Source organism: Pinus tabuliformis, chromosome 2_2 (genome assembly GCF_031772625.1).
Source record: "Pinus tabuliformis cultivar Carrire ecotype Pingquan chromosome 2_2, CPIR1, whole genome shotgun sequence".
NCBI classification, from domain to species: Eukaryota; Viridiplantae; Streptophyta; class Pinopsida; order Pinales; family Pinaceae; genus Pinus; species Pinus tabuliformis.
In genome coordinates this window covers 1,186,840,267-1,186,912,355 of record NC_142300.1, presented here as the reverse complement: position 1 = coordinate 1,186,912,355, position 72,089 = coordinate 1,186,840,267, and positions in this window count along the sequence as shown.

Sequence of the window (72,089 nt, the reverse complement as noted above, 5' to 3'; positions counted from 1 at the left end):
TTGAAGAGTGGTTGGACAAGAAGATTCACAAGTTTGCGGCACAAGAAAATAGGAATCCACGAATATCTAAGGAACAGTGGTTGGAGCACTACTTGTATATGGAAATCCATGAACTTTTCTTTGCATCCTTTACTTCTAAGCTATATGAGTGGATCACAAAGCTGGTAGATAGTCAAGGAAGGTGTAGGCTCAACAAACCAATCGTGTGGACTCCAGAATTAATGTGCAGACTAGAAGCATCAGGAGATAAGATCGCGTGAGTTGTGTACCATTGGCTTGACCGAATCATAAGAGGATTTATCACTGAGTTCACAGTAGATACAACTATCAGCTACAGTGAGGCGAAGCGATATTTCCTCAAGGGATCACAAGGTAAGTATACTAAATCTTTGAACACTTGGATTAAGATGCTATTCTGTGAAAAGTGGGTTATGAAAATAAATTAATGTTTGGGACTACACGAAGTGGGAAGATATACAGAAGCGGAAGTAGTAAAGAATTAGAAACCAGTCCCTTAATTTCCCCCTCGCGGGAAAGTGAGGAAGAGCTTGTGGAAGTTTCTTCAAGAAGCGTTGTCAGTCTGATAAAGCAACAAATTCTGTGCTTACCACCTCCAACTACAATGCCACCTGTCCCACCCTCCTCACCTCCATCTCCACCCACTCCACCTCCACCACCATGATAGTTTAGTATGGTGAATGTGATCAAACTACCGGCATTCAGAGGAGTAGGGAATGAAGATCTAGATCGATTCTGGTTCGTGGTAAGAGTGGTATGGGAAGCACAAGGATTCATGGATGACAATATCAAAAAGGATATGCTGGTAAGTGTGTTGCAAGATCGTACATTAACATGGTACATCAAGCATTCTAATGACCATCCAAACGTAGGAATCGCAGAAATCCAGACCGTTTTGAACAGGGAATTTAGCATACCAAAGTCAGAAACACAATCAATCATTGGGTTCAAGGAGATCACGATGCTCTTGGGCAAGACCCCCTAGGATCTAGACCAAAGACTGAAGGGTATGATTCATGAAACCAACATGACGTTGACAGATGGACAACACCATGCATGGTTTGTAGCGTCACTAACACCATAGTTAAGGAAGATGCTATCACAACAAAAACTTTCCACACAAGCCGAAGCTTTGGAGATGGAAATGAGATTGCATGAGACCCCTATACAAGACCCTAATCTAGGAGTCCAACAAATCCACGTGCAACTGCAAAATCTGTGTCTAGAGATGGAGAGTTTGAAATAAGACAGGACACCTTGGCTAGAGGCTTACGAGGAGGTATGGTGTATAAAATGCAAAGGCCAGGGGCATGACAAGGACCACTATCTAGTGTTCATGAATTACTTGGCAAGAGGAGGGCCAATGCCATTAAGACCTGAGGCATAGGAAGGACCGAGCACGACGCCTGCACTATGGTGCATGATCTGTTAGATAAGAGGAAAACACGCTACATATAATTGTCATCTGTTGCAGAAGTAAACGCAGACGTCCCAACAATTGTTTTGTAATTTCTGTAGGTCGATAGACCATGATGAATGCACTTACAGAAGCTACAAGATAATGATGGATAAGACTCCTGCCTATAGGGTGCAGACTGAAACGTGAGCTCTTGACCCAAATGTAGGGATGGCGCACACTGGATTTCAGGGGCACGGTGGAGGTTGAGGTGGAATGGGACTAGGAAGGCGTCGCGAACAACTAATCTATTACAATTGCGGAGGACGAGGGCACTATGCCCACGATTGTACAAACCTGACAAGGAAATCATGTTTGTATTGTACTCAGTTTGATCATGAGGTAGAAGATTGCCCTTCTTTGATAGTGAGGATGCACGAAAAAGGGGTACTCCAGCCTGCTCCGACTCAGACTTTGCAGATGATGAGGTTTGAACTATGCGAAGAAGACCCGAACGTAAACATGATGCTCAGGAGAAGTATGACCATTGGATATGATAAAGGTAAGCATTCAGAAGAAAGTGTGTTGTTTTGCAAGGCTCCTACAAAGGAAATTGAATTTGATTTAGAATGCACGACAAAGACATTCATGGAAGATAAGAAGAGCTTCACGGAGACCTCCACTTCAGGTACTAAGGATCAACTAGAACCAAGGATGGATCCTTCATTGCTCACTACCTTTTTGGAGACATGCATGAAACTGCTATGTGATAGCAAGGTAGTAAAAGGACTACAGGAACTTACCACTAGGTGTGTGGGGTCAGTGTTATAGCTCCAAATCTCACTCTTATGGTTTGTGATGCTGCACTCATGGCCTAGGGCAACCCCTCCTTCCAGACCTGGTCCTAAAATTTTAAAAAACAGTGTTTTATCCCCTATACGCGACATTGCTCTGAGTTAAACGCGTGTACACGCGGGTTTGTGTTTACCCAACCCGTGTGTATGTATTAAAACAGTTAAAAAAATATATAATTCATTATTTTCGGGCAGAGATCGCGGGTTTTACCTGCTGATCACCTGTTAGTTCCCGTGGCCCAACTGTTCCCAACCAACTCCTAACTAAAAAACTACTTTGGAGATGGTATAAAAAGACATCAAAGGGAAGGCCTAAAGGAGAGAGAAAAGAAGAGAAAGATTATTATGCTGAGATTTTCCCCTTAGACCAGGTCTGAAATCCTTGGTGCTTTCTGCACTTCCCCCATTTTTCATAGGAAACCCTTGTTTCCATGTGTATTGGTGATCATTCATCCTTTATATCATCATTGAGTAAGACTTGGAAGGAGCTATTGTTGGAGGCTTGAGGCTGGAACGAATCCAGGAGGAAGCTTTGCTTGGAGCCTGCTGAAGGTGTTTCAGGTGAAATCTTTCCGTTATATGTACTTTACTTGCCTTTATATAAAGAAACACATCTTGGTTCCCGAAACAATCTTTCTTTATGCTTATGAGATTCTTGTCTTGAATTCTTATGCAAGTAGTTACTTAAAGATTTTTATAACTAACTTTATAGCATGGACATGGTTTTCATATAAGTATTTTTCCATGTACTGTTGTGTTCTTTGATTTGTTTGTTTTACAGGTCAAAGGAGAAGAAGGGAACTCCAAGAAGGGTTTGGACCCTAAAGGCCTTCTCGAACGTAGGACCTTAGGTACGTACCCTAAACATTAGAATTTGCTTACAGTAAAGATAATGGCTGTGTGTGTGTTTCTTTGAATAAGCAATTTTCAGTCTTGTAGAGTCTTAACCCAAAGGACCCTAGGGGTACTTTCCCCTCAACCAGAATTGGTGACTCCGCTGGGGAACAACACTCTTGTTGTTCCTAGTTTGGGTAGTCTTCAAGCCAATCAAGGCTCAGCCCCTCTGTTTGTTGGCTCTGACTGTCTGATCTGTTCTTGAACTCTAAGCTTTTCCAGTTTTTTCAGTCTGTATTTTTTATTTTTCTTGAAAATCTTCAGATACGCTATTTTGCTGGATTACAAAGGCGTATACACGCAAGTTTAACTAAGTGAGCCCGCGTATACACAGGTTTCCTGAGTTACAGTCGTGTGTACATGCACTCTGCATATCACTGCAGGCGCGTATATTATATAATTTTCAAGATTTATAAATTTTCTTTTTGCTGAATGTTTGTCTGGTGGTTTGGGTCAGTTTGAAGCAGTCATTTTCCAGTAATAGTCCTCTGTTTAATAGGGGGCATCTTGTTCTGAACTCTCTCTAGTTATAAGGAGTATTAGTCTTGTTTTCGTTGATTGCAAGCGTCATTGTTTTTGACACACCAGAATTCTGGTTAAGAATCTTAACTGCTCTGTTTTGGCAGAGTAGGAAGATTGGATTCAATCTTTGTGTTCATTTTGTTTCGGTTACCCTTTTGTTTGCTTAACGAAACCATTTTTGTGACCATTTGCTCCTTCATTTCGGGAAAGTTGTTTGTTACCATTTTCTTGAAACTTGTCTTTTGATCTTTGGACTTTCATTGCTGCTTTTTGTTGTTGGGAAAAGTATCCAATACGGAATGACCCTATCCCACTCTAAGGGTGATAGTACCTTAGCAACAATCGAAGCAAAGCTATCTAAGATTTCTTCTTTGTGAAAGTAAAATAGGGGAGAAAGAGATCCACTAACCGATGTCTTTTGCTAATGGTTGATCCAATCTTCTCTCCTTACTGCTTGCTCCCAGCTCCTTGCTCTTTCACTGGCCCAACTACACCAAGATCCTGCAAAATGGCAAGAGAGGGAAACTACAAGAAGCATACATTCATAATTGATTCAAGGATTAGAATAAATCAAATACACAAGCATAACAATACATCATTGAGATACATGCATATATAAGAACCTCAAATGCTTTATTAATGGAAGAAGTAAAGTTCAGGAAGTGATACAACCATAAGAGGCCCAATCCAGCATCACCTTCCCAGCAGAAAGAAATCTCCTCTTCACCTCCTTCAAAGCAAATCACCCAATAGTTCTAAACTCAAACCAACAGCACTTCCTTACATTCACAAGATTCCCGCCCCCCTAGACCTCATGAGAGAGCTCTATATATAGGAGTTTTGGAGAAAGGATGAGTCAGCTTGAGGCTGGCATGAAGTTGACTAGTGTCCTCTCTCACTTTAGTTATTCTTCAGTTCTTGAGTCCGCTTGGAGGTTCTTGCTTCCACTTGGAGATGTAGACCCTCTTACTCATCACCAGTCGAATTCCTTGATCCAAGTGTCATTTTGGAAGCTTCCTGGGCATTGACACCTTGAGGAATGACTATGCCACATGTCCAAACTCGCCCAGCGCAGGTAGCCTTCTTTGCAGTTGACATTCAGCGCAGGTAGACAGTGGAGCAGTTGACATTCAGCGCAGATGCTCAGTGGAGCAGTTGACATGATCCAAAATTGCTTTGTTTTTGAGTGTTTTCAGGTGGAGAACTTTTATTCAGTGCTGTGGTTTTCTGACCTTGTTCCTCTAGGGGTAGGAACAACATGTTTAGGGACTTTGGATCCCTTAGATTATGGACATTTCATGCTTCATGCTATAAGGTACAAAAATGTCTATAACAGTTGCCCCCTAAAGTATGAGTTCGTTTATCGGGTGAAATGCTTTATCAGGAGGATCTGAAGTTCATTCAATCGCTGAGAGGTGACCTGTAATAAAATACAATACAATACATTATTTTTCATTCTGCTTTCATGATCTAGCTGAGGCGGGCATTCCCATGCTCAGCTTTATAAATTCATTTTGGTACATAGAACAGACGATCGTCTGATGGTAGACTCATAATTCTCTGCTGAAATTATCATCCTTTGAGTAGGATGATCATCTGCTGCAATGATGTACATGTCAAATGTCTTTATATGTCCTGAATATATATCGCAGCCCAGATGGATGAAACTAGATCCGGGGTCTTCAAACTCGTTCGATCTTCACTCTAAGTACAAGTCGATCCATGTGAGAATTGCGCTGAAGTCGAACATGGAAAGACATCTCTTGATTACCGGTCAATGATGTAAACCGTTAACAAGCGCGAGAGGAATCGCCGATAATGATAATGACCGTCAAGGTACTGCAGTACAATTCACGTGGTGTGAATAAAGGACTTGGCGTCGAACACCACGCAAAATCTTTCGGTCGAAGGTCATTGATGTATACCTGTCGCCGGAAGTGAGAAACTTGCCATTGAGGCATGCAAGCTTCAAAGTACTGAGGGGGTTGTTCCTAGATCAACTTCTTGGATAATGAGCTGAAGTCGACAAGAAGCGATCCATCAAAGGAGGGCCTTAATGAATCCCACATCAGTGACACGGAACGGAGCTAATGATTTTAATGGAGGTGAAAACAATCTGTGACCTATGATTCAGGGTGGCGGTCATGGATGGATGAAAGATAATGTATGGCAGTGGATGGGACACGGTTGACTCTTTCTGAACAACATCTCTTGAACATATAACGACACTGATGCGATGGATCAGTAGCATTACCCCAAATGTGGATGGTTTGGCGAGACCATGGTGATGAGACCGGTGAATGAAACAACCCAACCCGATGTGATACGGAGGAAAAGTGTCATGTTCAAGAGCGACTTGCTACCATTAAAGCTTTGAGGTTCTCCCAATTTTTCCCCAGTCATTTCTGACCAGTACCTCTTTATTTTTGTCAAGCTTGAGGAGGATAACATATGCTTGTTCTATAACCTGCCCTTCAGGCAAGCCCATCGCTATGTTTTAACGAGCCTAGCGATAGGGAAACTCGTTCTCGTCTAAAGACAAGTTTGTCGCTATTTAATCATTTTAACGAGTCTAACGACAAGGAAAACTCGGTCCTTTTCATTTTTAGAGAGTCTAAAAAGGTACGGAAAGTTAACTCCAAAATTCCTTTTTCATCATCTAATCCCTTAAGTCTGAAAAAAGTATAAAACAATACAGAAGGGATGATTTTTCGATAATTTTAACGAGCCGAATAAAACAAGCGCTCGACCTTTTTGTGCAATAATCCCTCAGGTCCAAAAAGATTAAAATCTAGAGGAGGGATAGCTCTTCCGGTACTTTTAACGAGCTGGAAGGCCAAAACTCAGCAAACTTTTCATATTTTACGAGTCAGTTGAAAAGAGCTCAAAGAAGACTCGTCTTTTGAGGAACGAGTGATAAACAGGGATAGCAGCAGATTCCAGGTACAGGTTGGAATTTTCCAATCACGGCAGTGTCACAAGAATGGCTAGGTGAAATCACTCTTCGCAGCTGTTCCTCAAAATGGGTAAACAATCATATGGAGGTGAACGATCGGCCAAATGATGGTGGAGGTGGCAGGTGCAAACACGACCAAGGCTTTTTATGGCTGATAAATTTACGATCACAGAGGTTATTTACTGGAATAGGTTCATTTTTTATTTAAAAATTAGCTTAAACTCTGGGGGAAACATTGCTCACTGCTTTTATTTATTTTTTAACGAGCATGAAGACTGCGTTAAAACTGCTCAGATCTTGCGTTTATTTTTTAACGAGCATGAACTTTATGCTAAAACTGCTCGATATACCAGTCATAAGGTAAGAAATGTCCCCTGTGAGAGCTCTATTTTTTAAGGAGCTTCATCTCACTGAGCTTTGCTCCATATCCTTTCTTTATGCAAGTTCAGAAACGACTAATCCAAAAAACAGATAAATAACTACTCTTTGCTTGCACTCCAAAAGGGTTGCATGCCCCCAGGTATAAAATACAATTTCAAGGCTGCCCCTACTTATCCATCAAAACATTTGTTTTAAAGGGTGAGGCTTACCTCTTTCAGGTTACCCAAAGATTGTTTCGTTAACTTCTTCAAACAAAAACATTTCCTCGGCACTGTCTACCGAAATAGACAAGGGTGAATGACTCTTGTCAAACACGTAACTTTGACAAAAGAATCCTATTCCAGAACAACCCCTCTTCCTCTATGGACGGGGTACGGACTAGTCATATTCTCTCGCGGAAATTCTATCTCATACCCAAGGTTTTCTCTGCCCTAAGCAGACCAGGATGCATGCCCCCTGGGTTCCAGTCCCATCTTTCTGAATCACTCGCACTCATCGGGAAGAAGGACTGGGGGTGGAGACATTTCTTGATTGAATAGACCATTCAGGGTTGGTATGTGACTATTTGCGATGCGTGATCCCGGAAATGAAAGTTGGTCTACGAGCTTGACCATTCTTCCTTCGTGTGGAAAACACATTACTCTAAAGAGTGAGGAGACTATTGCTCCCATGCAATATATATAGTCTCGTCCAAGGAGTAGGTTATAATCCAAGGGTCCTTGAATGACCATCACGTTCATTTGAACGGTCTTCCCTTTCAATGTAACAGGCACATTGGGGAGGATCCCTAATGGTCGATTGGTTCCTTTATCGAAACCCGAGAGATTTCTGATCTCAGGTAAAAGCGCCGGGGAACCCAGTGCTTTCCAAGCAACAGAGGAAAGGATACTCACAGATGCCCCCTCATCAATGATAGTTCCAGCCATTACCATTCTGTATATTTGGACTATGATTCTGAATGGTATACTGGCTGGCAACCGGGGTCTGCCTAGTTGATTCCAATCAAAGGATACAACCAGGTTGCTTGGTGGTGGGACCGAATATACGGCCGGATACGACCCTGACGATGTTCCTTCCTGCGATAAAGGAATGGGCGCATTGCCCTGATGCTCGTCAGAGTCTGTGTTGATGAAAAGAATCTGGATGGTGTCATCCTTATTCTCTTCAGTGAGGGTGTCATTTGAAGATGAATCTTCAGTGACGGTGTCATTTGAAGATGAAACTTCTGAAGGAAGAACCGGGTCAACTGCCGTTTCGACCTTTGGACTTTCGTCCGGTCTGGATTCAGTAGGTTCATTTTAAATGACTGACGCTTCAGCTGACCACTTGAGCGGGCCAGCTGTATTCTCAACCAACGAAGGACTTGGCACAAGTTTTTTGTATCCAGGAGGAAGTCTCAACGGTGAAACCGGGCGATCTTCCAAAACTCTCTTCGCTTCGTCTAAGAAGGGACAACGGTGGATGGCGTGATCGCCTTCACACAGTCTGCAGGGGGATCTTGCTCCCCCTCTTTGTCTTGAACCTTCACTTTCGCTGGTTGACGGTAAGCATTCAACACGGCTATCAGAGGTTGATGCTCCCGAATTTTGCAAACGAGGGGACCAGTCCCTTAGTATCCGGGGAATACAGGGACAATCTCTATGAAAGTGGTCTCCTCTACATATGACACATGGCGATTTAGACCCGGTCTGTGCTGTGTGTGGATTTTTGTCAGATGTCTTTTGCTTGCCCCCAGTCACCTTAGGCTCCTTCTTCTTCTTCTCTCTCTTCTTCTTCTCCTTCTTCTCCATGGGAGCTTGGCTTTTGCAGGCTCTACCTCGCGAAGACGAAGGATTGGAGGAAGAGTTATAGGAAGTAGAAGGCTGGTGGGCAGCTCTAGACTGATCTAACTGTTGACTCGACTGTTCAGGAACCATGGTGTTCTGAACTACATTGGTTGAGAATAGCCAAATTGACAGGCCAATTGTCAGTCCTGGAAGCGACAATGTGGCCATGTGGGGCGCACCAACTTCTCCCCAAGAGGAGAAAGGACTAGGATTTCCATCATTGGGAATTCCTTGGTTGGGGCGTTCCATGTTCTCAACGTACAGATCAACGCAGGAATAGGAGGTGATTATGTTCCGTTTAAAATAAATTTTATAACGACGCTTTAGACACAACTTCCTTTTTCACTTTTTAAGAGTCGAGAAAAAGCTAAAGATGACTCTAGTCTCCTTCGATATTTTAACGAGCCCGAAGTGACAAATGCTCGGATGGACTTTTTCAGTTATAGAGTTTGAAAAAGGCCAAAAGAAACTGCTCTGGAGTTCTAGGCAGAGGGTGTGCCAAACCTTTCGCAAAACCACAGAATACGTTTTACGGTACGAGTGGTCGATCTTCGTGAATGCTGTGTTCACTGCATTGCGATCAGTAGGGCGGTCGACACGACTTCCTATGGATAAAGGCTTTGTTCCTATAGGGGTCTCCCAATATATACGCGACGGTACGTGGGAGAAAAAGTCCGTATTGATACTTATCGCTTCACCGTGGAGGAATCACCCAACCACTCAACGCTAAGATATCACGTTTAACGACGCCGGAACACGTCTCTAGCTTAGACCTCTATGTGTTTGCGTTATGTTTCAATGCGTTTTTATGTAAATTCAATTTATTTTAGGTTGATCTTGTTTAGCAGTTTGCCGTTATGGATCACCACGTGATGTATGATACAACTCCTAAATGCAGTCTAAGATGATAAGCAAGCTTTTCAATCTTTCAACTTTGAAAATCTTAACTACTGAGGGAAAAGAAAGACATCATCTTTTCACACAGATCATAGAGCACACACTAATGCACGTTTCCCTAAATCAACATACAAGCTGTCAAAATGCACATGCACAATGCAGGTATTTCTTTTCTCTTTCTTAATGTTGATGTACTACAAAAAGAAAGCTGTTGTATAAATTTGAATTCAATTTTAAGTGAAAGCAAACAAGATTTTGTCCAAAATCAAAAGACACCTTAAGATTTACTTGTTTCGACAATAGAAATACATAAATTCAAACCATATGACGAAAGCAAAAGCTCAATCATCTATGAACAGCAAACAAACTAACTCTTAAGATCAAAACGACACTTATCACACGTCTAGATCTAAGAGGCCACAGCAAGACTAGTTCACTTTCGTTATGGGAAACTGCAAATGATGTAAGAAATACACAAAGAACAAATACAGTTTCTTTATACAACCGAGGCGGAATAGTGGCAAGGAAAGGTGGTTTCAGATAGGTATATTGATTGATAACAGGCTGCAAAAACAGGGATGAAAACAGGGCAACAAACAGCATGGAACCCCAGTTGCACAAGGCAAAACTGGTTCAGCGCAGGTAGTACACTGTCAGTTTGACATTCAGCGCAGGTAGCCCCTTCAGGACCTGCGATGAAATGCAGACTGCCTTCACAGTGTCTGCAATGAAGAGATAAACTCTTGTTTCTCTTGGTTTCTGGGTTACAGATTGCTCAAAAATCCACAGTTTTTGGCCAAATCAACAGCTATCAATCAAGTACACACTAAAGGATGAAAAGGAGGATGAAAATCTATCACTAAGAGCTGTTCAGAGTCCTTGTGGATCAGCTCTTCAAATCATAAACATGCCCAGAAACTGAGCTAGAGTAGCTGCCCTCTACTTTGCATTTGAAAGATCCAAATGCAGTTCGATTCGGTACTCCCTGTGTTTAGGAAATGAATAGCAAAAACACAAACAACCAACAAGATACGATCCCCAGCGGAGTCGCCAATTTTTTGTTGGGAAACGTATCCAATACGGAATGACCCTATCCCACTCTAAGGGTGATAGTACCTCAGCAACAATCGAAACAAAGCTATCTAAGATTTCTTCTTTATGAAAGTAAAATAGGGGAGAAAGAGATCCACTAACCGATTTCTTTCGCTAATGGTTGATCCAATCTTCTCTCCTTACTGCTTTCTCCCAGCTCCTTGCTCTTTCACTAGCCCAGCTACACCAAGATCTTGCAAAATGGCAAGAGAGAGAAACTACAAGAAGCATACATTCATAATTGATTCAAGGATTAGAATAAATCAAATACACAAGCATAACAATACATCATTGAGATACATGCATATAGAAGAACCTCAAATGCTTTATTAATGGAAGAAGTAAAGTTCAGGAAGTGATACAACCATAAGAGGCCCAATCCAGCATCACCTACCCAGTAGAAAGAAATCTCCTCTTCACCTCCTTCAAAGCAAATCACCCAATAGTTCTAAACTCAAACCAACAGCACTTCCTTACATTCACAAGATTCCCGCCCCCCTAGACCTCATGAGAGAGCTCTATATATAGGAGATTTGGAGAAAGGATGAGTCAGCTTGAGGCTGGCATGAAGCTGACTAGTGTCCTCTCTCAATTTAGTTATTCTTCAGTTCTTGAGTCCACTTGGAGGTTCTTGCTTCCACTTGGAGATCTAGACCCTCTTACTCATCACGAATTCCCTGATCCAAGTGTCATTTTGGAAGCTTCCTGGGCATTGACACCTTGAGGAATGACTGTGCCACATGTCCAAACTCGCCCAGCGCAGGTAGCCTTCTTTGCAGTTGACATTCAGTGCAGGTAGACAGTGGAGCAGTTGACATTCAGCGCAGATGCTCAGTGGAGCAGTTGACATGATCCAGAATTGCTTTGTTTTTGAGTGTTTTTAGGTGGAGAACTTTTATTCAGTGCTCTGGTTTGCTGACCTTGTTCCTCTAGGGGTAGGAACAACATGTTTAGGGACTTTGGATCCCTTAGATTATGGACATTTCATGCTTCATGCTGTAAGGCACAAAAATGTCTATAACACTTTTGATTGTCAAAAGCGATTTCAAACACATTTATTTTTGTTGGGTTTTCATCATTTGAAAGGTGTCAATTCACAAAAGTGTTTGGTTGCCTATTATCAATCATTGGTGTCAGTATTTTTGAGAGAATTCTTTGAAAAAGACTTTTTGGCTTGATTGAAATAAAATCTTTTGAAAGTTTTGAGTTTCGCTTTCTTAAACTTGCTTTTCATTTCATTTCCTTTTTTGTGAAGTGAAAGTGCTTTGTGTTTATCTTAGGACTTGTTTTTATTGTTTGGACGAAATGATTGGTAACACATCATCTTCTATCTAAGCATATTAGTGGCAAGACAAATTTGATAAGTGAGCAACTTTCCTTCTTTGTTTGCAGAGTAGTCTCAAAATCTTGCATTCACATATAGTTGTTGCATTAGGATAGATTTGCATCCCTTTTTATGCATACATAGTTTTGTTAGCTTTTGTGAGTGTGGAGTTTGAAAAGAAAGCAAAAAACTTTGTTTTATTAGAAGTACCTCTGAACCTCATAGAAATTTCTCTTCATCGAAAACAAAAAGTGCATATGCATGTAGCTAAGTTTTATTAATTTCTTTTTGCGTCCAAAAAACACCACAAGTTTCATCGCCATTACCTTGTGACTTAAAGAACAGCCTAATAAAATCAAGCGCTAATTAAAATCCACTAGAACTTTTTGTTTTAGTCAGTACACCAACAAGTTAGGTTTTTAGGGCCTTGGATTAGGCGAGTGGAGAGTTAACTCTCCAAGGCCACATAAAACGTCAAACATAAGAGTCTGAATAACGAGAGAAAATCCAATAGCGTTAGGAAGACCAGGAAAGCTCCGGATCTGGGAGTTAAGCACGAGGGTCTGTGAAGACAGGGAAGAGAGATACCCCCTCTCCTACTTGTCCGAACTTACCTCACGACTATTCCGCCTGGCTTCTGCGACGAGTTGGTGTCCATAGTTGCTTATCCTAGGGAACTACACAGGTGGCTACGGAGGGGAATCCCATGGCACCTGAGGTTGACGTTGCATCACTCTCGACAGTACTACTGGAGGGCACCCTTGCGAAGCTTGGGGGCTTGCACCGGTGCAGGCTGTTATTAGGAGGTCAGCGTAACTTCGTCTGTTACCTTCGCTGATAGGGCCGGGCCGACATTATCCTAGACTATCTTCGGAAGGCCCTTGACTCCACTTTCTTGTATTTTTGGTGTCTGGTCCTCATCACTCGGAGCGGAAATACTCGGAAGTTATTTGACTGGCTGTATCTTTAGGGACTTTATAGTGTGGGCTCTTTGCTCCTTGTATATAGTTGGCTTTAGGTATTTTTGTCTAGTCACATTTGGACTTTGTGTTCTGAGTGACTGGCTTACCACTCTACCGATCTTGAAAGACTTTTGGTTGTTCTTTCAGAATTTGTGGAGTTACCTCCTCAAGGGCAAAGGTTTTGGTTTCTTACCCATATTCTTTGAAGAGTTATTTCTATATTCCCGCAAGGGAAAGGGTCTTTGGATCAATTTAATATGGCTAATATTCCTGTGGAAACCAACCAAGGTACCCTTCCAAAAGGGGATCCTTGTGCTGTTCCTTTCTTTGGAAACGTTGGTACTCCCTTGATGGCCACTTTGAATATTCCTGGGTTGAATGTTGGACTACCCGTTTGGCTATGGTCCACTCCGAATATTCTGAATGCTCTTGAAGCTTCTCAGTTGAATGCTTTATTTCAAGGGCATCACATGGGTGCTAATTGTTCATCTTCTTTCAAAGAGAAATCTGGGATTCCTTCTTCGCCTCCTTCTTGTAACAAGAAATCTAAAAAGAGGAGAAAGAGGAAGTCAAAGAAGAAGAATAAGTCTATCCTTTCATCTTCAACCTCTGCGAGTCATGTTGGAGATGAGCGTTCAGCCACTGCTAGTCATGCTGGGGGCACGAGTCTAGTCACTGCGAGTCACACTAGCACTTCATCTTCAACCTCTGCGAGTCATGTTGGAGATGAGCCTTCAGCCACTACTAGTCATGCTGGGGGCACGAGTCTAGTCACTGCGACTCACACTAGCACTTCATCTTCAACCTCTACCAGTCATGTTGGAGATGAGCCTTCAGCCACTGCTAGTCATGCTGGGGGCACGAGTCTAGTCACTCTGAGTCACACTAGCACTTCATCTTCAACCTCTGCCAGTCATGTTGGAGATGAGTCTTCAGCCGCTACAAGTCATGCTAGAGGCATGAGTCTAGTCACTGCGATTCATACTAGCAAAGAGTCACCGACCTCTGCAAGTCATGTTCAGGACTCTCCGCAAACCACTGCTAGTCATGTTGGCGGAATGGAGGTTGATAAGAAACCCGAACGTAGAAGTTTTAAGCCTAAGTTCCCTTGTAAGATATGCAAGGGAGACCATCTTACTCATTTATGCCCTGGTATTCCAGAGGTCCAAAGGATATGGTCTGAGTTTGAAAGTACTTCTACTCCTAAACCTGATATGGTTTCTCATCAATCCCATCAACCATCGGTTGAAAATGTGGTAGAGCTAGTGCAATCGCTGGCTGATTACACTCCTCTTTTGGGGGGTGAAGTGCCTAACAAAAGAGTTTGTTTGATCTCTAGTACAGAGTCTTCTAGTATAGGGGGAATTCCGGTTACTTCGAATGTTCCCCCTCCAAGTGCTAAGAGTGTTTCCTTTGATTGGGATAGTCTTGTTGAGCCTCGTCTTCCTTCCGCTGCACCTTTCCAAATAAAGGTCAGAGTGAATTCCACAAATGTCTATCGATGTATGGTGGATGAAGGATCCTCTGCAAGTATTATATCCTCTTTGACTTGGAAAGATTTGGGTTCCCCAAAGTTTTTGACAGCTCAGAGTCAGTTGTTAGCCTATGATAGAAGGCCTGGTGAATCTATGGGTGTTCTTCCTCAAGTGCCTATCACTTTAGGTGGGAAGACTGTTTTAATCGATATGATGGTGGTTGATAGCCCTTTAGACTTTAATATGCTACTTGGGCATGATTATGTCTATGCTATGAATGCTGTGGTGTCTTCACTCTTTCGAGTAATGTGCTTTCCTCATAACGGGAATATTGTCACTATTGATCAGCTTGCATCTGATAATCACCACCCTAATTCGACTTTACTGCAGAATGCCCCTTGGTTTGTTCCAAGTGTTTAAGTAGACTCTACCCCGCCACGGGTGAATTATGTGGCATTGAGTCCTCAATGTTCAATTGCTTCTGAGAAGGATCCTTTGACTTATTATTCTCCTTCTTGGGACTTGCTCTCGGCAGTTGACCGAGAGATTCATCCTATAGGGACATGGGACCCTTTAATTCCCTCTTTTGATCCTTGTAGTTCTCATGATTTCTTAGAACTTGTTTTGCCTTCACAGGAGGAACTCTTTGAAGCCATGAGTTATGACTACCAAAGGAGTCCTTGGTCCGATCCCTGCAATGGGTTTGTCCAGAAGAACTATTATGCGTAAGCTGCAAGGCTGCGTGGTTCCCTGTACCATATTGTATATATGAGGTACGCATTTTCAAGTTTTGTATTCTATAACACAAGATATTATATGAAGTTTATATATGGGATGTATTAACTTCGTGTCTAGTGTTCCTATTTATGTTTACAAAACTTGGAAGATTTCTCCATTGGAAGTTTATGGTTGGTCCGTTCTGACATGTATTGGTTCTCGAAACTGTCATATAGGTTAGGTTTTTCCACCTGCATTGTGCATTTATCAGTTTCCTTTCCCATTTTGCCTTAGGATCGACCCCACCAAGTTATGGTGCGGAACCTTCTCATTGCTTAGAAGTATCATGACTTGTGTGGTAGAGCCTACCTTATCATGGGTGCCCTAGTTAGTACCTTTTTGTCGCTTGGCACTCATGCTGATTTTTCATCCCTAGGCTCGAGAGTCCTCTTTAGTCCCGCCATGACTTATGCGTTGAAGACTCATTCCTCTTAGCTTCTCCACTTTGTTCTGGCCTTATACCCTAGAGGCTCCTTTGTGTTGAGTTGTACTTCTGCATTGCATGTTGACCATTGCACCTTTTGGCCTAGAGCCGGCTTCACTTGGACTCGTGTTTAAGCCAACTTTTGACCATGACGTCTGCAAAATCAACCTTGCATACCTTTGACTTCTGCAGCTTGACATACCCTGATCCGTGGAAGGAACATACCTCTGAGTGTCACTGACCAGTTTTCACCTCCCTGCATTGAGCATAGGAACATTCCTTTCCCAGGAACTAGATCATCTGTTTCACTGACACTCGTTCTTTCCACTGTACCATAGCATTCTTTTATTCTTTTTTCGGCTTAACAGAAAAAGACAAAAAAAATAAATATTCCAAAAAAAGAGCGGGAACAGGGACATTATTTCCATTTATTGTTGGCAGCTAGAGTCAGTCGAGTCGCCCTTGAACAAAGCACTCAAAACAAAGTCTCCTCCGCATGGGTGGGATTTAGTTTGACTTAGGTATGCCATAACCTTGTTATTGAGTCAGTTCTCCCCCGATTGGTTATCTCTTCCAATCATATGGAGGGTTCGTTCGTGCCTCCTGCATGGCGAACTTATACAGAGTCATCATATGCTGCCACACAGTCACATTGAGTCGTGCTTTTGTTCAAGGGAAGTTAGCCTGAGTCGGCCTCTCTACGGTGTCTCTTGACTCATTTTTCAGTCGGCCATCCCTGGTTGTTAGTGTCATGTCTATCATCACATCATCTATATTGGTCCTTTACTCGTGCCGGTTTGAGAAGGTCCCCATTGACTTCTTGTTGGCAGGTCTTGTCCTTATCGACGATGACACCTTGCTCTGAGGATAGGCCTAGAGCCGCACCCTGGCCCTATTTTCATTATTAATAGGTCACCTTGTGCTTAGCATCGATCAGTATCATGGGTCTTTGACTGAGTGGTTTCCCTTGTGTTCGACATCAGCATACATTATCACACATTGGGATTCGTGCAGTACCTTGGTTTCCATTTGACCCTATTGGTGGATACCTTGCCTCTGTGTCGGCTTTCATTATTGGTTGGTTCAGAGGGTTTCTGTCGTACGCTAGCCACATCTTGTGTACACCGGAAACGTACTTCGGTTGGGTTACTACATCTTTTTCGTCTGATTCCTTCCACATTATTGGCCTACGGGTTACACTCGCGCTAGATTGATGGAGGATGCCTTAATGCCTTCCTTCTAGCGGATCTTTCCCTATCGACTCCGACTCATTGCTCTGGGGCAAAGATCTAGAGTCCATTTGGCAGTACCTTGGGGTTTGCAGTCATTAGTGGCAGATTCCTCGCTATCGACAGTGGGAAACCATCATTGTCTCCTGATCGATAGATTCTTACAGGTGTTCGACTTCAGCTCATCTATTCACACTTGTTAGATTGTACTGGGTACCTTGACACTCATTATCGGTGAGTAGTCTCGCGTTTGTTAACGGTATACATCAATGACCGGTAATCAAACGATTTCTCACATGGTCGACTTCAGATCATTTATTCCCATGGTGTAGAAATGTACCACGGCGGTCGGTGAAGACCTCAGGTTGTATCAGCATTCATTGGTTCACTTGATAGTTGCTCCTGTTGCTGCTAGTTGATACCACTCCACATTATATGCTGCAGTCAGTCATGGCGACATTCTATATGCTGGCACCTGAGTTTGCAGTGTAGTACCATCCTATTCCATCATGTTCAGTTGGTACCTTTTGGGATCAGTCTTTGATATCAGTGATTCGTTGCATCTTTCAGCATCATTGACAGTCTTATATGTGATATTCAGACATGTACTTGCTCATTATGATCAGATGATCCATTATGTATCTTCCAGTCATTTATACTTGTATACTTAGTGGATCCGCTTGTACTTGATATGCCGACATGCTTTACTTTTTCTGAGCATGGGTATGCCCGCCTCAGACAGTGTTTCTTTCTGATCTCCTTTTGGTGGCTTGGCAGGCTGAATTCTGGTGAAGTCCTCCTTGGTTTTTCGACAAGACTTCCTTTCCATGTCCTTACATAATATATTTTGGCCATCATGTTCCCCTTCTGACCTCATACATTAGGGGGCATCTGTTATAGCTCCAAATCTCACTCTTATGGTTTGTGATGCTGCACTCATGGCCTAGGGCAACCCCTCCTTCCAGAACTGGTCCTAAAATTAAAAAAAACAGTGTTTTACCCCCTATACGCGACATTGCCCTGAGTTAAATGCGTGTACACGCGGGTCTGTGTATACCCAACCCGCATGTATGTATTAAAACACTTAAAAAAATATATAATTCCTTATTTTCGGGCAGAGATCGCGGGTTTTACCTGCTGATCACCTGTTAGTGTCCGTGGCCCAACTGTTCCCAATCAACTCCTAACTAAAAAACTACTTTGGAGATGGTATAAAAAGACATCAAAGGGAAGGCCTAAAGGAGAGAGAAAAGAAGAGCAAGATTATTATGCTGAGATTTTCCCCTTAGACCAGGTCTGAAGTCCTTGGTGCTTTCTGCACTTCCCCCATTTTGCATAGGAAACCCTTGTTTCCATGTGTATTGGTGATCATTCATCCTTTATATCATCATTGAGTAAGACTTGGAAGGAGCTCTTGTTGGAGGCTTGAGGCTGGAACGAATCCGAGAGGAAGCTTTGCTTGGAGCCTGCTGAAGGTGTTTCAGGTGAAATCTTTCCGTTATATGTACTTTACTTGCCTTTATATAAAGAAACACGTCTTGGTTCCCGAAACAATCTTTCTTTATGCTTATGAGATTCTTGTCTTGAATTCTTATGCAAGTAGTTACTTAAAGATTTTTATAACTAACTGTATAGCATGAAGATGGTTTTCATATAAGTATTTGTCCATGTACTGTTGTGTTCTTTGATTTGTTTGTTTTATAGGTCAAAGGAGAAGAAGGGAACTCCAAGAAGGGTTTGGACCCTAAAGGCCTTCTCGAACGTAGGACCTTAGGTACGTACCCTAAACATTAGAATTTGCTTACAGTAAAGATAATGGCTGTGTGTGTGTTTCTTTGAATAAGCAATTTTCAGTCTGGTAGAGTCTTAACCCAAAGGACCCTAGGGGTACTTTCCCCTCAACCAGTCAAGAGAACCGCACATGGTTCGGAAACTTGGAAAGCATGTATTACGCATAGGAAGGGGAATGAGATTGACTGTGCAAATTAGCGAGTATGAAATGGATTAGGTAATCCTGGATCTCAGATCATACACAAATGTAATGCAAAAATAAACATGGGAATGCATGGGCAGACCCGTGCTATAGTGGTCTCCTATTTAGTTGCGAATGGCAAACCAACAGAAGATCTTTACCATGGGAAGATTGCAAGGGGTCACGGTGGATATTGAAGGTGTGAGCACACAGATGGATTTGGAAGTAATAGAGATTGTCAATGACAACAATGCCTACCCCGTGCTACTAGGAATAGATTGAACGATCGATATGAATGGATTCATAAATTTGAAGAAGTGCAAAATGATTTTTGAAAAACAATCACTACACGTAGTAGTACCGCTAGATCCAGCCGAGGGAGCGCGATACACTTAACCGGTTTGTGATGATGATAGTAATGACGATATAAGTTTCATATACAAGGTAACTACGTGAGAACAAGATTCGGTGAATTCGATTGCAGATGGAAGAGTTTTGTCGGAGCGTGAAAGCTCCTTCACTTCAGATTTAGAAGAAGAAATACAACACTAGCAGAATCGACTACACGAAGTAATAATGCTTAATTGCAACATGATGGTTAGATCGCTACGTTGTGTGACAATAGAGGCAAGGGATCTACCTACATATGATGTGTTGACAGCAGTGGATGAATTCCTGAACAAATTTGAAAGTGCAGTACTAGAACAGCAGTGGTTTGATGCTCTGAAATGGGCACTGTGCGCAATGCCCTCAAGATGGTGGGGTACGCATCAAGGAAATTTTTAGGACTCGCGCAGATGCAAAAGAATGATGCACCTACGATTTGGGAACCCGCAGATACGGCTAGTTGGAAACTATGACGGATGAGATGATCCATGCACACACCTCGCGAAATGGACCAAGGTCTATGGGGAAGAGCCACAACCTGAATGGGTACATTTATTCTATCATACCCTGGATGTCATACCCATGAATTAGTATACTGAGACAGAGCTCCACCATGGTAAGATCAAATGGGATGTCTTATGCGAGGTATTTCTATTAACTTTCATGTTTGAAGATCGTTGGTTAGATACCGTTGACAATGCGCTACACGCAATAAAAGCAACTATCTTCAAAATACCCCAGGAGCCAATGGAAGTAGTTTAGCCAAAATGGGCTACACAGTTGAGCTGCGCGCTAGAGTCTTACAACATAAATGTTGAGGAGGATGATGAGGACCCAAGAAACATTAACATTTCATAAATGGAAGGCTGTCGCGAGATCTGAGGACCATCACTTGAAGACCTCGACATCACCGTGCCGCTAAAGACAAAGCAGGTAAACATTGGAATGGAGGTGGCGCTGAAGTACGCAATGCTTGGGGACTATTGGGATGATGCCATGGTTGATAAGGTCGCTGAGTTACTCCAAGAATTCCAAGACTTGTTCCCAACCGAAATTATGGACTTAAAAGGGATCATTAGCGACTTAGGGATGATGAAGATCACCTTGAAACCCGACGCGAAGCCAGTTGAGCAGCGACCTTACCGCTTGAATCTAAAGTATAAAGAAAAGGTTCGCAACGAATTAGAAAAAATGATCACAGCCATAATTTTTGAACCAGCGGAAGAATCTGACTCAGTGATTCCTACAGTAGTACATGAGAAAAAATAGATGGGTGAAATAAGAATATGCATGGACCTCAGGAAGCTGAATGACACCTGTTTACACGATCAATTCCCGATACCATTCACAGATGAGGTACTAGAGAATGTTGGAAGTTAGGAATCTCTCTCATTCATGGATGGGTTCTCAGGTACCATCAGATCAAGATCGCCCTGGAAGATAGGAGAAAAATGACCTTTGCAATAGAATGGGGTTGCTTTCAATACACCGTTATGCCATTTGGACTGAAGAACGCACCAACTATATTTTCGTGCATCGTTGTGGCTGCGTTCAAAGAATACATCGACAAGTTCTTGGAAGTCTATCTAGATAATTGGATTGTCTTTGGATTAGTTAAGCACCATGTAGCAAGCTTACGCTTGATGTCGGATACATGCCACCAACACTAGATTGCGTTGAACCTTAAAAAGTGCACATTCCTCGTTCCCTTTGGAAACCTATTGGTACATGTGGTCTGCAAACAAGGACTAATGGTGGACCCTACAAAGATTGCCATTACTCTAAATTTGGAAGCACTGTGAATTGTTAAACAACTATGCACTACTTAGGGACACACTGGATATTATAGGAATTTCATCACAAGTTATGCCCAAATAATAGCGCCGATGGAAAAGCTATTGAAAAAGGATGTTACATATTGCTGGAATGATGATTGCATGAAGAGTTTGGATGTCCTGAAGGAGAAACTGGCCTCCACTCCAATCCTGCTCTTCCCAAAATGGGATGTGTAATTTCATGTACATGTTGATGTGTCGTGTATTGCTCTGGGAGCCGTACACACACAGGAGAGCGTGGAGGGTGTGGATCACTTGGTCATGTTTGCAAGTAGGAGAATGTCCAAAGCAGAAAATAACTATTCTACCACCGAGCACGAGGGGTTGGCAATGGTGTATGCACTCCAAAAAGAATGACACTACTTACTCGGAAGACATTTCAAGATGTATATCGACCATTCCACATTGAAATACCTAGTGAATAAGCTTGTGTTGGGGGGACACATATGCAGATGGCTCTTACTGTTTCAAGAATATGAGTTTGAGGTCATAGTCAAGCTGAGACACCTAAACACAGGACCAGATCACTTGTCATGAATCGAGACGGGTGAGGAACCAACAAATTTAGAGGAAGGACTACCTGATGCATAGCGTTTTGCAGTGTGCATCGCGGACGAACACTTCGAAGATATAATCCATTTTCTAACAAGAGGGACTACGCTGAAGGAATACCCAGTCCAACAGAAGAAGGAATTGGTGGTGCGCACGACATACTTTTCTATGATCATGGGGCACCTCTACAAAACGGGCAATGATGAGATATTGCGAAGATACGTACTTGAATTTAAAAGAGGTCAGATCCTCACGAAAGCACATGGGGGCACTACAGGAGGACACTATGCAGGACGTGCGACTGCAAAAAAAATTCTTCGCGTAGGGTATGGTGGCCAACCCTACACCAGGATTCAAAAGCGCACTGTAAGGCCTACGATATATGTCAAGGGACTCGGAAACCATCATGAAGGGATGAGATGCCATTAAATCCACAAATGACACTGCAACCATTTGAAAAATGGGCAATCGACTTTGTGGGACTGATCAAACCTTAGCGAAAGATGGGCGCGTGCTACATCATCACCGTGACAGAGTACCTGAAACGATGGGCAGAAGCACAACTGGTCAAAGACTGCACAACCGCTATGGCTACAAAGTTTTTGTTCGAAAATGTGTTGACATGATTTGGTTGTCCGAAAAACTTAATGAGTGATCACGAAACACATTTCCTGAATTAAACCATCAGCGTGCTCACAGAAGAGTTCCAGGTGTATCATGAGAAAATTACACTGTACCACCCACAAGCTAATGGGACAGTAGAGGCATTCAACAAAATACTGGAGACTGCGCTGACCAAAGTATGTAACGCATAGTGAAACGACTAGGACCTACGCGTACCTACCATATTATGGGCGTACAGGACAACATGCAAGAAATTGATGGGACAAACACCTTTCCAGTTAGTCTATGGCATGGAAGCTATCATGCTGATGGAATACATCGTACCTAGTCTACGAATAGCAGTGCTCACAGGCATGATGGACCGCAAAGCTCTAGAAGAAAGGCTCGCGTAATTAGAAGAACTTGAGGAAGAACAGTTTCTCGCTAGATTTCATCAGCAAGTACAAAAGCAGTGTGAAAGCCTAACACGACTACCATATCAGGTTGTGCACCTTCAAGGTAAATGACTTAGTGTTGCTGTATGACAGTAAGTTTGAAAAATTTCTGGGAAAATTCAGAATGCACTCGCTGGGACCATACGTGGTTAAGGAGGTCACAAACGGAGGAACGATCTAGCTAGTCAAACAAAATGGACAACCCTTCCCAGGAAAAGTAAATGGATGTTGCTTGAAGCCCTAGATGGGTGGGCCAACTATCTAACTAACCGGCCAAAACTTAGTCTGCACGATGCGAAGATCTAGACAAGGGCACGGGACTATAAACACATGTAGGATATGATGGTATCAAGGTAAGGACACAATTCAGACACAGATGATTCAAAAGCAAGGATGCAGGTACAGATGCAGCGCAGCACGTTGGAAACATAGGGCTCAGAAGACAGAATGCAGTTGGTGCAGCAGGCAGCAAAGCAGTGCACTGCGGACCTATGAGCAACACAGGGCCAGCTGGAGGGACTCCACGCCAAGATCGCCACACAGACAGAGTGAATTGAGGGTGAGTCACGATGTTTATGTTGGGGGCTTGTTGGGCATGGAATCCCCCCACAACATGTTTTGGGGCTCAAAGCCCAAGCTTTGGTCAAAAATGTTGTAAGACTCTGTGAATTGCGAGCGCGGAGCGCAAAATGTATATTGAGTCATAGGGTTGTCCACCCTAAGTGTTGTAATGTAATGTAATGTCATGTCGGCCTACCCATGGTCCGTGGACCATGGGATTGTAAAATTAGAGAAAGGCTCTAATTTGTAAAGACAATAAGTTTTTGGAGATGGATTAATGAGAATGATCTAGTAGCAAATAGAGAAGAAGTCTAAGTGTCTTGGGTCATAGTAGTAGGAAGAGGCTTTGCAACTGAGTGCACAGAGGCCTAAGTAGAGTCTGCATGGCGAAGTTGAATCTGTACCCCAAGAAGAGGAATAATAAAGAGAAGTTTGACTCCAAATACTATGTATCTGTTGTTATACTACTTTCTATGCATTTATACTATTTGTTTATTGCATGCACTTATAATACTAAACATTGTTAAGTATAATTAGGCTCACACAACTATGTTAAGTAATCGGGTAATATTGGGTTAATTGTAAGGACTTGGGTAATAACATGGATTGTGCCTCGAATAGGACTACACGAAGGAAACATTGTAGGCTGTGAGGTACTGATAGGTGCGCGTAGTGATGTGCACGCAAGGTCAATCCGCAGACCACTAAAAATCATCAGACATCTCTAGGGTGTGGAAACATAGTTCTAGCACCCTCCCATACTACTTGGGGTGAGACCTTAGTCTGCGCTCCGTGGAGTGTTGCCAAAAGGGCTAGTAATACCAGGATTTGTTTGGCTAAATCATCTCTGAACCTGGATCAGGCCCACACAAGCCAACATCCCTTCTCCAAATTGAGTCTTTGATTAAGATCTCGTAAAATTCCAGTCGAGTCTTTCTTGGATCTCAAAAGTGAACCTTCATTCCATTCACCTAGTTGAATGACATGAAGCTCGGTGGGTATGTACCTCATTTGATTCATTATGCTGGGGGATCCAAACTTATAGCAAGCATATTTTTTCATTTCAAGCTTGTGTAAACATGAAACTAAATCCATGTAGAGTTTTCCATGGTTCAAGCTTGTGTAAGAATGAACCCATGCCCAATTTGCATCTCGTGATTGCCATTTTTATTAGCTAATTTCTGCTAGATAATCCTTGGTTGTTTCATTCCATCGCCACCATCTCTTTGGATGATCATATGCTTTAACTTGATTGTTTCTCATTTCCTAAGGAACTGCAGTGATGAGTGGTTTTATTATCCAACCTCTTGACCATTACATGTTTTGAGCAGTTCCATAATTGCCATAACCAGTTGCTACCCTTTATACCAATCATTCCTTTAGGATGAGTCAGCTTTAAGCTCTTTTCTAACTCATAAAAGATGAAAAGATTGCCGAGTATTTTTCCCTTTTGACTCGTTATAGAGAATAAAATCGGGGCTCCTCTTTCAGCTCTTTTTCGACCCTTTAAAAGTGAAAAGATAGTCGAGCCCTTGTTGTTTCGAACTCATTAATGGATGTCAAACGCCGTGCATCTAGTATAGGTTTATCCCTTTTTTCAGGCTAGGAGGCACTATTTACGAAAAAGGTACTCCTTGACTAAAATGGTCAAGTGGTTCTCTCAAGTATTGTTTTCTACCTTTTTGGGCTCGAGAGACACAAATGCACAAAAAGGGACCATGTGGAGCTTTCTTTTTATGTGTCTTTTTTGAACTCTCGAAACATGAAAAATATATCGAGTTACACCTTTGTTGGACTCGTTAAACTATTAAACAACATTAGATTCGTCACCATGACGAACATGATCTTCTCCTTCCTAGGGAAAATTAAACTTACTAGGTCGGATTCCTCCGAAGGATGAACTTACAATGCAAGCATATGCTATCCCCTTCGAGCTCGCGATTAAAAATAATTGGGGTACTCGCCAGAAATGGTGGGTGAAATTTTGGAAATCTATCATTCATGTAAGCAGCTCACTCTTGAACATGAAACTCTTTGCTTCATGTTGGGTTAGGACATCCTCCTTTGTATCGTTGAGCTTCCTAGGTTTGGGCCATTCATTTTTTACCTTCCATCTGATCACTTCCACATCATCATGAACACCGATCCTATGCATCCAAAAGCTGCCAAATTTCTAGTTGTGTCATCAATATGTTCAAGAGTTGTCCTTTTGCAGTTACACTTACCTCTGATTCTCTATATCATCCAAAATCATTTTGCATCCTCTCGTCTAGCGTCGATGATGTGGAATTCATTATGCCCCTCCTTCGACACAGTCACTTTCCATCGACTTTAACTCATTATCCGGGAAGTTGATCGAGAGACTCCCTTCTACTACCTTAGAGCTTGCATGCCATAATAGCAAGTTCTTCTCACTCGACGACAAGTTCACATCATTGACTTTTGATTGAGTGATTTCATGGGTGTTCGACTTTAGTTCCTCTATTCATATTCTGTGGATTCTGCTGATAGTACCTTGAGGACGATTATCATTATTGGTGGTTTCTCTCGTGCTTGTTAACAATTTACATCATTGACTGGTAATCAAGTGACTTTCTAGCATTCTCGTCATCAACACATCCATTCGTACGCTAGGATCTGTACTTTGATCAAGTTGTGTTAGAGCACAAGACCCTGGGCTCAGATCACACAAGTCCAGGTTGTGAAGTGGTGTGACATGATTGTGATGATATGCATGTCTCTTTCAAATGGCTGGCTATGACTAGACCATGGTTATCATATTTGATCCTTCTCATTGTTGGGTGGTTGCGACCATACCTTGGTTTCATTATGATCCTCTTTGACAGATGGCTACGCCCATACCTAGATCAATTTACATGATCATTCTATGGGTGGTTGCATCCATGCCATGTTTCATGTATCATTTGACAAAGATCTCAGTTTATGTATATGTATATGTACTTTCTTGCAAGTTTTCCAATGGTAGACTGGTTCCCCACACTGATTTATAAAGCATTTCATCCCTCTCTCCAGCTCAGCCTTCACTCTTTAGGGGGCATCTGTTACACAACATGTTGTCACTGTCCCTGTCCTCCCCATTCATTGATCCTAGAGGACCTCTATAGTGAACCCCGCATGCTTTGCCTTCATGAAGAAACTCCCATTACGTCCCTCTTCCTGAGTAGATCATTTCCCTTTTGCACCATTTCCCCTGAAACTTCTGTTTTGCCCAAGTTATGAGACCAACGCTAATGGCGTTTGTCTCCCCCATGCTGATGTGAATAGATTATCTCTACTCCTCATTTTGATCGAAGTGACTAAATTTTGTTCCAGTTGCACTGGTCCTATTATGGAAATTTTTTTAAAATAGAGCTGAGGCTTCTAGCTCTAGAAGCTCCATAACAGAAGTCTGGTAAATGGTTTGGCCGGATGGGGTAGAGGATGGCAGTTTGCGCTCCTCTCCCCTATAATGATGGAACTACCTCAAGGGATAAGTCCTTCTCCCATGAGAAGATGATCCATCTCCCATCCATATTTCTTATATAAACCTCCCTTCTTCCCAAGCACAAACTAGTCATAATTACCATTTTTTGGCTCAATGTGAGTATACTATTTTGGATTAGAAAAGAAAGCTATTACTAGTTGTTTCTATCTAGTTGTGTGAGGGAGAAGTTTTTTTTTGTTTGGAGTGACACCTAAAGGGAAGAGACTTTAAACTATTGTTGTTTGAAGCCATCATGGAATGCTAGCAGAAGTGTGTGGGAACCTAGCCTTGTCAGAGGAAGACTGCAATGTCAAGATGAATGGTTGTAATCTCTCTCTCATATTAATATATGAAACTATCGATTGATTTCCTACATGTTTTGTAATATTACATATCCATGTCTTAATGCTTCTTGACCTGTTAAGTAGGTTTAATTGCAATTTGTCTATTATTATGTTTGTGTGTTGTTGTTGTTCACTTCTTTCAGGAACTTGAAGAAGGGAGTGATAGATTGTTGGAGCGAGCAAGCGAGGACATCATCAAGTAGGATAAGCGACCAAGAGGTAGGCCCTCTTGATTGATTCTAACCTAAGGAAATATTCCATAGAATGTATCTGTTGTGGCTAGACCCATTGTCAGGCTAGAGGATTTCATTCGTGTCCGCACTTATAATTTTACTTCACCACACTAACATTTGGTCTACCTTCAGCATTTTAGCAATCTAAAACTCACACCAATGATTCTTCACTAATTCAGTTAGAGGAATTGAAACTTTCAAATTATAAATTTCGTTCTTTAAACTAAATATATTGGATTGCTTTTCTACCTCTTTTGCACCAATGTCCTTCTTTTCAATATTCCCTTTAGCTTGAGATTCCTTCTTATGACTTTCACTTTGAGCCTGCTTATCTTTTCTAACATTGTTGGTAGAGGATTCATTGGTTTTATCCCGGCTCAATATAGCAATCTACTTTTCTTTATTCTAATTTGTAGGAGATTCTTCTTTTCTTTGTGTATCGTTTTGTGTATTTTGCCTCTTCTGATTCAATGTAACATGTACATTTATGTTCCTTAACTTGTATTGTTTTTGAAAATTACTAAGAGCATTATGTTATCCTCTTTGGTATTCTTTATTTTGCAACACCCACAGATCATAACTTGAAAGTACTAGTTGTTGATCACTTGGTACAAAAGATTCTTCAGAAAGTTGATCTTCTTCCATTAGAAAGGTTGACATCTCATCTTCTTCAAAGAAATGATTTTCTTCTACAATCTCCTCTTCATCTTCCTCCTTCCCTTCGGTAGAATTTTTCTGAAATGGAGCTCTTACTTGCCCTTTCTATCTATTTTTGAATTGTTGTTGTTGTTGGCCATGAATATTCAAATTCCTTCTTGAAGGCTCCGCTTATCAATTTGTTATGGACATTCTGTCCATCATTCTTTCCATAGTCTTGACCAGAGTGTCAAGATTTACATTTGAAGATGATGAAGGCTCTTATTTAAAAACAACTTTCTTCTCGGACCTCTTAGGCTTTGATTTAGATTTCTTGATGAGCAGATTAGCTTTGAAACTAACTTCATTTCACTGCATTTCTGCAAGAGTTGGAGGGTCCCTTTCCCTAAGCTGATATTCCATGTCTAGGCCGAAAACATTAGGATAGTGGAGAAGTGCCAAACTAGGAGGAGGTTTCATATCATTAGGGATGGAATTATACACCATATTGAACCTTGTTGTGAACTCTTGGACTATCTCATTTTGATTCCTTTTCATAGAATTGTACTCAGCTAAAATCTATAGTGGATTTTTATTTTCTTGCCAATGTTCTAGGAACAATTCTATCAATCTCTAAGAATTATTGATAGAATTAGCAACCAAATTGCGAAACCATTTCTTCACATCTCTAGAAAAACTCTGAGTTATCATTCTCATCTTAGTATCATCTTCATCAATTTCTTCCAGATCATTAAAATCTATCAATTTGTCAACATGATGCTAGGTTGTGGTTTCTAAGAGTCCATCAAATAGAGGGAGTCTTTGGCCATACTTCTGAGGTAGAGCAGCAAGTTGTGTAGGCATAATAAGAGGTGAAAATCATGCCATGATTACTGGAGGAGGTGGAGGTACTGCAATGGGTTGTGTTGGTAAAGATGATGAAACTAATGGAGGTGGTGGAAGAAGAGATGAGGTAGATGAGATTTTTTGAGATGTAGTAGATGTATCTAGAGGTGTAGTAGAGGATGAAACAACAGTTAAGTATTCAAGCTGATATTGTATATAGGTTTTTTCAGTATTGATTTGGAGCTGGTCAACAAGACTTTGAAGTTTGTCAAAATTCAACCACAACTCATGATCAACTTTAGAAAATAGAGATTTTGAAGAATGGAAATGAGATTCAAATTGAAGAGGTTCAAATATTACTTCAAAAATGCAAGACTCAGATTTTGACCTTGAAAGAGACAATTCTGACTGAATATCAAAAACAAGTTTCTCAAAAGTAAATAAATTTTTAGGCAAAGAAGTTGTCCTTTTTATTTTTCGAATTTCATTTTAGAGATACGTAACTTGAGTTTCCTTAGTAGTTTTTATGGGTCTTGAACAATAAATGGTCGATTTGGGTCAGGATTTGACCTAGTATATCTTTTAGGAGCCAAAATATTTTCCCACCTTAAACTTGATGAAATTTGTAAAATTAGCCTATCTTTAGATACTGAAAACTATCAACTATAGAACTAGTTTTCTTGAAAGATCTAAAATAACTCCTAGGAATGATTTATTAGTCATTTTCTTGGAAATGGTGCCAAAATGTTATCCCCTACAATTTCCTAGGTTGAGGAGGAGATCGAAAGAGGTAACCTCGAACCACATTTAGTTTAGTAGCTGGCCCAATTGAACTAGAGAGGGATCTCTCTAAATATTTGTCAATGAATATATGAAAAGAAATAGGTTTTAGGCTAGATATACATTTTTTTTGAGTATTTGTGAATTTAGGGCTTTTAGTTTGATGGACTAGGGATTAGAGAAGGTAATTAGGTTAAGGCTTCAAGTATGTAGTGACAAATATAAAAAGGAGCTAGATATTGGTGTGTTATGGTGAACTTAAATTGTTGCCAATGTAGTATAGGTCTGAGAGTTTGACCAAACATAATGAGCATGTAAAAGAATGAATTCATTAGTCTTAGAAGATAAGAAACACAAGCATGATTTCCATATAACCAGAGCTTAAATCTAAGAATTATGTCGATATAACTGCAAGAAAAACCATAAGAAGAATATAAATCATGAAAGGATAGATTCTTTCATCAATTAGAATCTAATCTGGAAGAAAAAAATACACCATAGACTCACTGAAAAATTATTCCTGAAATATAGTTGCAATTGCTCCTGTACTAGCTGTAAGAGAACATAAGGTACCAAGCCTCTCCACAAAAGTCCAACCCCTCACTCTGAATGAGAAATGATACATATAGACTCGATCAAACAACTTCCCCACCTTCAGGAGTCGAATTCCTAGGTGGTGGAACTATCTCCAAAATTCCCTCAACCAATAGGTGAGTGAGAAGGTCAAATACAAACTCTTCTCTTAGACTTTGTTTTGAATTTTTCTTCCATTATGAGGACTAATTAAACATGAAAATAACATATCATGTCAATTTATTCATTATTACATCATCTAACCTTGAACTACTACAATTACATCATGAGTTTTGACTTTGAATAAGTCAAACTGAAAAAATAGGAAATTACACATTGAAATTTTAAATAAAAACTTAGAAATTTGTAGATGCACAGTGTTGGCTAGTTGAATTGTTTATTGATTAAACAATCAAGTAGCACATTAATTGTCAACCTGGGAAAGTCTTTTTATTCCAAAGGCTACCGCGTACTCTATGTACTTAATTCTAAAAGCATTAAAAAGCTGTAGTATACGTGATTCTTACGCTAAGTTATCACAATACAATTAATTAATTAAGATTACAAATCTGAAAAGCAAAGTGATGGATGCTCTGTTGGCAGAGGATCAGGACCCTATCCTCCAGGTGAGGACGTTCAGCGCCTGCCCCTGTAACCAGATTGCTAATACACACTGCACTCTAATTCACCGGTGAAATATCCTTGCACAACTTCAAGAAATTAATGAAACAGAGTACTAGCAAAACGGAAATACTAGAGGTAATGCTACAGAATCAAAATAGAGTACCAGCAGAAAGAAACTGTCACACACTTACACACTTGACAGAAAAGTAAATGGGTGAATCTTGTGAGGAAGGTGGGCCCAGTCCCTCTCACAAGATTCCCCAGAACACAAAGGCTAGATTAAGTGCTCAGAACAATCTTCTATTCATCTGCCAAAAGGTTCAAGTACAGTAAAGTTCAGACTTGCTGATGTCTCTCAAAATCTCACTTACAGACCACCAAAATTAATTCCGCTTCTAATGTAGATGTCCCCTCTTTATAGAGGAGACATCTATTACAATAGATTATTACAGTTCATTCAGTTAACCCATTCTATCAAAAATAAGAATTATAGAACGCTGTTACAACAGTATAATAATATATTCTTTCTTAGGTTCTGGCTGTTACACAGCTGATAACCGACTTCGACCGTCTTCTTGGGATCCTCGCATTCCTTTATCGTTTCCCCATGCTGTTCCTGATTTAGGCAATGGTAACTGTGTTCTACCCGCTTTAGACAGCTGCGTGATCATGCCGCGTCAGCGTTCTTCAGATAGTTGCCATTTGTTATTCCCAGCTGTTGCAAAATAGCCTGCTTTAGATGGTTGCTGCTGCTGATTGTAGCAACTGCGTAGTTGCTGCTTCTGGTGTTGCAGCAACTGCGTAGTTGTTGTTTCTGGTGTTGCGGCAACTGCGTAGTTGCTGTTCTGGTGTTACAACAACTGTAAATTATAATTCCTGCAGGCTTAAGACAATTACTTGGCAACTTAGTCAGCTTTTCAAAGATAAATATAAAGATACTCACGAATATGCAATGAACAATTAAACATATAGATATGCGGAAAGTTACTTCGTACCTTGGGGTGATTAAGTCATTATGTAATCAAAGCTTACAACTTATGACTGAAAAGGATAATATTATGGCAAAAATATAAGGTCAAAATTGGTCAATTCTGAGTCCTAACATCCCCCGCAACTGAAGAAATTGCATGTCCCTATGTAATGCCTACTCTGAGTCTGAGTCGGAGAACTGGGATGAACAACGTAGATTACTGAGACAATAGTTATAGGAAGTGGCATCAAACTTCTTCCTGAATCCATAGATAGTCTGTATTTGCCTCCATGCTGTTGCTTCTTCCCTGTTGGATAATCCAAACTGGCCCTTGTATTGTTCACCAGATAGCCATAAAAGTGGAAATTTAAATCTGTAACCCATCCAATTTTCAGCACAGTGTTGCATGCATTTAACATAATGAGGTACCCTTGAGAGTGCTACCTGCAAATTAGGTGGATTATAAGGGTGATATTCCTGCCTCTCCTTGGGGCAGTTCTCCCAAAACAGTTTGTTTGCCTTGACAGCCAAGGATGCCTTAGTCTTTACATAATTCTGACAGTCTTTCAGGACCATTGCTTTCAGTTGCTTAACATGGTCCTTCATTTCAGGATCACTTACCATTCTCAGGTGTTGTGCAATGAAGGTGGCTGCGTTCTTCGGTTCAGCTCTAATCCACAGAAGACAATTCTGTTCATTATGTTGAGCTGAAGCAAAGGCATTCTGCCATGTAAGTTGATTAGCTAAAAAGGAGATAAAGGCTCTCAGCTGTATGTCGCCAACTACAGGTATCATATTCATATTTCTTTCTTCGGACATGGCTTCATTATGGAGATAGAGCTCGCATAACAAATTTTGATCATTTTTAGGTGCCTCTGCAAAGGTTTGCATAAACTGCTCTGATGTAACTACCTGATGAGGTCTACCTTCTTTGACAGCCTTTATCTGTAAAAATGTGAGTCTTTCCCTCAAAAATGTTGCATAATTAAAAGAGGGTTTCCTTGTGGCAAGTATTCTTTGGAATAACTCAAACATCTGGGTCAATCTGGCTTTTAGATCCTTGATTTCTTTATACTGGGCTCTGCACTGCTCAAGTGCTTCCCAGTTCTTGTATGCATAACTAAACCAGATCCCTTTTTGCTGTTGGAATGCTTTGCCTTGTGACTGCTCATATTCTCTCCACCACTTTCCTTTTAATGCTTGAAAACTATCTGTTTCTGTGCATACATCACTAACAGAGGGAAGCTCTGTTTGTGTAAAGGCATCAACAAGGATAATCTGCTCTGTTGGAGTAGGCTGGGATGATCCAACATCTTTTTCTTCATTTCTGGCTAGTGTCTCTTCTTCCTGTTGTACTGATTCATTTTGTTCCATGGTGATTTGGGTAGGCCGGGGTGAATCTGTGCCTTTTTCCTCATTTCCTTCTTCTTCTTCTTGTTCCTTGGCAATTTGAATAGGGCTGGGTGAGTCCAATTTTTCTTCATTTCCTCCTGAAACTATTTCTTCTTCCTCCATAACAGTTTGGGTAGGCCGGGGTGAGTCTATACCTTTTTCCTTATTTTCTTCTATTTCTTCCTCTCGTTCCATGACACTTTGAGTGGGCCGATATGAGTCTGAGTTTTCTTCTTCATTTCCTGATTCTTGTGTAACTACTTCTTCCATAGCAATTTGGGTAGGCCGGGGTGAATCTGTATTCTCCTCTTTCTTATTCCTTGTTTCTTCCTGCATAGTTTCTGGGGAACTTGCTAGTTCTTGTGTGTCAGCAAGCTCTTCTGTTTGTTCTTGCGCAATCTCTGGAGAACTTACTGGTTCTTGTGTGTCAGTAAGCTCTTCTGTTCGGACCTGTGCAGTTTCCGGGGAACTTACTGGTTCTTGTGTGTCGGTAAGCTCTTCAGTTTCGTCTTGTGCAGTTTCTGGGGAACTTACTGGTTCTTGTGTGTCAGTAAGCTCTTCAGTTTGATCCTGCATCTTCTATGGAGAGCCTGTTGGTTCTTGTGTGACAACAGGTTCTTCTGTCTGCACTTTTTCTGGAGAGCCTGTTGGTTCTTGTGTGACAACAGGTTCTTCTGCGTGCCCCTTTTCTGGAGATCCTGTTGGTTCTTGTGTGTCAACAGGTTCTTTTATTTCAGCAGAGGATTGTGGCATTTCCATCTGTGTAACAGCAGGCTCTTTTGTTTCATCTACAACAGCGGAGGCTTCCTTCATTGGTTCTGCCACTACCTTATATCCTGCTTGAGTATATATTTCACCACAATTGGTACACACATATTCATTATCCTTACTTTTCTCTGCTGCAGACGCTACTTGTGCTAAAACATGCAGTCTGAATTCATTCTGATATGCTTCCTTAACCCTTATTATTTCCTCCTGATAGTCCTGAATCTGAGATTTCAGAAATTCAATTTCTTCCTGCAGGGGGCTGGTCTTGTGGAGCGGTAGATTCCAGTGGAGGCAGAGGTTGTGTTTCATCATTTTGATCAGTATTCCCCATAGGTGGTTCTTGTGTGTCACCTGGGGTAGTGGCTGTTTCTTATGTTGCAGCCATTTGGTCACTATTACCTTGGGTGTCGGCAGCTGGTTCTTGTGTATCAGCTGTCTTAAAATATGATGTCACGAAGCTATGAACACTCTGCATGGGCGTTCTTGGGAGTTTTGAGGACTGGTGGGAGTGCGGATCCTTATAGTGATGGGCGGTGAACTGGGGGAATTAGGAGATTCAGCTGCTACCAATGATCGAGTTCTTCGCTTTGGTAGAGAAGCAGGGAATTCAGGCATTTTTCTCTTTAGGCTAGCTTTCTTTAGGATGGGGACAGTAGCCAGAGTAGCAGGTGCCTTAGCTGAAACCCTAGTTCTTCTTCTTTTCGATGGGGTTTTCTTTTCCTGCTGCCTTTTTCGTTTAAGCAAGGTAATAGGGATATTTTCATCGGAGTCATCAGTAGAAATACCAAGTATGGGAATGGAAGGATTGGTTCTTTTGGGAGATGGGGTTGTTCTCGTGGTTATTTCTACTACTGCTTGTTCATTCTCAGCAACTTGCGGGGGTGTTTGCTGGAGTTGTTCAGGAATGTGCTCTGCTTGCTGAGGGTTTTCTAGAGGGATTTGTTCAGGCATGTCTTCCGTTTGCTGAGGAAGTTCTTCATCTTGCTGAGGTGTGTCCTCAGCTTGGTGAAGAATTCCCTCTTCTTGACGAGGAATTTCATGTTTCGGCTGTGGAATTTCTGCCTCCTGATGGGGATTAATGGGGGGTGGAGGGTTATTTAGAGCGAGGGCTCTATTAATCAGCAATTGGGCTAAGCGGTGGTGTTTTAAGGAAAGAAGTGGACGCTTCGCGTTAACAGCATATCGTGACATGTTTTTGAGACAACCCAACCGATAATATGGCATGTTTATTAACTGACCATTTCTCAAATGATTTAACAGGACGAAGTCATGCTGGTAAATTACCTGGTAGCGGCCTTCGCACGTCAGATATTGCTTGTCAAATTCAGTGACTTTCGGACACGGTTGAGGTAACGACTGAAATGCTACGCCTCTGCCTTTGGGCTCTACCTGCTCGCCTCGTCGGAGAAAATCCTGCTGCGCATTAAGAATCAGGTGCTTTCTGCTGAACCACCGTGTGCCATTAGCTGGTAGCCCAGTAACTTGGGCTATAATTTCCTCCGTGACTGGGATTTGAACTCCCTGGACGACAAAGAATCCTTCTGTTAAATTGCATGCAAATTCAAGGACTTGCTGCGCGTCAAAGTCCGGAAGTCTCCTGAAGTACTCTATCCATCCCGCTTGCAAGAAAATTTGATAAATCTCCGGATAGAGTTCAAAGACTGCTGTCGTGCCAGGTTCATGTGTAATGAGGGTTCCTCCCATAGCTGTTGTTTCAGTGAATTTCAGAGTTCAGAGCCGAGCTTCCAATTTCAGTTCAGAGTAAAACGTCGCAAATGGTAACATGCCGTGATAGGGTGGCTTTTACATATTACCGGGAGAGTTAAGGGTGGCGGTAGTTGGCGTAGTATGTCATTATGAGAGTTGCTTTGGTAATCCCCCCCCTCCTACGTGTCAATGATATGATTGGAAGTAAAATTATTTGATAGTCCTATCAACTTCTCCACATTATCTATTATTTAATGTCCATACATAATCATGCGTACCTTCGTATTTTACCTTTTTGATTGCTGCGTCAAAAAGTCTTGTCTTGTCTTCTGCTGGATCGTAATGATTACCGCGGATCTAAAAGCATGGGAATACCGGCGATTTGTAATGATAATGACGGGAAGTGATAGTAGGGTGCTGTAATCATCACAAGAAGTGGTATATTTTATCAAAATTTGTTCCTTAGGGCTGAAGTGGTAAGACTGGTGTTTTTCATACGTGAGGGAATTTGCTGGGAAGGGTATTCCGTGATCGGGAAGCGATGTTGTAGCACCGGGATTGGTGTTGCAGCAACGGGAAATGGTGTTGCAGCAACAAGAGTGGTGTTGCAGCAACAGGAAATGGTGTTGCAGCAACAGGGAATGATGTTAGACGTTTTTAAAAACGGGAAATGTGCTGGAGCAATAGGAATGGTGTTGCAGCAACAAAGAATGGTGTTGCAGCAACAGGAAATGGTGTTGCAGCAACAGGGAAATGGTGTTGTAGCAACAGGAGTTCCGAGTCCGCAAAGTAATTCCCTTGAAACTTTTGTTCTCAGCTACTTCCCAAGCTAAAATCTGCAAAATACTGAAATGTAATATTGCAATCCTTGGCAGGATTTATTAGTTTCTTAAAAAAAAATATCTAGCCTAAAAAAAAAATTACATAAATAATAGAAACTCAAGTGCTTTGAGGGACAGCAAGTTCCCCTGGAAAAGAATACTATTTTATTGCCATGCAAGTGGCTTTAAAATCTTCTTTGGAAACCCGCCGCTGATATAACTGAAGTCGGTAGCCATTCACTAACAGTGGTGTTCTGCTTCCATCAATTGTTAAAAGTCTAATTGTTCCATTTGGAAAAACAGCATCCACTTCATACGGCCCTAACCACCTTGTTCTTAGCTTCCCTTGGAAATTCTCGAAACGGGAATCATAAAGTAGAGCCCAGTTACCTTTTTGGATCTGCTTTTGCTTGATGGTTCTGTCATGCCATCTGCTTCTTTGTTGCTGTATCATAGTTGTTTGATGGACGACATCCAGTCTTTTCTCATCCAATTCCTGAAGCTGCTGCAACCTGGCTGTCTGTGCATCAGTTAAATCAAGGTTAACAGCTAAGGCAGTTCTTAAGGTTTTAATCTCAAACTCTACAGGGAAAATAACATTCTTTCCAAAAACTAGTTCATAGGGTGAAAAACCTGTTGTATTCCTCCAAGTGGTTCTATAGGCCCATAAAGCCTCAGGCAACCTCTGAAACCAGTCCCTTCTATTCTCCTTTATCATTTTTGTTAAGATGGCTTCTATGACCTTGTTGGTACTTTCCACCTGCCCGTTTGCTTGGGGGTTGTACGGTGTAGTCATTTTGTGCTTGATATGATATTTTTGGAGCGTATTTTTGAAGCCATGAGAATTAAAAGGAGGTCCTCCATCAGTGACTAATTCTCTGGGTAGTCCAAATCTAACAAAGATTTCTTCAAATAAGAATGTTAGTACTACTTCTTCATTAGCTTTAATGAGTGCTTTGGCCTCTACCCATTTAGTCATATAATCCGTGCATACTAGTATGTACACTCTTTGATTAGATGGAGGATTAATGGGACCTATAAAATCTAATGCCCATTTCTCAAAAGGTTCAAGAGTTACCTGGGGATTAAGTGGCATTTCATCCCTATGGTTAGGCTAGCCCATTCTTTGACAGCTGTCGCAAGCCTTCACATATTTTCTGGCATCTTTAAAAAGTGATGGCCAATAATAACCCATTCTAAGTACCTTGTGTGCTTTTCTTTTGTCTGCAAAATGTCCTCCACAAGGGCCATCGTGACAAGCTTTTAGTATATCATAAATCTCGTCTTCCCTAATGCATCTCCGGATTTCTTGATCTATTCCTGTGTGGAACAGACACCCGCTTATCCAGCTGTACCTAGCACTTTGCTGGATGATCTTTCTTCTTTCCCTATGTGATAGGTGTGATGGTAATTTTCCTACAACTAGATAATTGGCAATGTCTGCATACCACGGTGAGTGAGCAGATACTGCAAATAAATACTCATCAGGAAAAGAATCATCTACTGGAGCATTTTCATCAGTTTTTAAACGAGAAAGGAAATCAGCAACTACATTTTCTTTTCCTGGCCTATCTACAATTGTGATATCAAATTCTAGTAATAGTAATAACCATCTGGTGACTCGGGCATTTGTAATTGATTTATTCATTAAATACTTAATGGCCGAGTGATCAGTATGCACAAAAGTAGTGTAGCCAGTAATATAATGTCGAAATTTATTAATAGCATAAATAACTACTAGAAATTCCTTCTCAGTAACTGTGTAATTTAGCTCAGCTGGTGTCATGTTCTTGCTAATAAAATAGATGGCATAGGGGAGACTGTTTTCTTCCTGACCCAGGATAGCTCCAATTGCCGTGTCTGAGGCATCAGAGGAGATATGAAAGGGTAATGCCCAATCAGGTCCTCTCAAAATGGGAGCTGCGGATAACTAATGTTTAAGTTTATTGAATGCATTTTCACAATCATCAGTCCACTTAAATTCAGCATTTTTCATTAACAACACAAATAGAGGAGAAGCTATTTTGGAAAAATCCTTAATGAATCGTCTATAGTATCCGGCGTGTCCTAAAAAGCTTCTTACATCAGTTTGTGTTTTGGGGATAGGGAGGTTCTGAATTACCTGTATTTTAGCTGGATCGACTTGAATCCCTAGAAATGAAACAAAGTGACCCAATACAATACCTTGATTCATCATCATATGGCACTTTTCAGTGCTTAAGGCAAGGTGTGCTTCTATACACCGCTTAAGTACTTTTTCAAGATTCTGCAATGCATCCTCAAAATTCACTCCATAAGGGGTAAAGTCATCCATAAATATTTCTAATGAATCATTTAACATATCAGAAAAGATCCCTATCACCGCTCGTTGGAATGTTGCTGGAGCGTTACATAGCCCAAATGGAAGTACTCTATAAGCAAAGGTCCCCCATGGGCTAGTAAATGTGGTCTTGTCCTGGTCCTGGGGTGCAATCTTAATCTGATTATATCCACTAAACCCATCCAAGAATGAAAAGAATTTCTTATCTGCTAAATTATCCAATACCCGATCAATAAATGGTAAAGGGAAATGGTCTTTTTGGGTGGCTTTATTCAATGCTCTGTAATCCACACATACTCTCCATTTCCCATTTTTCTTGGGTACAATTACAAGTGGGGAAACCCACTCACTATCAGATATAGGGTATATAAATCCTGCATTCAAGAGTTTTTGAAGTTCCTCCTTCACAATTTCTCTAAGGTTGGGGTTCATTCTTCGCTGGGATTGACAGACTGGCCGGGATCCCTCCTTAATATAAATACGGTGAGTGCATAGTTCAGGGGAGATCCCTTTCATGTCTGTGTAGTCCCATGCAAATGCCTCTTTATTTTCTTGGAGTAACTTTATTAATTGCTGTTTTTCATTATCAGTCAAGTCAGGATTTATATTTAATGTTTTGCCAGGCTCAATTTCAATTGTTGTACTTTTGGAAGGGCTGCCTACTGTTGTCTGAAATAAGTTTTCATCTCTCATGTTCTGCTGGGATTCAGATTCTAAGATTGCAGTGAAGTGATTATATGTTTCAGGGCTAACCGAAGAGGGTTCAGAAATACAGCTGCTGATTAATTCATCTTCGGTGGAGTCCTTAAAAGTCAAGGCATGTCCAATATTCAATATAGGTTGGGTTTCTTCATCCTCATAGTCTACCCATATAGAATTGTCATTATTAATCATGGGTGTAGCATGAGGATAGAGGGTGAGCTGTTTAGTTTCCTGACCATTAGAGATGGTCATTGATCCTGATCTACAGCTGATGAAAGCATCTACTGTAGCCAGCCAAGGTCTCCCTAGAATCAACGGATGACCCCCCAACTTTGTTTTAGTTTGTAACACCACAAAGTCAGCCGGGTAATTCCAGGATTCTACAGAAATTATAAGATCTTCAATGACCCCTTCGGGTTTAATTGTAGAGCGGTCAGCCAACTCTAAGATAGTTGGAGTTTCCCTAATAAAGTTTTTTAACTGAAGCAATTTTGTTGTTTCGAGTGTCATAATATTTATTGCAGCTCCTAAATCTACTAGAACTTTAGAGATAAAGGTTTTTCCAACCTGGACTGTTACTGTAGGGTGACCAGGGTCACCATACTTCACAGGATAATCTTTTTCGGTCATTAAAGCAGTTAATTATCCCATCACATGAACTGTGAGGGGATCCTTAGCCTTTCTTCCTGGTTTTTTTATACAAATGTCTCTAATAGTTCTAGCATAAATAGGAACATCCCTTAATGCTTGCAATAATGGGATTTTAACATACAAATTCTGTAGCTCTCCTAAAAGGTTAAAGGTAGGTTGCTCAAGTGTTTTAGTGAGAGCCAGCCATTCAGGGAATGGTGGATCTATTGTTTGATCATTATTATTAGGTGCTGATTCTGCTGTTTCAGCATTATTGTTAGCTGGTTTTTCTTTTGTAGCTTCTTCTTTGTCAGAGTCAGTGATATCATCTATAATGGGTTCAACAATTCTCCCTGAGCGAAGATGGATATCGTTACATTGCAGGGGAGAGACAGGCTGATTTTGAATGTCAATTACTTGCAGGGCTTTATTGTTATTTGGATTGGGGTTAGGTTGTACAGGCAGCTGTGGTCTCATTGCCTGGTTATTTGGAGGAGTATTGGATGGTAAGGAAAGAGACTGTTGTTGTTGAGGAAATGGTATCTGTTGGGTTGCCCAGTTTGGATTCCATTGATTAAAATACGGTTGCTGGGGAGCCCAAGGATTCCATATAGTAGGATCAGGAAAAGGAAGATTTGGTTGCTGCATAAGTGGAAAATTCATCGTATTAAAGGGTGGGTATTGCATTTGGTTCATGGGTGGGTAGTTTGTTTGAAAAGGAGAATTATTATTCCAACGACTGAATGCTGTGTTAGAGTTCATACCTTGTCTTTGTGGCCATTGCCTCCTCTATGTCATCAGGTACACTGCTTCAGCCTCTTCTTCAGTTGATTGCAATGCTGCTTTGATTCCAGGCAGAGAGGGGCATTGCTGGGTTTCATGGTCCTTATCGCAGATTGTGCAGATAGGTATCTTATCCAGTGGGCATTCCCTGAGTGGGTGTTTTTCTCTGCATTTGGAACAGAAAATAGCTAGAGCGGCTTCTGCTTCCGCCTGTTTCTTCTTAACCTGCAGAGCATCAATTTGTGAAGCAAAAGAGCTTAACATCTCAGTTTTAAATTCTTCTAATAAATTACCTATTTCAGCTCTTGTTGCTCCTCCGCTTGCTGACTTCTAAACTCTTGAATATACATTATCTCTGTTTTTTGATCTGCCTACTACTCCCCTTGAACATCTCATGCAGAGATTGATAATTTCATCAAAGGGTTCTTTGGAAATGTCCCATTTTCCCAGCATGTTTAACATGTCCAGGCAGTCATCTCGTACTCCTTTCAGCAATATAGTCTTCAGAATATCTTTACTCATATTAGGATGATCAGACTGCTGCAGATTATACTGTAATCTTTCGACAAAATCTTCCAAATTCTCGTCCTCTTTCTGAACCATTTTAAACAATTCTTCCTTCCTTTCTCTCATCCGGGAGTAATCTTGATACTTAGCCAGAAAGCTCTCTTTCATCTGGTCCCAGGTAGTTATTGCCTGAGCTCCTAGGCTCATAAACCATCTTAACACATTCCCTTTCAGTGTTGCTGGAAATAGTTTTAGTTTCTGATTAGCGCTCACATAATCATAACTCCTACATAGTATGTCGAATTCGAAGAGGAATTCATCCGGGTCTTCAGAGGATAACCCATGAAAGTTGGGTAATGCTGAGAGTGGAATGTTTTTCATGGGAGTTGTTCCTCTCGGGAGCTACCCGATAGGGAATTCCAGGGTAGAGAGCGAATTTTCCCCTCTTCCTTCTGTTCTGTTATCCTCCATTGGTCTTTTTCCTGAATCACTTGCTGTATCTTCTGTGTCTTCTGTTTCTTCAGGTTCTTCTATCGATTCCTCAGTGTATTATGGTACTTCCAGCTTCCTTTCAGGTCCTATTACTTCCTTCGTCTGTCGATCTGTTTGGGAGGAATACTGGATCTGAGGTCTCCAGGAACTTGTCCTCTGTGATGTTTCAGCCTTTGAGATAATTTCTTCAATATAAGTTTTTCTTCCTCCTTTGCCGTATGTGAAATTAGGTTTCTTGCGTCCTCTCATGCATCTGTTATTCTCAAAAAGAAATCATTAATGCCTTTAGAAATCTCTAGTTGCCTTCCTCGGCAACGGCGCCAAAATGTTGGCTAGTTGAATTGTTTATTGATTAAACAATCAAGTACCACATTAATTGTCAACCTGGGAAAGTCTTTTTATTCCAAAGGCTACTGCGTACTGTATATAATTAATTCTAAAATCATTAAAAAGTTGTAGTATACGTTCTTCTTACGCTAAGTTATCACAGTACAATTAATTATTTAAGATTACAAATCTGAAAAGCAAAGTGATGGATGCTCTGTTGGCAAAGGATCAGGACCCTATCCTCTAGGTGAGGACGTTCAGCACCTGCCCCTGTAACCAGATTGCTAATACACACTGCACTCTAATTGACCGGTGAAATATCCTTGCACAACTTCAAGCAATTAATGAAACAGAGTACTAGCAAAACGGAAATACCAGAGGTAATGCTACAGAATCCAAACAGAGTACCAGCAGAAAGAAACTATCACACACTTACACACTTGACAGAAAAGTAAATGGGTGAATCTTGTGAGGAAGGTGGGCCCAGTCCCTCTCACAAGATTCCCCAGAACACAAAGGCTAGATTAAGTGCTCAGAACAATCTTCTATTCATCTGCCAAAATTCAAGTACAGTAAAGTTCAGACTTGCTGATGTCTCTCAAAATCTCACTTACAGACCACCAAAATTAATTCCGCTTCTAATGTAGATGTCTCCTCTTTATAGAGGAGACATCTATTACAATAGATTATTACAGTTCATTCAGTTAACCAATTCTATCAAAAATAAGAATTATAGAACGTTGTTACAACAGTATAATAATATATTCTTTCTTAGGTTCTAGCTGTTACACAGTTGATAACTGACTTCGACCGTCTTCTTGGGATCCTCGCATTCCTTTATCGTTTCCCCATGCTGTTCCTGGTTTAGGCAATGGTAACTATGTTCTACCCACTTTAGACAGCTGCGTGATCATGCCGCGTCAGCGTTCTTCAGATAGTTGCCGTTTGTTATTCCCAGCTGTTGCAAAATAGCCTGCTGTAGATGGTTGCTGTTGCTGACTGTAGCAACTGCGTAGTTGCTGCTTCTGGTGTTGCAGCAACTGCGTAGTTGTTGTTTCTGCTGTTGTGGCAACTGCATAGTTGCTGTTTCTGGTGTTACAGCAACTATAAATTATAATTCCTGCAGGCTTAAGACAATTACTTGGCAACTTAGTCAGCTTTTCAAAGATAAATATAAAGATACTCACGAATATGCAATGAACAATTAAACATATAGATATGCGGAAAGTTACTTCGTACCTTGGGGTGATTAAGTCATTATGTAATCAAAGCTTACAACTTATGACTAAAAAGGATAATATTATGGCAAAAATATAAGGTCAAAATTGGTCAATTTTGAGTCCTAACATCCCCCCCAACTGAAGAAATTGCATGTCCCTATGCAATGCCTACTCTGAGTCTGAGTCGGAGAACTGGGATGAACAATGTAGATTACTGAGACAATAGTTATAGGAAGTGGCATCAAACTTCTTCCTGAATCCACAGACAGTCTGTATTTGCCTCCATGATGTTGCTTCTTCCCTGTTGGATAATCCAAACTGGCCCTTGTATTGTTCACGAGATAGCCATAAAAGTGGAAATTTAAATCTGTAACCCGTCCAATTTTCAGCACAGTGTTGCATGCATTTAACATAATGAGGTACCCTTGAGAGTGCTACCTGCAAATTAGGTGGATTATAAGGGTGATATTCCTGCCTCTCCTTGGGGCAGTTCTCCCAAAACAGTTTGTTTGCCTTGACAGCCAAGGATGCCTTAGTCTTTACATAATGCTGACAGTCTTTCAGGACCATTGCTTGCAGTTGCTTAATGTGGTCCTTCATTTCAGGATCACTTACCATTCTCAGGTGTTGTGCAATGAAGGTGGCTGCGTTCTGCGGTTCAGCTCTAATCCAGTAGTGCTTGTAGCATGAAAATTTCACCTAAACCCTAGATGAAGAAAACTTGCATTAGCATTTTTCTTGCCAAAGGAAAAAGGTGAGCAAAAGGATGATACTTACTTGTGAACAAGCTTAAAATAGTAATAAGTAGGAACGCAAGCTCAAAATTGATACTTGGGTGAGTTTGGGTTATTTTTGGGCTACTCTAGCACAAGTGAAATGAAGTTCATGGAAGCACAGTGCATTGTGCAGAAGCGTAGCACCACATTCAGAAGTGCAACGTAGTCTCTTGAAGCACAACGCGAAGAGATTTTGTCCAAATATGCCTAGGAAACCCATTCTTTTTCACTAATGGAGAGGAGATATCGATGAAAAAAGGAAGTTAGTAGGGAAATGAAACAAGTTTGGGACTTTTTTAGATTTTATAGGCAAAATATGATTCTCTTTTGAATAAAAATGGGCCATACCTTTTAAAAACATGACTTTCACCTTTTAAACTTGGCCATTTTGGAGAGTTGAAACCTGAGTTTCTCTTTATCTTTTTGAACAGTGAGAATTCCACTTTTGGAACCTTGAGATTACAACCATGAAGAAATCATGAAAAATCATACAAACTTATGCAAAGAGATGCTTATAAAACCCATCTAATGCTGGATTTATGCATGGAATGAGGATGGACCTTGAAACCCTAATGACCTAATGAAGACATCAAACTAAGTGGAATGGTAATGATGATGACTGATATGATGAAAACCTTCTTTTTATTATGATTCCATCATTTGAGTGAAGTAGGTGATCATCATGTGAGATCTTTCAAAAGAATGGAGACATTCCTAAATAAACCTGCCAGTGACCAAATTTTACTCTGAAAACCTAGTGACATGTAAAAGTTTACCTTGAGACCCCTAACAGATTTGGTAAAAGCATATTTGATCACTGGTGATAGGCAGACAAGTCTAACACTAACACTAACAAGACCCACTGTTAGCCCAATTGGTAAGGCATCAGATTTGTGGAGAAGAGGTCTCGAGATTGAATCCATTCTAGTCTATCATTTTGTTAACAATAATTTTCACCAACTTGTAAGGCCACATGTGGCCTTGTCATTAGTCTATATTCAATCAACCAAAGGCTACCACTTGTCAATGTTGCATTGGTCCTCTTGATCCAATCAATAGTTGCCACTTATTTTTTTCTCATGATGCCATGTGGTGGTCGAAATCTTGACCCTTGAATACCCAGAACCATGAGTTGACCATTTACTTTGACCAATTTGACTTTTCTTTTGACCTTATTTGGCTAGAACGTTTTCCTTTTATAACTTCTGCATATAGAGTCCATTTTCACCTATTCAAATTTCATTGGAATCTTTTTTTTGAACTTTATGTGATGGCACGAGTTTTCCTCAAATCCGATGACTTTGAATTTTTAGCCATTAATCCCTTTTGGATCAATCAAGATCATTCCTACCCACTAAGAACTTTTGGACTGCCAAAATAATTTACTTGTTTTTGACATGAAGATAATGTTCTTCCACCTAATCCTATATCACCAAACCATTTTGTCTTGTGCACCTGCCTCATCACAATTAGTTGTAAAACCACCATCACAACTGAAAACACGTTGTTAGCTATTTACATGTTTCCACATCTTTCTGTTTCCATTTATTCCACCACAAACCTTGTATAACACATTAATAGTGATAATAAAAATAATGATGCTAATGTAAACAAACTAATATGTTTACCCTTATTTCCATGTCTACACCCAAAGATCTCTTGTCACAGTGTTGCTGACTCTTGAAGCACATCATGGTTAGATCTACGTGTTGCCACCATATTTCTTTGTTGATTCATATTAGCTGCTTTGCTCACTTTTGTAGACATGATAAAGAAAATTTCACTATTTATTCCAACAGATAAAAAGAAAGTCTCATGTCCAGACTCAAGTCCATGATTCTGTTGTGTTGTTCAATCCACTTCCTGCTTTCCCTTTCTCTTCCTTTTCTGATATTTGAACTACTTAGGCTTATGTTCAGGGTGTAGCTTCCAACAATGTTCTCTGTCATGGCCATATTTCTTATAGTATGAGAAATATCGTTTCATATATTTCTACTCGTCATAAAAAATTGGAATACTTTCTCCTTACTTTTCCTCCTTTCTTATGGCCATCATCTTCCTCTATAAAGCTCTTCTCTTCCAGCACTTGGCAACACAATGGTTAGATAACCCACAAAAAGTGCACGATTTTCTATGCCAATTTTTTTTCACATCTCCAATCTTCCTAAAATCAAAAGGAATGCTGGAACAACTAACTTTATTTTACCTTAGATGATTTTTCCTAGGGCATGCATGTTGTGAAGATTTTTTGTTCATTTTTCCAACTAACATCTCGCATGCCTTACTACCAGAAGAAGATTATTTCCTATATTCTTGCATGGTTGGCGCATACGAGTATCGTCATTTCATCTTGAGTGGCTAGCACATATGATGTATTATTTGTGTAATAGCCGTAGTGAAAATTCATGCAAAAATATATATAAGTCCATGGATAATGGGACACATATTCCAAGCTAAATGGTGGGGGAAACATTGTAATGGGTGTTGATTCAGTTTATTATGGCTTAGGAAATTGGAAAAGGCAATGAATAAGGATTTGGAAAGGAAAAAAAGGCATTTTGTCACATTTATTTATGAAAATAATGGAAATTAGGAGAAAATGAAGGTGAAAGCTTAAAGATTGCATGTGAAGAGGAAAATGAACAAAAATAATGGAAATTGAAGAAAATAGAGGCCTCATTCATAAAAAGGCTTCTGAGGATCAATGGGCAAGCTCTAAGTGAGTGTAAGCTCTTGGCTCAAGTTTTTGATATGTTTTCTTGGATCTATCTTCTATTATCTCTCTCTCATACTCTTGGACACTTAGAGTTTTCCTGGAGAACTCTTGGAGAGTGTGGCATACTTGGATTTTTGGAGCAAGAAGGAAATGGGAGATTAGGAAAGTGCAAGAGGCCATTGGGATCCACATCTACAACGAGTTTTTCTTGTAGGTATCGAGTTGAATGTATGTTTTCCTCACCAGTTTCGACATTCATGGAATATGCATGTGGTTTCTTGGTCATGATATATCATTGGCATGGAGGATTGCTTCGATTGATATTGGATTGCCTAGCCTTGCCATTTCCTAGATAGCCAGGGAATTTGTGGGTTTATTTCCTTGTTTTGGTTTTTGTTTGCTTCTCATATTTACTTAGGTTGGGTTGAGCTACTATTTCCTAGAGCCTTGGTTGTACAAATGCTCTGGAGCCATGTAAAAACTTCGATTGAGTTACTAATCTCATAGCCTTGGTTGGAAGAATGCTTTGGAGCCCTTCGTGGATTGAATTACTAGTCCTGGAGCCTTGGTTGAAAAATTCTTATTGAGCCTTGCAGAAGTTGTGGGTTGAGTTACTAGTCCTAGAGCTTTGGTTGGAACAAATGCTCTAGAGCTACAGATGGTTGGGATAGAGACCAACCTGATGATGGTTTTGTGATATCTGACCGTGAGGTGGAATCACTATTTGATGGGTTGAAGTGGATGACCTTTGAAAGCCCTAGATCGCTTTTTGTTGGTGTTTTCTATGAGATACCACATTCATGCTTCGAATATGTCACGGGGGTGAATGACTGAGGAGAGATTTGGCTCAGCCCTTCTATGGTCGGGTGGAATTTTGAAGTCCCATCCTAGGTTTGGATTTTGCATCATTAACGAAAGGTTATTTCTCTTAGTATTTCTATGAGTATTATGATGGATTATATGTGGTTTATATGGGTGCGATTTTGTTGATATTTTTGACCATATTATGTTGGTTATGTATATGTTTTATGAAAACAACTATGTATGGATCTCATTATGTTTTTACCTGTAAATGAATGAAAAATGTATCTATGACCTAATGGATGTGATGGCAGTTAAAGTGATAAGGAGACAATGCTTCAATGTTGAATCTCAGATAAGTATGAGAACGATATGCTCAGATATGTTATTTACACCTGTAGTTTTCATATTTACTAAGTGTTTGACAAAATGTATGTCATGGTTTGGCTTGGTTGGGTCAAGCCCTTGATCAATTTTTATGTTAGAGGCTTTGCCTTGCATCATTTATTATATTGGAAAGTCTCATCAAGTTATAGAAAATGGTTTGGATACTAGCCTTGAAAAAGTGGCTTAAATCTCGTAGTCTCTGGAACAGAACTAGCTGATAAAGGTTGTAGTCTCTCCCTTGTAGGCATTATGGGAGCGACTATAGGGTTCCAGTCGCATGCATGTCTTGTCATGGGAGCAACTTTGGGTTTAGTTCAGTGAAATACAAGGTTAACTCAGGGCTTTGGCACCTAGATTGGTGTATTAGCTCCTGGGGGTCTTGAATCACCCGAGGTAGGTCTGGAAGGTCTTTTTTTGTTGACTCCATTTCCTTAAAGTTACCTAGGAGATTGAGTCTTATCATAATGACCTCTCATCGAATGTCTACCCCGGCTGGCCAGTTTCTTGGGTAGATGTGGGAGGAGGGTGTTACGTAGTGGAATCAGAGCATGGTTGCACTCTCCTTGGGTTGTGTGTTGGTCATGCTTTCATGTTGGCTGTATATATGCTCTTTATGCATGTAGTCCATGTTATTGTTGCATTTGCATGGTGTTGATCATGGTTTTAGTGATGTCTCCAAGTGAAGGTTGAAGGTGTTGTCATGGAGTATGTATTCATGTATGTATGGTCGATTATGCATTGTTATGCACATCAGTGTTCACATGTTATCAAATGCATATGAGGTGGTTTTTGTAGTCATGCATGAGGTCATGGTTTGTGTAGTTGATATGGTCATGCATTGATGACTAGACTCTAGCTAGAATGGTGTGTATATGGGTTTTCACTAATGTGTTATATGTCTATATGTAGTTGTTATGGATGTATAATATAGGTTATAGTTATGAATGAATAGAAAGTCAAAAATGCCTTGTGAAGTCATTGTATTCAAATTTATGTCAACATGGTGCTATTGGTTTTTATGATGCTAATGTGTTGGTTGAGATAGAGCGGGATATGCAAATCATCACAATGAGGTTACAGAATTAGACTTTGGGATAAGAGAATATCATCATACATGTTTATATGAATTAGGTTTATATACATTAGATTTATGTACATGTATTTTGATGTTATGGTTACACACATGATAGATGATAGTCGGTTAGTATAGTCATATGCACATGTGTTGGATAGTCAAGAATGATAGTAACATGTGGTTGTATGTATTGGTATTGATTTTTTATGATAGTCAGCTTGATGATCATGTTATATTTGTTGATGAGTATGTATAGGTTAACTTAGTGTTGCTGCATGCTAGTAAGTTGATGATTAGGGTTATTACATTAATATCTTGATGTTATATGTATTTTGTTAACCTAGATTGGCCTGTGTAGATGGTTATGGTTACGATATTCAAGTATGAGTTGACTTATTGTGACATGGTGTTGTAATAGTCTAGACTAATCATACATATGTGATTCCTGTGCATGATTGACAATTCTCTATAATCTTATAATGTGAACATGTTATTTAGTGACTGTTATGGATATCATGATCTTATTTGGGGTTGAGTTGATATGTTGTGAATTTGTATCCCGCTAACTAGATTGATTGTGCAGATAAGATAACCTCCCCTAAGATATATTAAGGTATGAGTTTGTTCATGTAGTACACATGGTGCTTCATTATTGATTATGTCGTCTATTTGGTGTTGGATTGTTTGGTGTCCACTACGTCATCTAGTTGATTTATTTAACATGGTATGGTTGCAAGTTGGTTGAATGTTTGATGAATTGAAAATGATATTGTTTAATATTATCATAATAATACATATGTGTTGAGATAGTTGGTATGTACTTGAGTGTAAGTAGGTGATAGTTGTAGCATTATGTCTAATGACTATGAGTTGACTATGGGTTATGACATGATTGTTTATAAAATTTGATTTCAAATTGATAGATATGATTGTCTTGATATTTGGAAGATGTGGTTGACATGTGTGAGTCGTTGCAAGGTAACATGCTTAGTATTAGAATGACGGGGTAATAAGTGATTTTACTATATAGCTAACAGTTGGGTGATGTGGCATTACATAGTAAACCTCAATTGCAACAAGGTAAAAAGGTAAAATAGAGGAATTAGGAAATAATTCCTTGGATATGTTTGAGAAACCCTAATTCCAGACAAATGAGTGTTTGCATACAAGAAGTCTTCTTAACCTTGATTTTGTTTGACATCATGTGGATATGTTCTATAGTCATTAACATGTACTTGACATGTATATTGGCTAGTCTCCAGTTACAAGTGGATCTATCAATGGAATTGGCGTCCTTTGAGAGATAGTGTAGATGTATTCAGCTACCAGGCAAATTGCTTGGAACAATAAGGTAAGGTAACTAGTGTATCGTTATGTTATTTATGCACTGATAGTTATGTGCTTATGCCAATATGATGCAATGGATTGCATGGCAAAGAGACTTCCATGAAATTCGGAAGAAGGCTCAAGTTGAGAATTCCTTTGGAAGGATTGGAAACCATGGGGATTGAGTCACGGTGTCTATTTTTAGTCTTATTCTTTTGGTGTTTCAGTGATTTCTTTTGCTTGATTGTGGTTTTGTTATGTATAGTGCAAGGCCTTGCCACTTTGGTTGTGGTGTCATATTGTTGTTCTTGGTTTTCATGTTTTTCTTCTTCGTTGTTTCTTAGTATTGCCTCTTATGTTTTGAGTCTTGGGAATTGTTTGGGAAAGAGGAAAGTTAATAGAGCTCGGGGAGAGATTTGTGGTACCCAATACGTAATGTAAGATTAATATGAAGCTTGTTGCATGAGTAAGCACAACAGAATGTAAGATTATGAGAATTGGTAGGATTGGTTGGGTCCATTGCGGTAAATGTATGGTGGAAGTACATACATGAGAAAGGTAAACATAAAAGGCAAAGTAAATTGACCTGAGGTGTCAGATGGTTTGACGAAGTTGGGAATGATGGTTCTTAATGTTGTGCATGTTGTGCACAAATAAGGAAGTTCTCTTATCCTAGACCATATTTTATCTAGTAATTATGTTATGATCATGATTATGTTGATGTTTATATATGTATGTATATATGTATCTATGTCACTATCTGACAGGGTCCTCTGGGATCATTCATGTGGAGGAATGATTTCTTATGTAGGTGAACAACATGAAGAGATTCCTGATTCATGAGGAATCAAGTGGGAAGATTAGCCTAACACATCTACAAGGTCAGTATCATGTGGTTATGAGTTGATATTATGTGATTATATTATGTCTATGTTATGGACATGTTATATCAAGGGATAAATTAGTAGAATGAAAGATTTGTGGTATGTGGCATGCTAGGATAAGCATGGATAATACACTGGAATAAAAGTTTCTTGGTAAAGGCGGTGTGGTTTTGGATGTGTGGTACTATTGTTGTGCATATGTTATATGTCTTGTACATGTTAAATCTGTTATGTTGTGCACATGTGGTGTTGTATATGTATAGTGTGCGTACATGTTTTTTATGCAATGCTATGTATAGGGTGGTACAGATAGTGTTATGTGAATGTTACATATGTAGTGTTGGGTATAGATGGCATTATGTACATGATGTATATGTAGTGTTGTGTGCATATGGTGTTGTGCACATGTTGGATATGCAATGTTGTGTATGGTGCTATGTACATGTTGTCTATGTAATTCTATGTACATATGGCATTGTGTGCATGTTGTACATAAGATGTTTTGTGTAGGATTGTACAAGTGGTGTTGTGAGCATGTGGGGTCGTGTACATGTGGCACAAGTGGCGCTGCATGCTGATGGTGTCATGTGCATTTCGTGCATGTGGTACTATCTATATGTGGTATTGTGTACATGTTGTACAGGTGGTACGATGTACATGTGGCAGTGTGTGCACATTGTGCAGGTGGTGCCATGTACATGTGATTCTGAGCACACGTTTTGTAGGTGGTGCTTTGTACAGGTAGTAGTGTGTACGTGTTGTACATATGGTACTGTAGTACATGTTCTATTGTGTGTGTGTCATGCATGTTGTGTTTTGCACATGCAATACTCTGTATATGTATTTTGTAGTTGTGGTATCATGACATGTGTACTCGTTGTGTTGTACTATATGTAGTACATGTATTTTGTTGTGTTATACTCTAGGTGTAGGTACATGTATTGTGTGGCATTGTACATCATGTATTAATGTATGATTTGTATTGTATATTGGGTGCATGTGTATGTATTTGTGGTGTCGCACGTTGTGTGTGGATGCATGTCTTGTGATGTACATTGTGTACATATATGTGTTGTGTTGTGTTGTACATCGGGTACATGCGTATGTATTGTGCACCGAGTGTAGGTGTATGTGTTGTATGTCAGGTGTAGATGCATGTATTGCATGGTGTCGTATGATGTGTGTGGTTATTTGTGTGGGATTTACACTATGTATGTGTGCACATGGTTGAGGAGAAGGCACTGGGTGTTTTTCACGTGCGACAACCAATCCGGAGTGTGTACAAAATAAGGAAAAGGGTAGAAGCTAAGGATTGAATAAAGGATAAGAATCATTATTTTATTCATTTTATTATGCATTTGATCAATTATTATGGTCTATGATGACTACATGTGATCTACGATTTGGGTTTATGATGGCTACATGTGATTTATGATTTTGATATATGATGATTATGTTTTGAGCTAACTTGATATGATGTGTTTACACATGATGATTTGATCAAACAGTTAGCTTGAATTTTTGTGACATGAAGTAAATAGGATTACAAGTGTACCTTATTGACGAGCTATCAATGAGGTATGATTTGAATTTAATTGAATTTATTTTGAATCTAATGGAATTTATGTGCTTAGTACAGGAAGCACAAAAAATCCCAGTTGGGTGGTTGAAATCGACTGCAAGAATTAGCAGCATCACTGAAAGAAATTGGGACATGCAGTAGTATGTTGGTAAAGTATTCATGAACAGTGCCATTGTGCGACACACGTACCCAATAGTGTCTAATGATTACCATGAACATGTTATGACCGGTATGATTATTGTAAGATAGGTATATGCCTTGGTTTTTGTATCTTATAATGCGAGGAATCCTTGCCAAGGGATGGACTACCTGAGATTGGGGTGCTAGCAGAACTTGGAAGGTGAGTGACTGCACAAAAGGGGTGACTAGATTTCCTGAGGGACAGTGTAGCAGAGAAGGGAAGGTTGGGGATATATTTATTTTGGTCATGAGAATTTCTAGATGGAATCAAATGTACATTGGGAGTTCACCCTGAAATAATGAGCCTGAAACTGTTCTCTGAGATGACAAGTGGCACTGGATTGTAGCGATGTACATTGGATGAAGATTTGACTTTGCAGTGGATTCTGGACTTCCTGGAAGGAGGTGAATCCTGCTATTATTTTGATGGTGGAGGTGTGAGCCTCTCGATTCCCTTGTTGTGGATGCAAGCATCATATATTTATATTTTTTGGTTGAGCAAATATTCGTATGTGTATATGTGTGTATTGTTGTAAATACAGTATTGAGCTGGTTTATAAATCTTCATAGACAGTATAGTTATTTTCTGGTTGAATCAAATGTGTATAAGTATACGTGGATATTATTGTAAATATTGTAATGAGTTATGTTATAAATCTCCACTAAATGCTATGCCTGTCATGTTTTAGTGGTGGTCACTGTAAATAATGCAATGAGTTGTGTTATAAATCTCTATGGGCAATATGTTTTGTTTTCAGTAGTCTTGTTGGTTATAGGTTTCATTGAACACCAAGGATAGTGTTCCCCCAAGGGGGAGGGTTCTGTAATAGGCCTAATGAAAATTCATGTAAAAATATATATAAGGCACAAATGATGGAACACGTACTCCACTCTAAATGGTGGGGGAAACATCCTAATGGGCATTGATTCCATTTATTATGGCTTCAGAAATTGGCAAAGGTAATGGCTAAGGCTTTGGAAAGGCATTCTGGAAAATTTATTTATGAAGATAATGGAAATTGAAGAAAATAGAGTCCTTATTCATAAAAACACTTATGAGGATTGGTTGACAAGCTCTTAGTTAGTGTAATCTATTGGCTCAAGTTTTTGATAGGTTTTGGTGGAGATATCTTCCATTATCTCTCTCTCTCATACTCTTGGACACTTAGAGTTTCCTTGGAACACGCTTGGAGAGTGTGGCATACTTGGAGTTTTGGAGAAAGAAGGAAAAGGAAGAGAAGGAAAGCAAAAGAGGGCATCCGGGTTAGTAGCTACAATGATTTTTTCATGCAGGTACCGAGTTGCATGTATGTTTTCCTCACTAGTTACGACATGCATGGAAAATGCATGTGGTTTCTTGGTTATGATCTATCATTGGCATGGAGGATTGCCTGGATTGACAATGGATTACCTAGCCTTGCCATTTCCTAGATAACCATGGAGTTTGTGGGTTTATTTCCTTGTTGTTATTTTCTATTGGTTCTCATGTTTCCTTAGCTTGGGTTGAGTTACTATATCCTGGAGCCTTGGTTGGAAAAATGCTCTGGATCCTTGTAACATCTTGGGTTGATTTACTATTCTCGTAACCTTGGTTGGACAAATGCTCTAGAGACCTTGGTGGGTTGAGTTACTAGTCCTGAAGCCTTGGTGGGTTGCGTTACTAGTCCTGAAGCCTTGGTTGGACAAATGTTTTGGAGCCCGACGACAACTGTGGTTTGAGTTACTAGTCCTGGAGACTAGGTTGGAACAAATACACTGGAGCCCTGGATGGCTAGGATAGAGGCCGACCAGATGATGGTTTTGTGATGTCCGACTGTGAGGTGGAATCACTTTTTTATGGGTTGAGGTGGATGGCCTCTAGAAGCCTTGGATGCGTTTTATTGATGTTTTCTATTAGATCCCACATTCATGCTTGGAATATGGCATGGGGGTGAATGGGTGAAGAGATATTTGGCTCAACCATTCTACGGTTGGGTGGAATGTGGAAGTTCCATGCCGAGTTCATATTTTTCATCATTAATGAAAGGTTATTTCTTCTAGTATTTCTATGAGTTTTATGATAAATTATATTTGGTGTATATGTCTATGATTTGATTGATATTTTTGTGCCTATTATGTTGGTTATGTTTATGTTTTATTACAACAACTATTTATGGATCTCATCCTGTTTTTACTTATGAATGAATGAAGAATGTATCTATGACGTAATGGATGTAATGGTAGTTAAAATGATAAGGAAACAATGCTTCATGGTGAATGTTGGCTTGTTGGGGCCTGACCGAGGTTCAGAGGTGATTTAGCCAAAATAATCCCGGTAGTACTGGCCCTTTTGGCAACAATCCGTAGAGCTCGGTCTAAGGTCCCACCCGAAGTAGTATGGGAGGGTGCTAGAACCAAGTTTCTGCACCCTAGAGATGTCTGATGGTTTTAAGTGGTCCGCGGTTTGACCCGACGCGCACGTCGCTATGCGCACTTACCCGTTCCTCGCAGCTTGAGATGTTGCCTTCACGCAGCCCTATTGAAGGGCCGAACAATGTTATTACCCAAGCCCTTACTAGTAATCCAATATTAGTTGATCAACTTAGTTTATTTGTATGCTTTCAGTTATACTTAACAATATTCACAATTCATACAAGTGCACGTAGTAAAGAAACGGTATATTCGCAATTGATATAAAACATATAATAACTCAGAAAATATACACAGAATTGGTAACAAAACCTTTCTTTATTAATCTCTTCTCTAATTACAGACTTGACTCCACCCTGCGCACTCAGCTGCAGGGGTCCGCGCACTTAGCTCCAGACTCTACTAGGCCACTACACCCTTAGCTGCAGAGCCTTTTCCTACTCTACAACCCAAGACACACTTCGTACTTCGACATAATCTATAGGACTTTTCATGACTGTTCTCTATTAGATTCGATCTCTGTTTACAACTTAGAGCCTCACTCTATTTATACAATCCCATGGTCCGCAGACCATGGGTAGGCAGATCTTACTTTCATAACTAGGGCGGACAACCCTATGACTGTAACATACATTTCGTGCCCGCAATTCGTGGAGCTTTACAAAAATATCAAGTCAAAACTTGGGCTTTGAGCCCCAAAACACGTTTTGGGGGGATTCCATGCCCAACAGGCCCCCAATACAAACATCGTGACTCGCCCTCGAGTCACTCTGTTGTCGAGGTGATCTTGGCGTAGAGTCCCTCCAACTGTTCTTGAACTATTCTAAGGTCTGCAACACACTAAGCTGCTTCTTGTTGGATCTGTTGCATCCACTATTCCGAGACCTTTGTGTATGAACTGCTTCCATACATTTGTACTAGTATTTGCTACATATGTTTATAGTCCTGTGCCTTTGTCTGGCTCCTCAAAGCACGAAGACTTTTCTTTGGCTAGCTAGTCAGATAGCTTGCCCACCCATGTAGGGCTTCAAGCAGCTACCATTTACTTTGCCTGGGAAGGTTTCTCCATTTAGCTCGAAGAGCTGGACCACGCCTCCATCTGTGACCTCCTTAACAACGTATGGTTCTAGCCAATGCATTCTTAATTTTCCTGGAAATTTTTCAAACTTATTGTCATACAGTAGTACTAAGTCATTTACCTTGAAGGCATGCAACTTGATATGGAGGTCATTCCAGGATTTTTCATGCTTCTTTTGTACCGACTGATGAAATCCAGCCAAAAAATGTACTTCCTCAAGATCTTCCAATTGCGCAAGCCTTTCTTCCAGAGCTTCGTGGTCCGTCATCCCTGTGAGCATGGCTATGCACAGACTAGGTACGATATATTCCATCTGCATGATAGCTTCTATGTCATAAACTAACCGGAAAGGTGTTTATCCCGTCAGTTTCTTGCACATTTTTCTGTAAGCCCATAGCATAGCAGGTACGCACAGGTCCAAATCACTTCGCTGCATGTTCCATACTTTGGTTAGGACCACCTCCAGTATTGTGTTGAAGGCTTCTACAGTCCCATTGGCTTGTGGATGGTATGGTGTACTTTTCTGATGATACACCTGAAATTATTCTGTGAGCACACTGATGGTTTCATTCAAGAAATGTGTTCTGCGATCACTCATTAAGATTTTTGGACAACCAAATCAAGTCAACACATTTTTGAATAAAAAATTCACAGCTGTAGTGGCCATGTAGTCTTTGACCAGCTACGCTTTTGCCCATTATGTGAGATACTCCGTTTCAGTGATGATGTAGCATGCACCCGTCTTTCCTTGAGGTTTGATCGATCCTACAAGGTTGATTGCCCATTTTTCGGATGGCTGTAGTGTCATTTGCAAATTTAATGGCATCTCACCCCTCGGCGATAATTTTCTAGTTTGTTGACATATATCGCAGGCCTTACAGTGCACTTTCGAATCTTGGTGTAGGGTTGGCCACCACAACCTTGCACGGAGAATATTTTGTGCAGTTGTTCATCCTACATAGTGTCCTCTTGTAGTGCGCCCATGTGCTTATGCATGGATCTAACTTCATTCAAACTTAGGTACATTTCTTCGCAATATCTCATAGTTTCCTATTTTATATAGGTGCCCCATGATGACAGAAAAATCTGCCGCACGCACCACCAATTCCTTCTTCTGTTGGACAGAGTATTACTTCGGCACAGTACCTGTTGTTAGAAAATGGATTATATCTTTGAAGTGTCCATCCGCGACGCGCACCACAAAGAGTTGTGCATCAGGTAATCCTTCCTCCAAACTGGTAGGTTCATTGCCTGTCTCAATACGTGACAAGTGATCCAGTCCTACATTTAGGCGTCTACATTTGACCACGACCTCAAAGTCATATTCTTGAAATAATAAGAGCCACTTGCATATGCGCCCCCCCAACACAGGTTTATTGACCAAGTATTTCATTGCGGAATGGTCTATATACATATTGAAATGTCCTCCTAGCAAATAGTGTCAGTATTTTTGGAGCGCATACACCATTGCTAACCCATCGCGCTTGGTTGTGGAATAGTTCTTCTCGGCTTAGAAAATCTACGAATTGCAAACGCGATAGGATGGTCCAAGCCCTTGCTTCCCTCTTGTGTGAGCACTGCTCCCAGCATGATACACGATGCATCAACATGGACATGAAACTCCACATCCCATATTGGGAAGACTAGGATTGGGGCGGAGGCCAATTTCCCTTTTAGGACATCCAAGCTCTTCATGCAATCATCATTCTAGCAGAATGTTGCATCTTTTGTCAATAGTTTCTCCATCGGCGTGGTGATTTGGGCATAGATTTTGGTGAACTTCCTGTAGTATCATGTGTGTCCCAAGGTAGCGCACAACTGTTTAACACTTTTTGGTGCTTCCAAATTTAGAATTAATGCAATCTTCGCAGGGTCCACAATCAGTCCCTATTTGCAAACCATGTGTCCCAATAGGTTCCCAAAGGGAACTAGGAATGTGCACTTCTTAAGGTTTAGCGCAATCTGGTGTCGTTGGCAAGTATCCAGCATCAAGAGTAAGTTTGCTACGTGGTGCTTAACCAATCTGAAGACCATCCAATCATCTAGATAGACCTCCAATAGCTTGTGGATGTATTCTTTGAATGTGACAACAACGATGTGCGAAAATATGGCTGGCACTTTCTTCAATCCAAATGGCATAATGGTGTATCGAAAGTAGCCCCATTCCATTGCAAAGGTTATTTTTCTCCTATATTCCAACACGATCTTGATCTGGTGGTACCCTGAGAACCCATCCATGACCGAGTATGCTTCTTGTCCGCCAACATTTTCCAATACTTCACTTGTGAACAGTGTGGGGAATGGGTCATGTACACAGGCATCGTTCAGCTTCCTGAGGTCCATGCATATTCTTATTTCGCTCTTTTGCTTTTTCTCCTATACTACCATAGGACTTACCCAATCAGATCCTTCTATTGGCTCAATAATTCTAGCTGCAAGCATTTTATCTAGTTCTACACGGACCTTTTCCTTATATTTCGGATTCAAGCGGTAAGGCCTCTGCTTAACCGGCTTCACGTCAGATTTCAGGGTGATCTTCATCATCAAGTCGCCAATGATCCCTTTTAAATCTGTAATTTTGGTCAGGAATAAGCATTGGTTTTCTTGGAGTAACTCAGCGACCTTATCCACCATGGCATCATCCCAATAGTATCCAAGCATTGCAAACTTTGGTTATGCCTCCATTCCAATGTTTACCTGCTTCATTTTGAGTGGCGCGGTGATGTCGGGATCCTCAATCACCAGTCCTAAAACCTCTCGATAGCCTTCTGTTTCTGGAATGTTAATATTTCATGGATCCTCATCCTCCTCCTCGACATTTACATTGTAACACTCCAGTCTGCAGGTCAGCTGTGTCGCACATTTCGGATGAAGCACTTCCATTGGCTCCTGAGATATTTTGAAGATATCTATTTTTACTACTTGTAGTGCATCATCTACAGTATCCCACCAACGACCTTCAAACGTGAACGTTAGTAGGAATCCTTCATACAAGATATCCCATTCACTCATGCCATGGTAGAGCTCTGTCTCAGTATACAAATTCATGGGTATGACAGAACAAATGCACCCATTCTAGTTGTCGCTCTTCCCGGTAGACCTTGGTCCATTTCGCGAGGTGCGTACATGGATCATCTCATCCATCATACTTGTCTGCTAGCCACATCTATGGTTTCCCAAATCATAGGCACATCATCATTCTGCATCCGTGCCAGTCCTCAAAGCTTCTCTGATGCACACCCCACCATCTTATGGGTGTAGCTCATAATTCCCATTTCATAGCATCAAAATGCTTCTATTCTCATGACTCTCTTTCAAATTTGTTCAGGAATTCATCCACCACTATCAACCCATCATACATAGGCATATCCCTTACCTCTGGTTTCAAGCAGCATAGTGATCTTACCATAATGTTGCAATTGACTGTGGTTACCTTGTGTAACCGGTTCTACCATCGTTCTATTTCCTCATCTAAATCCGATGTGCAGGAGTTTTCACGCTCCCATGAAATCCTGCCATCTGCAGTTGGATTCACCCAATCTTGTTCTCGAGTGGTTATCTTGTAGATATAGTCTAGATCTTCATCCCTTTCATCTTCATGCACTCCCTCCGTGTAGCGTGATCCTTCTGCAGGGTCTAAAGGTAACACTATGGGCAATGACTTTTTCTCAAAAATCATCTTGCGCTTCTTGAGATTTATCACCCCATTCATATCAGTGGCTAAATATATTCCTAGTAGCGTAGGATATAGATTTATGTCATCGACAATCTCTATCACTTCGAAATTTGCAAGCGCACTTGCACCTTTGATGTATACCATTATTCCATACAATCTTCCCATTGGTAGGATCTTTTACTGGTTCGTCATTCGTAATTGAATAGGGGACCACTGCAACGAGGGCCTACCCATGCATTCCCATATCTATTTTGGCAATACATTCGCATCTAATCCTAGATCCAGAAGTACTTTATCCATTTCATATTCCACGATTTGCGTAGTCAATCTCATCCCCCTTCCTGTTCACGTTGTGTGCTTTCCAAGCTTCTAGACTACGTGTAGTTCCCCTGATCCAGCACATCTAGTGATGAGTTCTTACAGTCCTTTCATTGATTTGTTGTCACCCAACAACATCATGCATGTCTCTAGAAAGGTAGTGAGCATTGAAGGATCCATCTCAGGTTCTAGTTGATACTTACTACCTGAAGTGGAGGCCTCTGTGAAGCTCTTCTTCGCTTCCATGAATGTATCCTTCATGCGCTCCAAATCGAACTCTGGTTCCTTTTTTGGAGCCTTGCAAACCCACATGCTCTCTTCTGGCTGCTTACCTTTGTCATCTCCTGTTGTGATACTACCTTGGATCACAATGTTTAGATTCAGGTCCTCTTCACTCAGCTCAGACCTCATCATTTATAGGTTCTGAGTCGAGGGAGGTTGGATTATTCCTTTATCGCACAACCTTGCTATTAGTGTGGGGTAGTCATCCATCTCATGATCAAACTGGGTACAATATAAACATGATGCCCTCATTGGATTTGTACAATCATGGGCATAATGCCCTGTCCTTCCGCAATTGTAACAAATCAGCTGTTCGCAACCCCTTCCTGGTCCCATTCCACCTCAACCTCATCTGCGCCCCTAGAATCTAGTGCACGCCATTCTCGCATTTTGATCTAGGGCTCGCATTTCAGTTTGAACTTGGTAGGTAGGAGTCCGATCCATCATTAGTTCATAACTTCTACATGTGCGTTTGTCATGGCCTACTGATCTGCAGAAATTACAGAATAACTGTTGGGACATCTGCGTATAGTTCTGTAATACGTGACAATTATCTATAGCATGTTTTCCTCCTATCTAACAAATCGCGCACCATAATTCAAGTGTCGTGCTCTGTCCTACTTATTCTTCTGGTCTTAGTGGCATCGACCCTCCTCCTACCAAGTAGTTCACGAAGACTTGACAATGGTCCTTGTCGTGTCCCTGTCCCTTGTACTTTATGCACCATACCTTCTCATGCGCCTTTGGACGAGTTGTCATGTCCTATTTCAAACTCTACATTTCCAGACACAAACTTTTCAGTTGTGTGTGGATTTTTTGGACTCCCAGGCTAGGATCTTGTATCAGGGTCTCATTCAATCTCATTGCAATCTCCAAAGCTTCTGCCTGGGTGGATAACTTTTGCTGTGACAGCGCAATCCTCAGATGCAGTGTTAATGATGCTACAAACCATGTGCAGTGTTTTCCATCCATCAAGGTCATGCTGGAATCATACTCTTCAATCTCTGATCCAGCTCCAAGGGGGTCTCGTCTGGAAGCATCACAATTTCCTTAAACCTGATAATCGGTTGTGTATCCGATTTTGGCCTGATAAATTCCCTATTCAGCGTAGCCTGGATATCTCTGGTACCTGTGTTTGGATGGTCATTAGAATGCTTAATGTACCATGTTAGTGCACGATCCTACAACGCTGTTACTAGCATTGCCTTCTTTATATTGTCATCCACGACTCCTTGTGCTTCCCATACTACTTTTACTACAAACCAAAATTGGTCTGGATCTTCATTCCCTACTCCTTTGAACACTCGCAATTTTATCGCACTCTCCATATTGAACTTTGGTGGCAACGAAGGTGGTGTGGGTGGAGATGGGGTTGAATATGGTGAGACTGGTGGTGGTGTAGGTGGAGTCGGTATGCATGAAATTCGCGATAGGATGGTCCAAGCCCTTGCTTCCCTCTTGTGTGAGCACTGCTCCCAGCATGATACACGATGCATCAACATGGACATGAAACTCCACATCCCATATTGGGAAGACTAGGATTGGGGCGAAGGCAAATTTCCCTTTTAGGACATCCAAGCTCTTCATGCAATCATCATTCTAGCAGAATGTGACATCTTTTGTCAATAGTTTCTCCATCGACGCGGTGATTTGGGCATAGCTTTTGATGAACTTCCTGTAGTATCCTGTGTGTCCCAAGGTAGTGCACAACTGTTTAACACTTTGTGGTGCTTCCAAATTTAGAATTATGCAATCTTCGCAGGGTCTACAATCAGTCCCTATTTGAAATCCATGTGTCCCAATAGGTTCCCAAAGGGAACTAGGAATGTGCACTTCTTAAGGTTTAGCGCAATCTGGTGTCGTTGGCAAGTATCCAGCATCAAGAGTAAGCTTGCTACGTGGTACTTAACCAATCTGAAGACCATCCAATCATCTAGATAGACCTCCAATAGCTTGTGGATGTATTCTTTGAATATGACAACAACGATGCGCGAAAATATGGCTGGCACATTCTTCAATCCAAATGGCATAATGGTGTATCGAAAGTAGCCCCATTCCATTTAATAGGGGACCACTGCAACGAGGGCCTACCCATGCATTCCCATATCTATTTTGGCAATACATTCGCATCTAATCCTAGATCCAGAAGTACTTGATCCATTTCATATTCCACGATTTGCGTAGTCAATCTCATCCCCCTTCCTGTTCATGTGTGTGCTTTCCAAGCTTCTAGACTACGTGTAGTTCCCCTGATCCAGCACATCTAGTGATGAGTTCTTACAGTCCTTTCATTGATTTGTTGTCACCCAACAACATCATGCATGTCTCTAGAAAGGTAGTGAGCATTGAAGGATCCATCTCGGGTTCTAGTTGATACTTACTACCTTAAGTGGAGGCCTCCATGAAGCTCTTCTTAGCTTCCATGAATGTATCCTTCACATGCTCCAAATCGAACTCTGGTTCTTTTGTTGGAGCCTTGCAAACCCACATGCTCTCTTCTAGCTGCCTACCTTTGTCATCTCCTGTTGTGATACTACCTTGGATCACAATGTTTAGATTCAGGTCCTCTTCACTCAGCTCATACCTCATCATTTATAGGTTCTGAGTCGAGGGAGGTTGGATTATTCCTTTATCGCACAACCATGCTATCAGTGTGGGGTAGTCATCCATCTCATGATCAAACTGGGTACAATATAAACATGATGCCCTCATTGGATTTGTACAATCATGGGCATAATGCCCTGTCCTTCCACAATTGTAACAAATCAGCTGTCTGCAACCTCGTTTGCGCCCCTAGAATCCAGTGCACGCCATTCTCGCATTTTGATCGAGGGCTCGCATTTCAGTTTGAACTTGGTAGGTAGGAGTCTGATCCATCATTAGTTCATAACTTCTACATGTGCGTTTGTCATGGCCTACTAATCTGCAGAAATTACAGAACAACTATTGGGACTTCTGCGTATAGTTCTGTAATACGTGACAATTATCTATAGCATGTTTTCCTCCTATCTAACAAATCGTGCACCATAATGCAAGTGTCATGCTCTGTCCTGCTTGTTCTTCTGGTCTTAGTGGCATCGACCCTCCTCCTACCAAGTAGTTCACGAAGACTGGACAATGGTCCTTGTCATGTCCCTTACCCTTGTACTTTATGCACCATACCTTATCATGCGCCTTTGGACGAGTTGTCATGTCCTATTTCAAACTCTACATTTCCAGACACAAACTTTTCAGTTGTGTGTGGATTTTTTGGACTCCCAGGCTAGGATCTTGTATCAGGGTCTCATGCAATCTCATTGCAATCTCCAAAGCTTCGGCCTGGGTGGATAACTTTTGCTGTGACAGCGCAATCCTCAGATGCAGTGTTAATGATGCTACAAACCATGTGCAGTGTTTTCAATCCATCAAGGTCATGCTGGAATCATACTCTTCAATCTCTGATCCAGCTCCAAGGGGGTCTCATCTGGAAGCATCGCAATTTCCTTAAACCTGATAATCGATTGTGTATATGATTTTGGCCTGATAAATTCTCTATTCAGCGCAGCCTGGATATCTCTGATCCCTGTGTTTGGATGGTCATTAGAATGCTTAATGTACCATGTTAGTGCACGATCCTACAACGCTCTTACTAGCATTGCCTTCTTTATATTGTCATCCACGACTCCTTGTGCTTCCCATACTACTTTTACTACAAACCAAAATTGGTCTGGATCTTCATTCCCTACTCCTTTGAACACTCGCAATTTTATCGCACTCTCCATATTGAACTGTGGTGGCAACGAAGTTGGTGTGGGTGGAGATGGGGTTGAATATGGTGAGACTGGTGGTGGTGTAGGTGGAGTCGGTATGCATGAAATTCGCTGCCTTATCATACTGGTCGCACTTCTTGGTGAAACTTTCGCGATCTCTTCCTCACTTTCTCACCGAGGAAAAAATAAGGGGCTATTCTCTATATCTGTGCTACCTTCGTTTTTATAGATCCTCCCACTCTGCATAGCCCCAAACATCAATTTATTTGCATAACCCGCTTTTCACACAATAGCATTTTAATCCAAGTGTTCAAAGATTTAATGTACTTACCTCGCAGTCCTTTGAGGAAGCGTTGTTCTGCCTCGGTGTAGCTGGCTGACGTGTCTACTGAGAATTCAGTGATAAACCCTCCTATAATTTGATTGAGCCTATGGTCCACAGCACACACAATCTTATCTTTTGATGCTTCTAGTTTGCACACCAATTCTGGAGTCCACACAATTGGTTTGTTGAGCCTACACCTTCCCTGACTATCTGCTAGCTTCGTGATCCACTCATACAACTCAGAGGGGAAGGATGCAAAGAAAATTTCAGGGATTTCCATATATAAGTAGCACTCTAACCATTGTTCCTTTGATACTCACGAATTCCTGTTTTCCTACGCCATGAACTCGTGAATCTTTCTATCCAACCACCCTTCAATTTATTTCTTCATCAGGTTCCAATGACACAACATCAGACATCCCTCATGCAGATCCTGGTCCCAGCAATAGAACCATTTGTTGGCTTGTTGGGGCCTGACCTAGGTTCAAAGGTGATTTCGCCAAAAATATCCCGGTACTATTGGCCCTTTCGGCAACAGTCCACGAGCGCGAACTGAGGTCTCACTTGAAGTAGTATGTGAGGGTGCTAGAACCAGGTTTCTTCACCTTAGAGATGTCTAATGGTTTTAAGTGGTCCGTAGTTCGACCCGGCGTGCACATCGCTACACACACTTACTCGTTCCTCGTAGCCTGAGATGGTGCCTTTGCGTAGCCCTACTCGGGGGTCGAATAGTGTTATTACCCAAGTCCTTACTAGTAATCCATTATTAGTTGATTAACTTAGCTTATCTGTATGCTTTCAGTTTTACTTAGCAATATTCACAATTCATACAAGTGCGTGCAGTAAAGAAACAATATATTCGCAATGGATATCAAACATATAATAACTTAGAATAGATACACAGAATTAGTAACAAAACCTTTCTTTATTAATCTCTTCTCTAATTACAGACTCGACTTCACCTTACGCACTCAGCTACATGGGTCCACGCACTCAGCTGCGGACTTTACTAGGCCTCTATGCACTCAGATGCAGAGCCTTTTCCTACTCTACGACCCAAGACATACTTTGTACTTCAACTTAATCTATAGGACCTTTCATGCCCATTCTCTATTAGATTCGATCTCCATTTACAACTTAGAGCCTTTCTCTATTTATACAATCCCATGGTTCGTGAACCATGCGTAGGCCGACCTTAGATTTGAAACTATGGCAGACAACCCTATGACTCTAACATATTTTTCGCGCCCACAATTCGCAGAGCCTTACAACAATATCAACTCAAAAATTAGGCTTTTAGCCCCAAAACATGTCGTGGGGGTATTCCATGCCAAACAGTGAATCTTATATAAGTATGAGACCCTTATGCTTAGATATATTATTTACACTTGTAGGTTGCATATTTACTAAGTGTTTGAAAAAATGTCTATCATGGTTAGCTTGGTTAGGTCAAGCCCTTGATCAAGTTTTGTGTTCGAGAATTTTCCTTGGTATCATTTATTATCTTGGAAAGTCTCATCAAGTTCTAGGCATTGGTTTGGAGACTAGCCCTGAAAAAGTGGCTTAAATCACACAGTCTCTCACACAAAAGTCGCTGAAAAAGATGGCAGTCTCTCCTTTGTAGGCATTTTGGTAATGACTATAGGGTTCCAATCGCATGAATGCATTCTTAAGGGAGTGAATTTGGGTTTAATTCATTGAAATGCTAGGTAAACTCACGGGTTTGGAACCTGGAGTGGTGAATTCACTCCGGAGGCTACTGAAGCACCTCAGGGAGGTATGTAAGGTCTTTATTTTTTGAGTCCATTTCCTTAAGGTTACCTAGGAGGTTGAGTCTTATCATAGTGGCCTCTTGTCACATATTTACCTCAGTTGGTTGGTGCCTTGGGTAGATGTGGGAGGAGGGTGTTACACTTTGAATGTACACACATCTTGTCATTTCTTATTATAAGAGGTATAGAATGTTTTTCTCCAACTTGCTCTTTATTGGCCTTTCGCAGCTCGAGACACCATGTTCGCTTCTCATCTTTTATGGCTTTGAGCAGTTTCTTGAGTTCTATATTTTCCAATTGAAGATTTTGTTTAACATCCTCCAACTCTTGTTGCCTTCCTCGTTTCAATATTTTAGCCATATCTACTTTAAAAAATTCTTCTTCATTTGGTGATCATGCACACCTAAAACCAAGCTATCAGTAATTGCTTTGATAGCACTTGATTTGGATCCTAATTGTTAAATTGATACTTTGTTTATTAGATTTTTAAAATTGTTTGTATGTATTTAAAATCATAGTTAAAAAAATCTCAATTTAAATGACATTGGAAACTTGGAAGGAAATTGCAGCAAATAAAGAGCAATAACAAAACAAACAAGGAAAAATGACTCCAAAAATTTGATAATAAAGTTCGATAATCTCAAAGCCTACATCTATGGGCCTGCTCTTTAGTGGGGATGTCTTCTCTATTAATTAATAAAATCCATAAAAGTACATCATTTTTACATAAGCATGACTCCCGACTTGTCCTGTTGTGGCCTTCTTGACCTCACGAACCCAACACAACTTTTGGCTCTCAAAATATGGTCCTCCTATAACTCCCACAATAAGCCTCCAAAGTTCAGTTGTCTTGCTACCCTTCTCTTCATAAAAATCCTTCTTGCTGCATAAAAATCAATTGCCATATTTGTAACAACATTCTAAGAAATCCTTAAAAATATGCTTCAAATCTTTCTACCAAGAGGTCTTCAACCCTCCTTCTTACAATAATTATAGCTTTGCTAGAGCATAAGCTCTTAGACTAAAATCTCTTTACAAATATCTCACAATTCTTAGAAATTCCAAGCCTCACACTACAAATTTATCACTTGTATGTTCTTTCTTGGCATAACATTACACATATATAATGTTTGTGTTAAACCAAAAATATCCACTTAATAAATTCACCATATTAAAAATCCCACCATTTTATAAACCATATCTCTCACCATTCTTATCTCCTCATACTTATCCCTCCATCCACATAATCTTCTTCATATATTATAATATCCCATATTAAATTTTATGGAGGCTTTAAAATTATTCGAATCTCACATAATATTAAATATGAACCATACCATATATGTGGATTAATCATTGACTCGGCCGAGGGAAGTTTGGATAGATTAGTTGGAGAGTAAATAAATATGGCAGAGGATATGTTGGCGGAGGAATTGCGGGGGGGCCCATTAATGCCAGGATCTCGCCATTTTTTTTTTCAGTAATAAATCATATCACTTTAAATGTGGTGGTGTTGTATTAACAAAAACCACTGTCAGCCCAATCAGTAAGCCACCATATTTGTAGAGCAAAGGTCTCGGGATGGAATCCCATTGAGTCTGTCAATTTGTTAATAATAATTCTGATGAACCCATAAAGGCCTCGTGTTTCCCTCTAATAGGTTCATCTATCACCTTGCCATTGGTCTTTATTCAACCAGCCAAAGACTGCCACTTATCAATGCCACATTGGTCCTCTTACTCCAATAAAAAACTTCCACTTGTTGCTCTATCCAAATGCTAAGGGTGGTTGGAACCTAACCCTTGACTGCCCATAACCATGAGTTGACTGTTGACTTTGAGTAGTTGGACTTTGACTTTGACCTTCTCTGACCAAAAATTTGACCTTTAATAACTTTTGCGCATGGATTCGGTTTTCACCTATTCAAATTGTGTTGCAATCATTCTTTTAAGCTCCACGCGATGACATGGGTTTTTCTAGAATCCAGTGACTTTCATGTTTTGGCCATTAATCTCTTTTGGATCAATCCATATCATTTCAGATCATTCCTTGCCAAAATAATTTTCTTGGTTTTGGTGTGAAGATAATGTTCCCCCACATGTCCTGTATCACCAAGTCATTTTGTCTTGTTCACCTATATCATCCTAATTAGTTGTAAAAGCACCATCACAATTGAAAACACATTGTTAGCTATCTACATATTTCTAGATCTTTTTTTGTCCATTTCTTTTGCTACAACTCATGTACAAGACATTAATAGCGATAATAAAAACAAACATGCTAATGTAAACAAATCAATATGTTTACTCTTCTTGACAACTCTACACGACAAAACCTCTTGTTGTAGTGTTCTTGTCTCTTGAAGCACAACATGCTCATATCTACTTGCTGCCACCATCTCACTTTCTTACTTTAGATTAGCTGCTTTTCTCACTTTCACAGACATGAGTGAGGAAAATTCACTCTTGATTCCCCTGATAAATTGCAAGTCTCATGTTTGGACTCAGTTCCATGATCCTATTTTGTTGTTTGATCCACTTCTTGCTCGCCCTTTCGTTTCCTTTTCTGATCACGAAACTTCTTAGGCTTATGTTAAGGGTGTAGCTTCCAGTAGTGTTCCCTATCATGGAAATCTTTCTTGCAGTATGAGAAAAATCATTTCATATCTTTCTTGTCACCATAAAAACTTAAAACACTTTCTTTATACTTTTCCTCCTTTCTTATGGCTGGCATGATCTCCTTGTATAAATCTCTTCTCTTCCGACACTTGGCAACACAATGGTTAGATAACCTATAAAAAGTGTAGGGTTTTATATCCCATAAAATTTTCACGTTTCCAATATTCCTAAAATGAAAATGAATGTTGGAACAACTAACTTTATTATACCTTAGATGATCATTCATGGCATATGCATGTGATGATGATTTTGTGTTCATTCTTCCACCTAACATATTGCATGCCTTACACCAAGAAAAAGATTCTTGCAGATCCTCTTGCATGGCTGGCACAAAGGAGGTATCCTTAATTTCATCTCGAGTGGCTGACACATATGAAATATTCTCTGAATGTACACACATCTCATCATTTCAAATCACAAGAGGTACACCATAATTCTCTCCAGCTTCCTCTTTCTTGGCCTTTTGCACCTCAAGATGCAATGTTCGCTTCTCATCTTTTTTGGCTTTGAGAAATTTATTGAATTTTGCATTTTCTAGTTGAAGACCATGGTTAACATACTCCAACTCTTTTATCCTTTCTCATTTCAATATTTTAGCCCAATCTGCTTTCACAAATGCTTCTTCACCTGGTGATCATGCACACTTAAAAACCAAGCTTTCAGTAACCGCTCTGATACCGCTTGATCTGAATCTCGATCGTTCAATTGATACTTGATTTGTTAGCTTGTTAAAAGTGTTTACATGTATTTAAAATCACCATTAAACAAATCTCAATTTAAATGACATCTGAAACTTGAAAGGAAATTACATCAAACAAATAGCATCAACAAAACATAGAAGAGAAAATAAGGCCAGAAAGTTGATAATGGAGTTTGGATATTTCAAAGCTTACATCTTTGGGCCTGATCTTAAGTGGGGAGGTGTTCTCTATTAATTAATAGAATACATAAAATTAAATTGTTTTTACATAAACATGACTCCTGAATGGTCCTGTTGTGTTCTTCTCAACCTCAATAACCTAATGCAACTTTTGGCTCTCAAAAAGGTCTCCTATAACTCCCATAATGAGCCACCAAAGTTGTGTTCTTTTGTTGCCCTTCTCTGCATAAAAATTCCTCTTACTCCATAAAAATCAATTGTCATATTTGTAAAATCATTCTAAGAAATCCTTAAAAATATGCTCCAAATCCTACTGCATGGAGGTCTTCAACCCTCCTTATTAAACAATTATAACTTTGCTACATCATGAGCTCTTACACTAAACTCTCTTTACAAATCTCTCACAATTCTTCAAAAACTCAAACCTCACACTACTAATTTCTCACTTGTATGTTCTCTCTTGGAATAACATTGCACATATATAATATTTTGGCTAAACAAAAAATATCCACTTAATAAGGTCACCATATCAAAAATCGCACCATTTTATAAGCCACGTCTCTCACCATTCTTATCTCCTCATCCTCATCCCTCCATCCACATAATCTTAATCATATATTATAACATCCCATACTAAATATTTATGGAGGGTTTAACATTATTTGAATCCAACATAATATTAAATATGAACCATGTTTAATGAATGGTTACCACAAAACATGCCACATATAATGTATGCCATACCATATATGTGGATTAATCATTGACTCAGCTGATAGAAGTTTGGATATATTCGTTGGAGCACAAATAAATATGGTAGAGGATTTTTGGGGGGAGGTAGTGCGGGCCCCCCAATAATTATGGGCTCCCAACATTTTTTTTGTTTAATATTAAATCATATCAATTTAAATATATGTGGTTGTGTTGTATTAACAAAACCCACTGTTTGCCTAATTGGTAAGATCTTGGGTTTGCTTAGCAGAGGTCTTGGGATTGAATCCCATTTGGTTCATTGATTCGTTAACAATAATTTTGACCAACCCATGAAGGCCACGCATTGCCCTCTGATAGGGTCACATGTCACCTTATCATGGGTCGATATTTAACCAACCAAAGTTTGTCACTTGTCAATCATGCATTAGTCCTCTTGATCCAATAAAAATATGCCACTTGTCACTCTCTCTTGATGCCACATGGAGGTCGGAACCTTGACCCTTGAATTCTTGGTACCATGAGTTGACCATTGACTTTAAGTATTTTTTCTTAACTTTGACCTTCATTGACCAGAATTTTGACCTTTAATAACTTATGCACACATAGTCAGTTTTCGCTTGTTCAAATTGAGTTGGAATCACTTTTATAAGCTCTACGCGATGACATGGGTTTCTCTCAAATCCGACGACTTTGAATTTTTTGCCATTAATCCATTTTGGATCAATCCAAATCATTTCAGATCATTCCTCCCTACTAAGACCTTCTAGACCACCAAAATAATTTATCTGGTTTTGACGTCAAGATAATGGTCGTTCACCTTTCCTATATCACCAAGCCATTTTGTCATGTGCACTTGTCTCATCACGATGAGTTGTAAAACCACAATCACAACTGAAAACACATCATTATCTATCTACGTGTCTCCACATT